Source organism: Helicoverpa zea, chromosome 7 (assembly GCF_022581195.2).
Source record: "Helicoverpa zea isolate HzStark_Cry1AcR chromosome 7, ilHelZeax1.1, whole genome shotgun sequence".
Classification (NCBI taxonomy): Eukaryota; Metazoa; Arthropoda; class Insecta; order Lepidoptera; family Noctuidae; genus Helicoverpa; species Helicoverpa zea.
In genome coordinates, this window is record NC_061458.1 from 11,611,911 (window position 1) to 11,683,999 (window position 72,089).

The following is a 72,089-nucleotide window of genomic DNA, read 5'->3' on the forward strand; positions in this document are numbered from 1 at the left end:
TTCAGCGCAGCTGCGGCGACGAACGAGTTCAAGATTTACATATAAAACTTAAAATAAATAATGTTAACTCAAAGAGAACTCGTGAATGTCGGACTTAGTGAAAATTCACTGGAAACTGAAATATAGTGAGTTCCCCCACTGTCCCAGTTCTGACTATAAGCTTCTTGACTGCCTTCTCTGATGGAAATATACAGGAATAGCAGTTGGAACGGGTAAGTTATGAGTTGTGATGTTGTGTAATGTTGATCCCCCAAGGCAAGCACATTGACCAGTACTGATCAGTAGTGACCAGTTAAGCCGCATCTTATGATCCTTATGCCCCGATGGTCTAGAGGTCGCAAGTACAACTGCAGGACTCGTTCGTTTCTGAGGTGATTCCTGTGGATCAAGATTTTTTTACACAGCAACCCGGAATGTTGAAACACATCAGCAGTCGTTGTTTAATCTCCCGTCAGTAGCCATAACGCGTATTTGAGGACACTCTGAGACTAGGGCTTGGTAGGCGAACTTCAAAAAATTTACTAGTAATAATAATGGCGACCAGTAATAATAAGGGGATCAGTCAGCTGCGCAGGACATATTATAGTGCACAGGCATTTGCGCACTATTCTTTCACTCTAATAGCACGATGGAACGGAAAGCGAGAACGGAGAGAGATCAGGCGCAGGACCGACAGTAACGTGCTCTCCGATGCACGGGTGAATCAATCACCAACTTTTTGAAAAAATGGCTTAGTACCTAAGGAATCTATCACCGTCTCCAAGGCATCTACTAACTTACCATTTATTTGTATGCCGAATGTCAGTGAAATCGGTTTCTGACTCATTTTCGTCTCCACGATACACTTCTGTGCCTTCATCTAAATACAAATCTCAAGCTTTATGTTTACATCATTACATAGTCCTAAAACAAAGTCGCATTCTCTGTCCCTATGTATGCTTATAGTTTGATGCGGTTTTTTTAATAGACTGATTGAAGAAGAAGGTTTATATGTACAATAGCATGCAATTAATAGCTTTGCATCCATGGGAAGTCGGGTTGGATCGCTAGTTTATAATATTCATAGGTGACAATATAGGTAGCGGTACATCTCATTTAGCTCAAGTCCCGTATGTTTCCACACATATTCAAGGCTCGTGAGCTTGTTTGCTCGCATACTATAAGATATTTGCTCCACTACTTTTGTTACCCTGTATGGTACGCGTGTATTGAAGGTAATATCTTGTTTGCTATTTTCATTTGAAGGTATATAGAATGGTCGCTTATTAAATTCGTTTATCCAATAAACAGACGTTTTGGAAAATAGAGGACTTAGTTTTACCATTGTCAATGTCAAGTGTAATGTTAAACTCCAGCCAGGTTCCTAATAAAAAGTCAAAATATTCAATAATCATGTTTCTTAGTCTGGGTACTTCAGTCACCAGCCCCTTAGGGTTAAAGCCTGCCTGGGCTGCGTGGCGTGATGGCTAGAAAGAGTTACCGCGGCTCTGGTATACAAAGGGCTTCAGAAGAAACAATGGTGGGCTTTGGTCAGTAAGTCTGACACTCTATGCTACTTAGGTACGTACTTTACTCTCCCTTATGGTACAGGCAGAACTATCTTCAAGTGGACCTTCTGTATTATGTTTTCAAATCATGGAGAACAAACTGACTAGCGGAGGTGCCATAAGCTCCAGTCAATAAACAAAACGGACTTTTTCTATATAATAAGGAAATAAGATGTTTCTACCCAATGCAGTATTTTAAGGGTTCCGTGCCCAAAGGGTAAAACGGGACCCTACTGTTTTCGGTCTTCTGTCCGTCCGTACGTCTGTCCGTCTGTCACCAGGCTGTATCTCATGAACCGTGATAGTTAGAGAGCTGAAATTTTCACAGATAATGTATTTTTGTTGCCGCTTTAACAACAAATATTGAAAACTAGAATTAAATAAATATTTTGAGGGGCTCCCGTACAACAAACATGATTTTTTGTCCGTTTTATAAATAATAGTACGGAACCCTTCATGCGCGAGTCCGACTTGCACTTGGCCAGTTTTTTTTAATATTGCAGCAATTATTGCAGCTCACTATGTGATAAAATTGTCAGTGTTTTGTAATTTATTATAAAAAAATAATTTTGTAAAAAAAAGCATATTAAAAAAATTAAGAAATACTGTTTTATGTAGTTAAATATAAACACAATTTTAAATCATCTAGATGCAAGATGACGTTAATCTTTGAAAGTAGTAGCCTGTGAAACATCATGTCCCTTATAGTGTTACTAGTTAAAGGTAAATTCTCAAAAATCTCCCATATTTCATTTCTTGATCTCATTAAATTACCTATATCTTTTGACTGACCCAGCCGATTTTGATGAAACAACGACAAAGTTATAGGTACCTAGACCATTTTTTATTTTTAGGTCAACTTTGTCTCCATTAAATTCGACTATTTTTTGTGATGCGTGCACAAACCAACAGATGAACAGCACATAGACAAGAATTCCAAAAATCCTAGCAATGGGTTTCGTTTATTATCCTGAAAGACATTGGTCAATTTCTTTTTTAATATTTAATGCCAATTTTAATGCTAACCTATCTATTTCTGTGGTACAGCGCCACCTTACGGGACATTCTTGAAACTTGTCATAGGGCACAACGCCCCCTTTGCAACATTGGTGAATACCGGCAGAGGATGAAGTTTCCAGGCTAATTATCAGCGCCATCTACTTTTTCAGGTGAACGCTTAAATGTATGGAGATCACTCTTTACTTTTATTGGCAATGGCAGTAACTATAGTTAATATTTTTTACCAAAAAGATAGCAGCCACAGTCTATGAATGCTCCCAGGAACCCTATGTACTAAACAACTTTTTACGATCTATAAAAGGTTTTATTGATCACATTCACAAACATTTACAATGGGAGGTTTTCTTTTTGAGATGGGACTGAAAGACTTTAAACCGGATCAGTAATTACTCAAGGTCCTAAATAAAACTCCAATTTTGGGAAGTATAAGTTATATTATAATAAAAGTTTATATATAATTAAATTACAGCATAAATTTTCAGTAGGTACGTAATATCTAGCACAGTGTACGAAATACATTTTTTCACAATGTGAGCATATTTTTATCATGTTTAAAAGTACAATAGCTTACAGTAATTTATCTTTCCACAGTGAATGATTCAGTATCGGCCATACGTCAATTCTTCCCCTTAATTGAAGTATTACCCACACTTTTTAATGACGGTGATATTTTTTTGAATTTATATATTTTTCCTATACATTTTTCCTACGCTTTTCGCCGTTGTACAATATTTTATCGCAGAACCACTAATGTACTCACATTTTGTGCGCATTGCAGAAAAAATTGGTCTAAGCTCCAGAGGTGCAATGAAGTAACCTATGAAATAGTTATTATATTTTTACTCTGTGTAAATTTCCCCGATTTACACATAGACAAGAGTAATGTTACTAAAGAACTCAGTAATGAAATCTTAACTTCGATTCACAACTCTCTCTCATAGAAATGGTTAAAGAAAAGCTAGAATGGCTCTTAAAGCTAAAATTCAAAAGTCTCATAGTATAGAAAGCAGCGTCGAAGCTTCCCACCGTTTATTTAAAATATCCACCGTTCAAAATTCTGATCGCTCCCTTATGGAGGATGGTCCCCGTAAATAAATATTTAGTTCTACGATGCTTATTGTAAGCTAAACTTTATTCCTAAGGCAGGGAGTAGAATCTAGCATAGTTACTTACATGGGATACCGAAAAGAAGAAACCATTACGACTTAACTATTAATAATCGACAATTTAAAGTTTAAACTATCAAACTACAAAAATGTTTGCCAAAAAGCTTCCTTTTTTATTGCTAAAAAAGCTTACGTAAGTAAACCTAGTTGTTTTAATCTATGAATCGTTGAAGTGTGCTCTACTTCTATTAAACGTGACTTATATTGGGTTGTGAATGTGTTAATAACTATTATTTTAACATTACTTACTAACTTTGTGTTATTATATTTGTATCTTATTACCAAAATTATATTCATGTGGATCAAACTTGTTATGTAACTTTTGAGGCACTTTCCAAGTGACTGAATAGACAGATATAGTGCACATTATTGCTATAAAATGGATGAATATAAGCCTAAACATTTGTTGAACCATCGGTATAATATATCACAAATAATTTAAACGATGGACTGGTTTTTACAGTACTTTTATATCATCTATCTGAGAGACTCAGATGCGTGTTATCATCACCGAGATCATTCATTTTGAACTTTACAATCTTCATTCTTTGTATCATCATTCCTTTTTTTTTAATATCATTTAAAAATTTAAATGATCGTCATTTTTTTACACATCTGGAGCGCGAATTTCGACGGTAACAGATGTTGGCCCAGGAGTGGTCGGGGACCTTAGAGTAGCCGACCGCAGAGATGTCGCCGAGTGGCCACTGCTGGCCCTAGAACCCCGACGAGACCCTGAAATCAAAGAGCAATGTGTAGATACAAATTTAAAATTTTCAAAATACGAACGCAAAGCATGCTTTGAGCATGATTTTGAAAGATCACATGCCGTGAATCTTTTTAATGAAGATAAGAGTTTGGTAGTGAAAAGCTTTACTGGAATTTAGTCTATTCTAATAGGAAATCTTTCTAAAATTTTGTAAGAATGTCAAATTCATGTATTTAATATCTGTATCAATTTATAAATTAATGAATAACTTTAACTTTCATGCTAGAATATCTCATATGTTTCTAAAAGGTATTTCTCAGCTTCGTAACATAGTGAAGTCTACTGAAAATTTATACTACAGAACTTATTGAATGAAATGGCCTAGTTAAACTGTTTTAAGCATTAGCTAGGCTGAAGCATTATTTGGATATTCTATTTAGGTAGCAGCAATTCAATAAAAATTGGGTAGCATATTGTAATATAATGTTGTATTTAACAAAAGCGGGTGAGCCATACATGTATGTGTAAACATGCATAGACATTGTCTTTGTATGCGTAAGCGCGGGAACGCTCAGTAGTGGCTGAGTCGCCGCGTCAAGACAACGTGCATGTACATTCACGCACACATTTATGGTCCATCCGCATTCGTGAAATAAAACATATGTTCCTACATATACCGAATCTATCTAATCAACTAGGTACTTTGAAATCGGGGACAGGAAAGATTGTAAGTACTATTAGATACCTATTAGTTAATTGTCGCTTAAAACAAAATATTTTGTGTAAACTATTTACAAATGGTGTAGGTACGACAACGATATACGGTAAACTAAAATGTGACGTCACTATTTAGATCGCGTGGATATTATAGGTATAGTTTATGAAATACAATAATAACCATACTACTTATTGGTGTGTGTGAATATATACGTAGGTTTAAGAAGATAATATCATAATAAATCAGAATATATAATCTACTCTAAATACTTGATCTATTTATTTTATGATGTTAAACTGATGGAACTTTTAATAGATTGATGGAAAGAATACATAAAGTATTTATAGGATAATCATTTTCTTTATATTTTTTCTAGAAGAAATAAGTTTATAAAAGACCTGGTTAGACAGACATACCTACTAAAGAAAATTAAGAACGTCTCTGAGAAATTTAAATAAAACTACGTTTACAGATTTTTTGGATATTAATATTATTTAATCCCGACGTTTCAGATCTTTTACAGTATCCATGGTCACGGTACTCCGTGACCGAAAAGTAGGGATTGACAAAAAAAAAATAACCGCGATAAAATCTGTAAAAGTAAGTTCTATTCTAATATTCGAGTGTCAGAAATCAATATCTTTGAGCTACTTCCAATTTTATAAAAATAACCTACTACATTCAAATAAATTCACATGAGACCTAATCGTGCGGTATACATAGTAGTACCTACGTGATAGTAATAGATATAAAACTAAATAAATACAGCATAACAAGCAATATGACATCGTATGTAACCTGAGGTTTTTCGGTGTAGCTGATGACTTTGATGAGGGCGTGCTGTCGATACATGAAATAGTCATGATTAGCATTGTCAGTGATGAGGGGAACGGGCAATATTTGGCAAGAGAATTTTAAATTGTTAAGCTTCCCTTTCAACTGACACGACTGTCGCGCGCGACCAGCGGATAGTGACAGACGCGATCGGCCACAGATCTCTTAGGCCCGAGTCACACCGGAATGGTAGCGGCCGGCAGCGACGCGGCGAGCACTTTCAGTGTGTATTTTACTGGTATTTTTCACTGGTATTTTAAGTATGTAGTTAGTTTAACATTATTTCACTGAAAGTGCTCGCCGCGTCGCTGCCTTTTCGGTATAAAAACCGCCTTTCCTTGCCAAGCAATAAAATGCCCAAGTATACCACCACTCACACCTCTCACCACAACCAGCGTTCGTGGAAATTGGTTGTGTTATTATTTATATTGTTATTTACGCCTGACGGCTACGAAAAAGGTTATCAACCTTTTTTCATGTTGCTGTGTGTACTATGATCTTTATTCTTACATGTGTAAAAAAGCTAAGCTTGGCAAAAAGTTAGCCCAATGAATTAAAAGTGTGTAAAAAATCAGATTGTTGTTGAGTGCTGTGCAAAAACTTCCTTTTTTAGAAGTTAGGATGATTTCCCTTTTGTACTAAAGGTATTGTATTGTAAATTGTATTGAGAATACTTTGTTTTGTTCATAGAAAATATTGGTTCGCAAATAATAAGAAAATCTGCAGTGCTAATTTGCCCGTTCCCCTAAAATTGTGTATCAAAAGGACTTTAGGAGACACCACATTTAGATAGTTAAAAACATTTATAAATAAAATCTATCACATCATTGGTGCAGTACACAAGATACAGTCTGCTGCAAAAATAAAGGCGAGGCGGCTTTTGCAAGTGCACAATACCTTATACAGAATGTTTGAGAAATCGTAATGGAAACTTAGGACGGCAATACACGGACCGCTTGAAGTAGTCGGGTCGACTGCTCAGTGAACTGCAGAGTTCTATGGACGCACATACACGAACCGCTCAGGCAGTTGCAACGGATTCGGGCGGTTGACAGCTTGAAGCTGTCGCCCCTGACTACCTCAAGCGGTCCGCGTATTACCGGCCTTAGACAAAAATAGTTCACATCTAAAAAAAATAATGGAAATTTAAAAATCACAAGACAAAAGGTCTATTTGTGTTCGATTGGTTGTTAAGGATTCAGTAAGAACAAAGAACATTTCACGTGATAGGAAAGTTCGCACGACCTGAAATCAATAAGTTAGTATACTTTTAATCGACGTCAATTGACATTAATAGGAATGTTCTCATTACGAAGTCTCTTTCATTTATAATCTTAAGTTTCAAGCCTCAGTACACATGACTATTACTTCTGCAACTTACTGTACTAATTACATTTCAAAAAGAATTCCAAACGAAACATATTTTCGAAGGAAATACTTTTTATTCTTCCAAAATATTTCACCATTGTGCATTTGTAGGTGTTCAGGGGAAGGCAAACAATTATTAGATATCATAATAACATGTAGGTACAGCCAACTTCAGGTCAGTGGTAACAGTTTTATAGGAAAATCGTACTTATTACTATTGAGTTAAGGTGCATGGCAGTTACCACTGATGTGCGGTACCTACATGTTATATTCTTGATGACAATAAAAAAGACTGATGATGACGATTACATTTTTAATTAAATTATCCGAAAATACTATCCCATAATGTATGCTAAAAAATGGCAGAGTAGAAAGCATTTCCTTCGCACAAAACACGTAATACGCCTACATGTCTAGCAAAAGTAGACCTGGTATATCTATCTATATGAATACCTGGACTTGGCGAGTGAGGTCTGAGTTCCTGCTGGCTCGCCTGTCTCGAAGGAGGACGAACACTGACGCGGGACCCACGACGATCCTGAAATTTTTCAAAAATTGTTGTTCATGGATAGTATAGAAAGTAGGTATCATAACTAGTCAATGAGGTGGCTTTTGGAAATAACTCCTTTGCTAAATTGTTCGATCGTTTCGTTCGACTTCTTTTTAACGTCCATCGATCGAGTTGGCCAAAAAGGAGCAATTGGAAGTTTACAATAAAATTTGAATCTTTTCGCATTTGTTTGTACAGATATTGTCGAGAAACACTACTGCAGAATTGCAGAGTTATCTGTCGTGAACTTTCGGTACAAATAATGACGGGTGTTTACTACCCTTTCACTTTGAAATTAATTAAAAATAAATAAATAATATACATTATTATAGAATTCAGAACAAGTTACCTGCGAATGCAAAAGCTTAGAATCCCTCAGCAAGGACACGTTCATCAGCCGAGGGTTGGGCGTGTTGAAGATCGTGCGGTTTTCCCTCCATCTCGCTCTGAAAACATTAAGTACAAGCGATGTTTAGCACAAATTATATATAAATAAATAAGTTTAATAATCCACAGTTACATAAACAAATCACTTCTTAATGTAATGAGGTAGATTAGTACAAAGGTACGCTCCGATGCACGGGTGTATCAATCACCAACTTCCATGCTCCGGATTGCTTCGTGAAAGTTTCTAAAACCCACAAAGCGAATTCGGCCCGACTCGGGAATCGAACCCGGGACCCAGCCGCGCTTGCGAGCATCTATGGATAGATAGAGGCAATATAATCGATTAAGTAAGGAATAAATATTTACCTGCTAAACAACCGCAACACGACGCAAATGATGACGAACATGAGTGCCATGCCGACCAGGACTCCGATCATTGCCGGGTCCAGAGTCCTCGTCGACTCTTCCACTGGCTTCACCGCTGGAAATATTAGAACAAGAGATTAATCACTTTAGTACTTAAATATATATTGCTAAAGTTATGTTAAAACTGAACCTCCAGGTACTTAAATGTGATTTGATTCGTTTTTATCCAGTGTCAAAAAGTATTTAGAACTGAAGTTAAGGGGAAATGGTGATATGAAGGGCTAATTGGTGTTAGATTAAAATATTAAAATCCCGAAATGTTGACGTTACTTTTATTTATAGGAATACCCCAATAATCTTATCATAAATATATAAATGAATTGCTGTTCGTTGGTCTCTCTATAACTCGAGTCTGGCTGGACCGATTTAGCTTATTTGTTTTTAAAATGTTTGTAGAAGTCCAGGGAAGGCTTAAAAGAAACGAAGTTCGCGGGATTAGCTAGTAAGCAATAAAAGAAATAGGTACACTCTCAATAGCTCTTGTTACCATTTTACCATTCCGAAACCACAACAAAAACCATCTCCTCGTACCTATGAGTAATTAAAGGTGCATCTACACGGTGCAAGTAGCTTGCGTATGTTGAGGCGTATATGCATGCGTATTATGTATATGCATGTTAAAACATACGGCTCCAGCTACTCGCGCATGTACCCAAGCAAAATGCCCACCCGCGTGCTCTTGTCACTTCTCACTTGTGCATGTTAACTTGCTCCAGCTATATGCACCGTGTAGACGCACCCTAAATATAAGTACACTGATAGAAACGTGACAATACTCACAAGTACATATAACAGCGCCATCTACGGTCACTTCGGGTACCATTTCGAACTTGCACGCGCATCGTTCGTTCCTGCATTCTGTCTTGAAGTACACGTCCTCACATTGCTCGTTAAACATACATGTCTCGTTGATGCTGGCAGCTGGAAACACAAATATACATGTATCGTTAAAATGGAGTCTGCGAACTACATGCTACACCTGGATATGGAAGGTTTTACATTATTCTGATGTACTTGAATTACTTAAGTAAAAATGCCATCTGCTTGAACAGTCTTTGAATCGAAGTGCTCAAAGTATTTATTTTAGCAAGCAGTCATTATTCAGAAAAGTTGAATAGTAATGGTATCAATACATGTAGGTAATTATAATATACATATTAATGACTGAAAAACAGAGTTAAGATAAAAAGAATGGACTCAAATAATATACCTGTTAAAAGTGAAGGCACTCATTGCGGATTAAAAATAAATTAGGGACTAGAGTCTCTACCCTGTCTATAGGATAAAACAAGCGTTATAGTAGGCGCTTGGACCCAAAGTCCTAACTTCAATAAACTTACGTAAGAAGCTTGGAATTTTGCCAACACCTGAACTTAAAGCTCAAACACAAGCAGTTAACCGAAAACCAGCTTACTTGGTGCTTAGTTTTCTTCGTACTTAAGTTACTTTTACACTCAGGAGCAGTCGTTTCGACAATGGACCTATTCAAATCTGGGTGAACAAGACCTCTAATATACAAAAGATTTATATACCTACACCTTGTACATTTTTTTGATTTTATATAACAAGAAAATTCCGAAAAAACTCTCAGACGATTTTTTCGTTCCACGATCCAAAATTCTTAAATTGATGGTTTCATAAATACTATAAATAGGGACAATTTACTCTAAAGACCTCCTAAAAGACCCACATTGCTATCTGAATATCATCTTTTATCTTAATGACCGACAATTCAGAGCTCCTTATAAAACGAAACTTGTTAGGTAGGTATTTTCTCGAGTTTTCGCGAATAACTCGCAAACGATTGTAATGAATTCTGCCGAAACCGTTAACGACCCTCATTATAGCTTGCGTATTCAAATTCAATATTGTATTATTTCATCTTGAGTTTATTTTGGGTTGGTATATTCTGATTTCTAAGAGGTTCTAAGGTTCTGCTCACAATGGCCAAATAGGTTATTCAAGACAAACAGACCCTTGAAGTTCTCGATCATGGCAATTATAATTAGATTTTCACCTATTCAGACGTTATGAAGTAGGTCCTCAGAATAATTGCGTATGCATGTTATATTTACTTCTTCGTGGCAGAGGGTTCTTAAAAAACAAGCTTGATTTTGATTTGAAGCAGATGCCTTACAGGTTACGTGTAAATCCTGATTCATAGGATCTTGGTCTATATGAAGATTCGTAGGTACCTCCCAAAAACTGAAGATAAGTTAGGGATAGTATCTTGAATTAATATTGTAAGTTCGTGTATAACGTCAGAATATTAGTCGACCCCTCTGTAGTATTATTACCTCGTAAACAATCCATAATAATAAAGATATATCGCCAATAAAATAACACTCCATCATCATCTTAACGTCACACAAAAATAATAAGAAAACTTTTATCCCAAACGACGAGTTTCTTGACCAAAATAAGTTTCAGATTGACCGAAATGACCTAATATTGCTTTCTTGAACCCAAAACTTCATAGTGATGTACGAGTAATGTCAAAAGGAACCCCGTGTCGTGAAATATAACGGTTTTTCATGTAACCTAACCCTAAACTATGAATTACTATGTACTGTGTTATCAATACGTACAAACTGTAATACCATATTATTTTTAAAAGAGTAACCATGGAGTTTCTTGCCCGTTTTTCTCCATAGGAAGCTACTTTTGGAATGGGCAACTAGAATCAGACTTATAGTTCGGCCATTCAGAGAATGCGTTCCTGACACGTCGCGATTGAACTGACGACGTAACTACATTCATTGATTATTGATATAATAATGTTGTTTTAATGCTCCTCAATTGTTAAAACGGTAAACAACCAGCAAAAATATTTTTATCGTAACTGCAACGCCATTGCAAAGTTACGTCGTCAGTTCAATCGCGACGTGTCAGGAACGCATTCTCTGAATGGCCGAACTTTAGTTATATTTTTGACGTTCATAAGTGCTTGTAAAGGCCTAAATAAAATAAATGATTTGACTATGAAATTTCGTGTCGAGATAATTCTGTCCCTTTTCCAGATGGTAGAAAATAAAAGGTCATTTTGTATTATAAATTCTGTGACGTTGTTTCACGGCAATTATTCAGAGAATTCAGGGTTGAAATTAGGGTGTTTATCAAACCGTGAAATGTTTTAGTGTGACTTTATCATGCAAATGAGTTCTAGAATGCTGATGAATTTAAATCGATTTTTGGTCTTGTTGATGTTTCAAATTGCTTAATATTATAATACAAAAAGAGTGCCTTCTTAAAGAGGTACATATCTAACTCTTGTGATCATTACGGTGCTGTAAAACAGGGCCGCTATTAAATGACTTGTATCTTTCCTTATATTATTTTATCATCTTCTTATAAAATTGAATTGCTGTTCTTTAGTCTGACTAAAACTCGAGAATGGCTGGACCGATTTAGCTTATTTTGGTCTTAAAATGTTTTTAGAGGTTAGGAAGGAGGAAGGATAAAACGGAAACAGAAACCACTGGCTTTTCTCCCATGTTGAATAAAAGATTCACCCTATCGGCTAATGGAATCGTTATTCATAGACCCTTTTGGGGGTCCAGAGATTTCCAAGTCATTTGTAACGGACTTCTCGAATTTTCGCTACTGCTTATCTATATTCAGGGTGTAGGAGTGTTCGTCCGTACCTTTATTGAATAATCGGAAAGGTAATCGAGATAATAATGTTGGTTGTGGTGCTATAGATCTGGTACGCATAGAAGACTTTGGATTAATTAGTACAAGTAGTGTCTAATTTAGGAATGTTTTTCTTATTATTTTTAATATTGCAAAGTAGGTTAATTTTTATATCGAGATATTCCCTAAAATCATCAAAGCATTTTCGACATCCATGGGTCATGACTGCGAACCAACAAAAGCAGTCATTAAAAGTAGAGCAGAGGAGCGAATTAAACATTGGTTGTTCAATAAGGTGAAATAAATAATATAATTGAAGGATAGCGAGGAAAACCAGCCACTATTGATTATAAGTGTAAAACAAAATATATGAAAGTAACTTTTCGCAATAATTGACTGATTCGGAAAAAAATGAAGTAAATGAAACACACAACTTGAAGTGCATTTCAAATAATAAACCGTTTCGAGGAAATTCGTTTTGATTTTGACTTCAATTTTCATCAGTGGAATCGTGATTGGGGATCTAAATGGGAATAGAATTTAGTATGAGGCATGAATACTAAATTGTTACAATCTGCTTTTCCCATACGCTATGAGCGAAGTTAGGAGCATTTAATAGTTGTAGTTTGATTAGAAACTACATTACTATAGTAATAGTCATGAGCTTTTTATAAGAAAGAAAGAAAGATACAGCTATGGCTTCTTCACGCGGTAACAGCCGCATCCCGAGACAACTATTCGGCACAACAGGATAAACAGCCTAAATAGGTCCTCAGGAAATGGGCTATCTAACACCAGAAGCTCCTTAGACTGGCAACTTCAAACAAACGAGAAACTCTTCAGATTTATACCTACCTAGTATCTGTTAGTATAACGCCAAAACACAAAACAATACCGCATCATCCTATAAAACACGAATAAGTATAATAATTATATCCGCCATCTTCCTTCATAAACCAAGCCTATAGCCCGTTGCCATGGTAACGTTCTACCGGCAAGAGCGTGACCCGCCACACTTGACTGTGAACGGAGACTCAATGTCGATCGATAGCTGTTAATGCTTCGCTGGGTTTATATCTTGGAATATAAATTGAAGGTTTAATTGATACGGTTCGCTTTGAGAATAATTGATATTTGATCTGTTAAGAGCAGTTTTGTTTTGTATCCAGAGGGAAATATTTCACCTAGGTAGTAATCGGTTGGGCCATTTTGTCGTAAGGTAAAATAGTAACACTGCTTGATCAAAAGTATTTTCAACCACCATGGTAAAAATAGTGAATCCAAATTAGTTCAAAAGTATCGGCTTTTGTTTTACTTTTACAAAATCAAATTCTGACAAAAGCCGCCAAAACAATTTAAATTATTACTTTAAGATGAACAACAAAATATTTATTTAATCTGCATTTGATAGGTTCATAGACTTTCAAGTCCGTACGAAAGCATTTGACTCAGATTTCTTATTAAGATAAATCTAATTATGCCAAGGAAACACAAAACATACGACATTTAACACCAAACATGCGAAGGACTTTAGTATCCTACTTACAACAGTTACAACCAAGGACTGAATTGCTGCATTATATTAGGAGGTGGACACGCGATATGCATTATGGCACCATCGATTGTGAAACTTTTTATGGAAAAATACTCATTGCTTGTTATTTAATTGTAACAAATATATAATATACTACAGTAACACGGGTCGATCGAACAACAAGGCCAAGCAACAAGACACTTTGTGTCCCGGCTGTCAGCATTCAAAAATAAAAACTTATTTATTTTTGCGAATATAGCGGGTACATGTGGATCTCATATTATTTAACAAAAGGAGCATTGACCATATCCTACCGCAAGGTTTGCAAAATTAAACATATAAAAAGTAGATACATTCGAAGATCTTTAGCAGTCCTACCGGTTAGTAAGAAGTCGGAAAGTCTGATAACCAGTCTTAAACGAAGAAAGAAAGTGTGTCGAATTGAGAAGATCAAACACGTAATTGCTTACACTCTACACCATAACAATTTAGAGAATCCTAATAAGTAAATAAGTTTCAGTCGGTATTTAATTTGTGTAAAAAAACAACAAAGGAGTTTATAACCATGAAGTATGCAAATTAATGATGACTCACTAAACAAATAAAAAAAAAACGACTTAAAGCACATTCATGAATGAATCATACCTTTGTACCTTAGGGTTATAATTTATATTTAACGTTCTCGTAAGTTCAAAGAAAACGTGATTTTATAAGAAACTTATGGCTACATAGTCACCTAAGCAAGAACTATTTATATTAACATTTATATGAACTAATGCCATTCTTGTGGTAATATGTTTGACATTTGAAACGCGAACAAAGAAAGAACTGCACATAATTTCATATCTAGGTACGGAGTTTAAAAAGGAGATTTCTTTAGTCGCGTAAAAGGAACACATTTTTCCTAAGAAATATTCAAATAAATTATGGATACTTAGTGATATTAGCCTTTATTTTTTTAAGCAATAGGTAAGTACCTACAGTCTAACCTAGGGGTATTGGGTTGCCCGGGTAACTGGGTTGATTAGGTCAGATAGGCAGTCGCTTCTTGAAACACTGGTACTCAGCTGAATCCGGTTAGACTGGAAGACGACCCCAACATAGTTGGGAAGATGGCTCAGAGGATGATGAGGTAAGTACAGACGCCAGCAGGTTAACCTATCCGAATTGAAGAGTTTCGACAGATTTCAACATTAAAAGATTATGGCACTGGACTTTCACTAACATATTCAAAGTGCCCCGTTGCTAAATTCGAAATTTTGAGACACAAAAATCCGACCTATTTTCGACAAAATTATTATTAAGCAGTATTTTGGGAAATATTAGTCACCCAACAAAAGACCTGACTCACCAACTCACTACTCATAACGACTTTCAAAGAACAAGTTCTGATGCACAAGCAAAAGTTTTTATATCAAACAAAGTTAGTGGAAGTATGAATAACTTCGTGTTTTTCAAATCATAACTTTCTCCACATTATTTTCATAATTAGTGCTTCCAGTTAAGTATGAGACGACCTTGTTTTGAGCTCATGACTAAGCTTGAAAAGTCCTTACTAAGTTGTACCTACATACATAGTTTCTTAAAAATAATTAAATTATTATTTAAAAGTAGCAACAGTTTCTTTAAGAACAGTATCATGCGATCTATCTTGAAAGAGTTTTAATTTAATATTCCTGAAAGATTTTTCTTCAACAAGAAAGCGCTCACTTTACATTTTACAAGAACAATTTCTGTCCTTTAGTCTGTCAGTAATAAAACACAAAATGGAGCTTCACAAAAACCACGAAGTTATGAATAATTTATTCAAAAAGAAAATGTAGCGACATTGTATTCCTCACAATGTTTTCCATTACTGGGGGACGGGCAAAAACAATTATATCAAATCTCCGAGGGATGAATACGGACTCAAAAATGTTCATGTTTACACGACTTCGTAAAAGGCAAGATTCCGGCACAGTGACGCACACAAATGTCACTAACTTTTCCACATTTGAACACAGAAGGTTTCCATTTAGGAGGTAATTTAAATATGTAGGGATCTCTGTCATCGTATGCATAACTCAGTTATCAAGAAATTCATAGACGAAAAACATAACGTTCCTCATATAGAGTACAGTCTTTTATTTCTCAACCCAGGAATAGGTTAGTGAAACTTATGACCAGGGGGAACTCCCGGCAGGTAGCGATTATCATCGCCTATGGACACCAGAGGAGTCCTGAAGGTTTGATGTTTCTATTAGGTCGGAAATACCGCAAGCAAAAAATATTTTTCACCAAAGGGTAGTTTGGCTTTACGATTGCATTTTTATAGCCCCGTGAACCAATTACATCAAATAAAAGGCAACGTTCATAAATTGCAATAAAACTGACCCAGATATCCAATTTGAGTGGCAGCGTACTAAATAAAATCACGAAATGGAAATTAAAGTAAACGCCAAAAGCGTTGCAATTCCGCAAATCTACATACATTTCAATGTTTTATTGTAGTAACGAACATGTATTCAGAAGACAGAATAATATAAAAACTTCAAACGTTCTCGCCTAATTTGCAGAGAATGTTGCAAATAAGTAATGTATAAGGAACTATGTAGCTAAGCCGATTGTGAATTGAATAAAATTATTATTAGTAAGAGCAGGTAATTTCTTCACTGCAGCAGGCATCCACAAGTCTCAAGAGACTTCAAAAGATCTTCAAAGAAGTTTGAACCATATTTTCTGGGTCATAAGATTACCAATAACACTTACGTTTCCCACATTTGTCCTTGTAATTGCTGATTGGCACGTCAGGGTGGCACTGGCATGTCTTCTGCACGTCGTCACACACCGCCTCTGGGAAGTGACAGTCTTCCACGGTGGAACACAGGTCACCATACAGGCCTCGTCTTAGTGGATCTGTGGGAGAATAGACAAGACTTAAAATGTATTTTGTCCAAGCTATTAAAGATGACGAAAGCAATTTCCAAAATAGAAGTAAAGATTCGAATATTCCGATATTGTCAAATGGCCAACAAAAGTTTTCGGCCTTGATAATTAAAAAAAAAATAACATAAAGTAGGTCCTAATGACTGATGTTTCACGGAGACTGATCAATAGGTAAGTATTTTGTACCTAACATAAATTATCCCTGGAATCTCTGTGAAGAAATAGGTTCGCTAACGATGAAACTCGTTTAGACAAGCCTGTTGAGTCTACCTCAAAGTACCAAGCTATGATGAATAGATGGATGGAAGAGTTTATGATCCATGTAGTATTGCGTTTATGCAACGATATTAACCAACTATATAGCTATAAAAAAAATTATAGTAAAAAAAAATAACACGCTAGTCATGTATTGTCATCAGAACTCAGAGCGTGTGCAAAATTTTATCCTATTCGAAGACCGGGAAGTGGGTCGAATTAAGATTTCAAGATTTTCTTACATACATACGTTACAAGTGAAGCTTCACTTCTAACTATGTATGTAAGCGTTTTAAAAATGGAATTTTCGCGTAGGTTTATGCCAGACAACATCAAAAAAAGTTTACCTATCCCATAATGACGTGTCATCATCATGACCAAGCCCACCCAGCTGCGACCAGTCTGACGGCCTACTAGGAAATAAGCCGTCAGCCTATTATTGAGGGTAATAGCGGTGCGTTCAGTGACTGCAGTGCGGTTCATTGCACCGCTATATTGATTACATAGAACCATGCTAGGCGGTGATCGCGTCAATTGTCATTAGACCACCTCATTATGCGTTTTATTCATAGGAGAATTTTATTTTTTAATTAATTAGGTGCTTTTTTGCTAGGTTCTGCACAGTGGAGTTGATAGAAAATATTTTTTTTAGATACTGATGAATCGTAGCAAGTTATTTTGGTAGCCAAAATCCCGAGATAAAGACTTGTTTTATACGAAATAACAATCTCAAAGTTTTCTAATTTTAAGCTTATTAAGTTTTCCAAGAAAAACATAGTTTTATAATTACAATTGGCCGATTCATCAAGAATTCAAGTTTTTCTCAGTCACTGTCTCCATACTATGGAAAAAAATTATGGATGACAAAACCTTTGAAATAGTTCCCTTGTACATATTATAATGTTACTAAGAGTCAATATTTTTTACAAATTTTTATTTCTGTCCATAAAGTATATCTAGCTAACACAATTTGTGAAGGTTTAATTATGAAAGCGTATAATTGTTTTACTACAACTTTGACTAGAAGGGCTCCAAAATGTAGGTACAATATAAATGTTATTTACACTGAAACTAATTAACTTTCCTCTGAATTCGTTTAAAATTCAGCTCCGACACGTGGTTTATTAAAGTTGGTTTTTGTTTCTGAAATATTTCTAAATTGATCGCAAACTGGTATCAGTTAAATTAGAATTTGGGTCCAATTTGTTTTCCCGTTTTCATAATAAAATGACAAGGGATATCGAATTGATGGATTAATTTTCTTGTGCGTAAACAGATCTCGATATGAAGGTCCTGGAAACAATGAAGTATTTTTCTCGGAATCATCGAAGTTGAATAATGAACAAAACTTAGTGCCAGGACAAGAGACACCAAATAATGTGTACGAATCTGGTATAGAGAACAGAATGTGGCTGTAATAACATAAGCGAATCTCCGTCTAGTCCATGTCCGTTCTGATTTATCAGTCTATATGGATGCAGAAGAGAATCATGCGGATTCAGTAAAATGGATATTGTACTGCTTGAAATTCAGCCTATACTTAATCCCTTCAAAAAAAGGTACCGACGGGTAAAATAATATTCTTTCCTAAAGGGCAGAAATCCTGTGAAGAGCACCAATTAAATCGGCGTTCATTAGTTGAGTCCTCTTAAAAATTGGGCTCCTGTAATTCAGGGCTTATTAAGGCCTTATCCGTCAACAACTAGATAATTACTTTTTTGCTTAGTTTAAAAATGTTAGTCAACCCTCATAATTATGCCTGCGAATAATATTAAGCTTATGTAATTTAGTAGTTAAAGTAGTATATTGCTAGAAATGTGATTTTTCAGCGAGTTTTTGTGATCTTTCAGCGACTGTCAGTACCACACAAACCTTTTAGTGTCATTGTGACTGTTGTTACTGTTAACAAAGTATGGTCTTCTATAAAAAGAACTCATTCAATCACAAAATACTGTTAGTACTTACTTAGTAACGAAAGACGTGAGAACAATGAATGTGAATCTGTTTTATTGAAAACCTTTGCTTTGTAATACTACACTTAAATTAGTTACGTACACTAGTAAATCCTAATACTAAACTTAACGCGATTTTTAGTTTTCAAGCGTTTGTATGTTTAGCTAATCGTAGTGGTTTTATTACAACACGTTAACGTTTTTGATCAAAGCACGTCATATTATAATATACCTGTATTAGAAAATCCTTATACTTTTTGAGCCTTTGTTAGTACAGCAAACCTTACAGGTTCGACTAACACAGTCCAGTGTTCCATAAAAAGAACTCATTCAATGACAAACTACTGTTAGCACTTACATAGTAACGGGTAGTGACGTGACAAGTCGTTCCGTGTGATCGAAGCACTTCGGTTTACGGTCGAGTTACTGGTGTCATGATTAGACGAGGATCAAATGGACAGTGTACTTTGTAGGTATCATGTTAACTTAGAATTGTTTTATTTTATTTTCTTAGTTATAAATGTTTAGGCCCCTTTTATTGGTATTGTTAATGCGTATAGTTGGTACGTAGGACTAAGCGGACTAAGCTATAAACGGTTTTAATGAGAAAAATATTCCGGTCCCGGCTGTCATTGAACATCCTTGGCAGTCGTTACGGGTAGTCAGAAGCCAGTAAGTCTGACACCAGTCTAACCAAGGGGTATCGGGTTGCCCGGGTAACTGGGTTGAGGAGGTCAGATAGGCAGTCGCTTCTTGTAAAGCACTGGTACTCAGCTGAATCCGGTTAGACTGGAAGCCGACCCCAACATGATTGGGAAAAAGGCTCGGAGGATGATGAATGAGAAAAATATTCAAATTAATTCATTTTTGTTGGACAAAACGCCTAGAGTATAATTATCTTTTTTAGAACTATTAAAACATAATTCAATAATGTAATGTAGTATGGCGTAGGTATTTACCTTGTTAAAATAACACTTCTTCTAATAAACCTCATAAGAATTTTAGATATGAAACGTCTTATCCCAGTTTCTACGGACATTCATGCACCCCCTTTTATATTAACTGGTGCGGAATCTCATATTGCTTCTGCCTACCTGTACAAAATATATAGAAACCTGTAGATATAAAAATGGTGTCGGCATCGTAAAGGGACTTACAACTAAGCTTCACGCGTGAACAAAGTGTAATACGGCATAATACCTTTCAAAGAGTGTAAAGCTATGTACACAATTACCTGTCAGTCACGATACGGTATCTAGTGAAAGCCATACTTAACATTAACATTTTACTCGCGAAATAAGAATGATTAAATAAAAGATGAATACTAGTATAAGAGAACTTTCTCGTATATTTACTATAAAAAAGAAGCTTTATCTCGATTGAATAAAGGAACGAATACTATTAGAATGCTTTCACAGCAGTGGATGGGTGACCTCCTATGTGAGAAAAAGTTCCTCCGTATTTCAGGATACACATTAAAGCTTGTGGGTTTCCACAGTGATTTGTTCCAACATACTTGGCAGTCATTACAGGTGACTAGAAATTAGCCTTTTCAAGGGATATCGGCTTGGCCAGGTAGGTTGAGAAGGTTAGATAAATTCAGCTACATTAAGATGGATTTAAAGACCTCGACGTGTTTGACAGTCGTTCCGGGTGGCTAGAAACTAACCTTATCAAGGGATACGGGGTCTCCAGTCAAGTTGAGGAGGTTAAATAGGTTTACCTATATTATAAGATGGACTTAAAGAACCAACATAGTTAAATGCTGGGCAGATAATAATGACTCTTATCAAGGGATATCGGCTTGGCAAGGTAGGTTGAGAAGGTTAGAGAGAGAAGGTTCAGCTATATTACGACGGACTTTAAGACCCTAACATAGTATGAAAAATCTAGGCCGATAAAGACTTACCAGATGTAATTTCAGCGGAGCCACGCTGCGTTAAGCTGAGCAGTAGCGTCGCGAGCGCGGCGAGCGAGGCCGCCGCCCGCGTCGAGCGCTCGCCACGCATGCCGCTCACTGCGCCCGCGTCACATGCCAATATGCCTGTGAATAATAAAATAAACGTATTAATACCTACATATAATTAATGGTAGATAAGCAGGTACGGGATCATAGAGACCTAGGGCTTTGGAGAAGTGTCACTTAAGTATGACATTGTTATAATCGGCAATACTGACGATGCCTTGTACCATTTAACTATAACGATAATCGAAGCATTTTCAGCTGTTAAATCGCTTGTTTGACCAATAGTCGATGAGGATACGTCAACTTATAGGCTAGTTTTCGTTAAAGTTAAATGGTGCATCTCCATCAACTTCATGTTTTCATTTTCATAATTCGATTAGTACCTCTGTACAAAACCTAATCAATCCATCATTATGTTATTCTTTTGTTTTCGCGATTCCTAATTCAAATAAACTGAAATACCCCTTTCAGAAAAGACCATAAACTTTAGTCTAGAGCTACCGTTCAATACTATTATTAAAGTATCTACCATCTGCTGCAAGCTTTCTCAATAATGAACGCGGTTTCATCTGATACTAAAAGATTCAGAAACAAAAATAAAAGTCTAGACCAAATAAACGGATTTTCAACATCTGCAGAGAGTGCAATAACCTGTATCTATAGTGAGAGTTTTGTATTTTTTCTAGCGATTTTTAAAGTGCAGAACTAAGCTACAGGAAATTAAAAGTTCTAGGTATTAAAATATTTTGTCGAGATCTTAAAACAGCAGTCGATTTGATGTAAAGAAAACTTTGCCAAAAAGAACGTTGTTATCTCCAAAAACGGCCACAACGTTAATAAAAAAGCTACCATAGTTCATAAGCCTCCAACACAAGATAAGCAAAGTTTGAACCTTCAACAAAAACAGCCGAAAAAAAATATGTTACAAACACAACTGAAAAGGCCCTTTATTCCTTCAATCTCAAGACAACATATTTTGTCCAAAATATCCGCAACGTTTGTTTTCTCCCGAAGCCTAATGTTGCTAAACACGGCAAAATAGACGGAGGTCCGAAGGGTCTTACGGCCTTACATAATAGTGTTATCGTAAAAACTAAGGGTGAGACAGAATCCCTTTTCTTATGAAACAAGACGGTTATTTTGTGAGACTTACATAAAAGTTTGTACCTATTTTTAGGAGTTGGTGTGACCTTGAGTTTGGTCTACCTTTTTATTTGATAGCGTTCTTGGATTTAGGCACGATTTTACGCATCAGTAGAATGTGTTATACCTAGATGTATCAGTAGAATATGTGTGAAGACTTTTGATAGATTTTGGTCGGTGTGTGCCAGAAAGATATGTAGTTTCTTGATGAAAATTAGAGTATTGTGTCACTAGGTACGGGCCTACCTAGCCTACTACCTAAATGTAATCATCTATGTTGAAGTTAGCTTTCAGTCTAACTGGATGCAGTTGAGTTGAGTTGAGACATGGCGCGACTGCCTATCTGGCCTCCTCAATCCAGTTACCTAGGGAAAAACGATACCCTTTGGTAATACTGCTCGTCAAACTTTCCGGCTGTTGACTGCCCTATTACAATATTCTATTTTCTATTTAAATATTCCAAAACATGAATGTATTGGACGTCCCATCGCGAGAAAAGCAATCAAATTGTCATTGCCAACATCTATATCGCGGGGAAGTAAGGAATAAAGTGAATTACTCCGCCTGTCATCTCTTGGAATACTGAAGGGAATAGATTGCCGAGAAATGACGCAAATGATTGGTGCAATCCATCATTGGAGCTGTTAGCACTGTTTTCTTACAGTAAAACGCTCTATTTGAGCTTTGAAGAATTTTCTCCAAAGAAACACTTCGATCTAATGTTGCTTTTTTGTTTTATTTAAATGTCTAATATTCGCGTAAGTGTCAGAAATCAATAAACACTTCGATATTATGGTTGAACTTAGGTTCTCTTTTTGAAACCTAAACGTGGGTGGGTTATTTCTTTTTAATTTCATGAATGGTGTTAGTTTTTGGTTACGTGGTTGGTGACCATCTTGAAATTATACTGATGGCAGAAAGCTTGTGTTCAAACGTTTTAAGACTGCTTTAGATAGATAGATAGATAGATATATTCTTTATTATGCACACCAATTAAAAAAAACAACAAGAACAAACAAAAATTTTGAAGTCGGTGACACAATGGGCGGTCTTATCGCTAAAAGCGATCTCTTTTCTTTTTCTTTTCTGTTTTATATTTTGTAGATAATTTAAAAATAATGCTAGCAGATACCTGAAAGGCACACCAAAGAGGGAAGAATGCTCAATTCGCTAGACAATTTAGAGCTGTCTGTTGTAAAAAGTTTAAAATCGAAGGAACTTTATGGAATCAAGTATAACATTTAAGGAGAATCTGCGTTACTTAAATATAACTTCGATTCTCATTGTGTACGCAACAGCTGATTAAAACCTACATAGGCATTTATAAATATAAGTTGAGGAAAATCTGCGTTACTTAAGTAGAACTTCGATCCTGCTTGTGTACGTAACAGCTTAAATCCTATATATTAACTTGTACATACTGTTGACTGGTATTAAAAGTTATTCGAAGAACGAATACTTTCTTTCCAAGAGACAGTTACATCTATATTTGTATTGTGAGGATCGGAGCTTGAAATTGTTACGTAACGCCTTTGGGATAATTCAGTGCTTCTATGAACCTTTAAATGTTCTCCGTCTTACCACAAAAACTTTTTAACGTCAGTTTAAGACTTGTCTAAAAAAATGACAAATTATGACGTTGACATATGGTTCATTTTGGAGCCACATTTTTTTTAGACAAGTGTAAAACAGTGGTTAAAGTTTTTGTAGTAAGGCCATCTAAGTTTATCTTTTGTTTTAAGACGTGCACGTTAATTTTCCCGGTTCATAAGTTTTCTCACAGATGAATTATTGAACCGTGATATAAAAAGAAGCCTGTATTATTTTGATGTAGGTGAAACGTAATTTTAGTTTCATCAAAATCTATTTAGAGATTGAACTTGAAAGAATAAAAAGCATAAAGTTTATTTATATACCTGCATTAATCTATACTGTTTCATCATTGTTTATTCTTTCGAATTGGTTTATTCCATAACTCCCTAGTGGATTTTTCTTCCATTTAACGGGAGACAACTGCAAATAAGTTTAATGGATTACGGTCTAACAGCCGACCATATTTCGTCCTTATCATGGACAAAATGGACGAAATTGCAAGATAAGACTGTTACTGTTGATCACAAAACCCATTAGACAATTATGTTTTCAAAGAAGCACTTGTACTAAATTGCTGGTATTTAGCATCCAACGATGTTTAATATAGCTTGGTACGATCACCAACAAAAGTCAATTTAGTATCTAAAATAACGAAATAACTGAAGTCTAAAATATCCAGTAATTATCTGTCAGACTCAACAAAAATATGGGTGTCAACGTTGTTCATCTTTTGCATTCAAGTTATTGTTTGATTTTGCATTTATTTTTGTTGGTGACTGTATCTAAAGTAATAGCTACCGATTTCATATAATTAACTAACATTTATTTCATTGGTGGTAAAGCAAAAGCTATCTTAGAAGGAGTTTTACTACCGGGCAGAATTATTGTAACAAACGACAGCAATTTCAAAAAAGTTGATACAAACTACATCAATTTCAAGAATGTGTTGTAAAACGTTCTAGTAATGACCTGGCCCTACATACCATTTATTACTAATAAAACAAGTCATTCCTTTATTTTCTTTGCCTACAAATATATGTAATCTCACAGAACCAGCGACATTTAGAAAAACAATTCGACAACATTATAGGAAGTCGGAAACTCACATCGACCAATTTCACCAGCTTACTACTCAAATAACAAATATAAGTAAGCCGCTTTGTCGCTTGAAAGCGTGTTTGACCGAAATAAAAGTTTAGCCTTAATCCTGCTGAAGGCCAAGTGGTCAATTAATTCTGTCAAATCAAGCTGCGGTCACTGCTTTTGTACCTACAGTATAGGTTCAGTAACAAAGATAAAGATCGGCTACGTTTTATTTGGTTCGTTGTTGCCACTAGGATAGGGAGTCAGAATGTTTACTGAACTATAAGTAGGTACCTATTTTATTGAGCAAAGAACATTGTCAAATATATCTATTAGATATCTTCTCTGTTTTATTTCTATTACCGTACCTATGTATATTCAAAATTCGGTAGCAAAGAATTTCAGAGGTGTTGTCACGTAAGGTAAGAACCTGAATTTTCATATCATATGTAATACTTACTACTATTACTTACTATTGGTAGGTACTGAGCCCTTGTACCCCGGAATCTAGGCATTCTATATCTATATATCTAGGGCTTTTTTTTTCCGACGTTAAAAATAATCAAATGACCCCTCCCGCTGTGGGTTAGCAGCGGTGAGGGAGTGTCAGACTCTTACTGACCAAAAACCGTCGTGTTCCGTCATAGGCCTTTTATGTACCAGGGCCGCGGTATCTCTTTCGAACAACCCGCAGCCCATATATCTAGGGCTCAGTTAAGAATAAATATAGGGTTATGTAACTTTATTAATGTGTAAAGAATATTGTGACTTTGTCCTGGACTATGTAGAAGCCAGTAAGTCTGACACCAGTCTAACCAAGGGGTATCGGGTTGCCCGGGATACTGGGTTGAGGAGGTCAGATAGGCAGTCGCTTCTTGTAAAGCACTGGTACTCAGCTGAATCCGGTTAGACTGGAAGCCGACCCCAACATGATTGGGAAAAGGCTCGGAGGATGATGATGATGATGATGTCCTGGACTATGTGCTATACTTACTAAGCATACATGTCTCAAGTCTCAAACACTACTCAATAGGACTTTACAAATACGATAATTTTACAAATATTTTCTCCACAATATAAGTTACAGAGTAAATCTTCTGACTCAGTTGCTATATAACCCACCATTTAAGGGTCGTTTGCCTTCCAAACGAGGGTTATCGCTCTATTCACCCTCATAACCTGCCTAATATATGTGTTGTACCAACAGCCTTACTTTTGTGACAAAATACTCCCGCCTAATAAGATTGTTCTGGATTCTAGGCTTCTTTGTAGAGGTATAAGCGCCTTGTTATAAGCATAGGAATATGACATGTGGAGAATCTTGCTCAGATTTTTAGAACAATCTTTTGTTATTAGGCTAAAGTATCTCAAAACCCAAGAAAATTAAATAATGCTGTATATTTTTTTTTTTTTTTTTTTACCAACAGCTTTGAGTGTTATGAAGTCTACTCTGCTTATTTATAAAGATATTGTCAATGTGTAAAAGGACTAGGACATGTGATCCAGATATTTTAAAAAATCTGAACAAAAAAAATTGCTTTATGCTATCTATCCATACCAATTATCAAATTTTTTAGTTTAGGTTTTTAACTGTAAACATGCAAATAAACTAGCTCATTAGCATATTCATAAGATCTGTGATTTTCGTCTTTATTCAAAAAATTTTTTTCCCTAATTGAGAAGAAAGAAGGAAGACAACTTGAGGAAATCTGGACTATCAAGTTTGAAATTACCACCCCACATACTTAGAGCTAGCGTGGTGGTTACCGCTCAATCCTTCTCCCTGTGAGAGGAGGCCTGTGCCCAGCAATGGGACGATAACACAGCTGTACCATAACGAGGAAAAACAAAGCATAAGAAACTTAAATATAAGTAAATAAGATAAAAATTCATGTAACTGAAAATTGCCCGCTTTGTTCAGAACTATATGAAGATCAGCGTCGCTGTTTCAATATTTCTTTCGATTTACTTTTGTTTGCGATATAATATTATTACGTGACGGTCGAGTTTTCCGTTGTTTGGCTTTTGTTTCTAACAAGATGATTATAAAACTTGGTCTTTATGATATGGCACTTTGTAAATATTTATCAGAAGCTAGTATAAACTAGCTGTTCTCCGCGGTTCCGCCCGCGTCCCGAGGAAACTATGTACTTAATTCCCACATCTGGATAAAAATAAGGTTTTCTTAGTCCTTTTACTAAATGACATTAAAGAGCTATATACTTTTGCCATTTATAATATTTAGTAAAAATTGTTTATTATTAAAATAAAAATACTTACATGAATACCAGTACCTATCTGATTTGCGCTTTGAAATACATTTTTAGTAAAATAAAACTCGAAGTTATAAATACCCGACATTTTAAAGGTAACAGTCCAATACTGCAACTGAAACATACCATTAATAAATAAAACAACATTCCACATACATTTTCTATGGCTTACTCATGAAACTCTCGAATCACGTATACACAAACATACACACATGCACGCATGACTGCCACCAGGCGTCGACCATAAAAATATTTATCCTGATGCCAAAATATTCTGATGAGGGTGACCAAGTTTTGCTCGTATTTTTTAAAGACATTTTGGGACGTGGTGAAAAATAATTTAAATTATAATCAGTATGTCTTGTCTCAAGTGTGTAATATTTTTGTATTTTTTGAACCATTTAAAACCATTTAAATGGTTTAATTTTTTGCCACCTTTAGCCATTTATTTAGGACTTACTTTTAATAAAAAATTAATTTTATTTCACGCTATTAAATAAAATAGAAATATTGTAATATTAAATTAAAATAATATTGAAATAGAAACATAATAATTAACCACTGTGCAAATCAATTCAAAACAGTGCAAAAAAAGGAACCTTATTCCTTATTTTTGACAAGCGTTGACACAAATTGCGCAATAAAGACTTCATCCGTACTGACAGGCAATTACCCTGGCTTCTGTTGAGATCCCCAATCAGCATAAATCAACCCTTAGGCTCGTACCACACTGAACGTTAAATATTTTCACGGAATTTCGAAGGTTCCTTAAGGGCATTTCTTTCACGTAGTCGCTTTCAATTAATGCTATGAAATTTCTAGGGTTTCTTGTATCGATAATGTACCCTTTTCGGATAGTTTTTGAGGTAAAATACAAGTGGGGACTTATTAGCAAGTTTATTGGAAATATTTCTCTATATTTTTTAAGAACCTACCTACTTTAGTAACCTGACTTTCTTCTACGTTATAAATCTCTGAAGACCTTCTAAATTACGATCAAACAAACGACGGACCTTTTGCTGAATATATAGTAAGTTTGTATCATAACAAAACCTTTGACAGTTTACTTCTACTACATCATTATCCTCCGAGCCTATTTCCCAACTATGTTGGGGTAGGCTTCCAGTCTATCCGGATGCAGCTGACTATCAGTGTTTTACAAGGAGCGACTGTCTTTACTTCTACTACAATCTTGTACTAATAAACAAAGTGTAAATGATCTGTGTTGCAAATAACGACTGACTTCCTTGCGCTACAAATCACCATAAAAAGCATTCAAAGATTTCAAATGTACTGCGGCACTCGTCACCTACTGAACTCTGTCACCGCATAACTATAATTTTCATTTCAATGCCAACTGTACTGGCCACATGCCAAGTGACGTCATGAAGTCTAGACGTGACCCAAACACGAAGAACATCCCTGGAGAGACTTGGATTAATTTTGTACTACTTCGAAACTCGTGTAGTGGAATCTCTTTAGAAAATTCAGTACGTTTTAATGAGTTCACGACCTGTTCAAAATTTACTAAGATCATTCAAATTTTTTTTGGTATAATTGCGAATTAAAACAAAACGCTGGGTGGTAAAAATAAAGTGATGATGATGCTACTTTCGCAGAAGTTATTTAAAAGGGCGATTTTCATACAAAAAATCTGGTCTCTGAAAAATAACCAAATAATGGTCACCATACGGCTCGAGATCCGTAAACTTCAAATATCTACCTTCGATATCTCTACCTACTAAAGTTTGTGAGTTGTGAGGCAACCCCGTAAAACCTCTGTATCTACTGACCTGAAGAGTGTCCCGTTATTTAAGAGGTCAATCTTCCTGATACTGCTCGTACTTTCTATATCAGGATAGTACTATAAAAAACAGCTTTTTACTCATGAAGATCGAGTCAGTAAAGCGACAAAGTTGCTTAGTCTTCTAAGTACTTACAATGTTCTAAATTCTCTGTAAGTGATGGCTAGCCATAAAGTACCTACCTACTTAGTCCCGACTAAAGGCTGACCACACATCAGTCAACAGTATCTCTCACTAATCTCTTAAGTCTGTACCACCACTAAGTTGGTACTAAATTGTGAAAGCAAAAAGCTTAGACCAAACCACAGTCTACTTAACAAGTTTAAGCTCGGCTTTTATCAGACCTTTTTAGACACGATTTGGATATTATTGATAAATGTTTTTTTAACCTTTAGCACAATGTCTGGTTTTTGATAAAATACGCGATTTGTCGGGTTATTACTATTTAGGAAACGAAGACGATATCTATACTAATATTATAAAGAGGAAAACTTTGTTTGTTTGTTTGTTTGGTTGTAATGAATAGGCTCAAAAACTACTGGACAGTTTTTAAAAATTCTTTCACCATTCGAAAGCTACATTATCCACGAGTAACATAGGCTATATTTTATCCCGGTACGGGCAGTAGTTACCACGGGACGCGGGTGAAACCGCGGGAAAACGGCTAGTAGTTAATAAGAGTATTACTTGAAACATGACGTCAGATAGTAAGGTATGGAAGACAAAGAAATGCTGCGCCAATTTCAAACAATAAATTAAAATGATAGACAAGGGATATTGTGGGGCAGAAAGACGGTCAGAGAAAATTCATTTATGAATTTTCACGAGATTTTCATTTTTTTTCTATAAATGATCACTTTTAACGCAAATAAATAAGACCTATGTTCAGCCAGAGAAGAGAAAAGCATAGCCACGACGGCAACTGCAGAATTACCGAATGCATACTACCTTACACCACACTAAAAACTCCTCTATTTATAGAAAAGCAAATCAGAGAAACACAGAGAAAAAACAGTATTTGCTCTTAGCAAACAACTTAGATATTCCCAGACTACATTACAGATCTAAATTAAGCTCAGGTAGTGCAAAGCCTGCTTAACAGCTTCGAAATTGTATTTATGCATCAATCGATCGTGACCTATTTACACGAGTTTCCTACGATGTGGGAAATACAGCCTGAATTTGTAGATACACGAGAAGAACCACCTTATGGTCTTTGGCACTTAAGACCCTGATTTATTTGAACTGAGAGTAGGTTTATACGATTTTTGTATAGCTGTCACCGGAAAATAACAAGATCCGTAAGTTTATCAATTTACTAGGAAGTTTATAAACTTTCGTATGATTCTAAACGGGAGATAAATTGTAATATTTTTGATAATAATAATGTTTTACGTCCACATTACAACCGAAAATTTTAAAAGGTCTGGATTACAGAACGAAATAACCAAGACATCAGAGAACTACAAAAGTTGTTCCCTTCTTGATTGATTTCTTTAGTCATGTCAATTACATATAATGAGAGATGGTGGGACAGATATAGTGATCAGGTAATTTTCTTAATGGACTCTTGTTGCTGACCGCGTACATTTTGCCATGGACTGACTTATATATGTGTAATGGCGAAGGAAAATTCAATGAAGTCTTCTTATATACGACTTCTTATATTCGACTGTTAAAACGATAGCAAGCAATGTTAGCACAAAACTTTGTTAATCTTGACTTGAGGGTTATTAAAAAAGTATATCGAGCTTTTTATTATAAAATTTTCGTCAGTCTGAAATGAAGATGAAAATATTTTCAAGAGTGCTGGAAAGAGTAATTTGAGCCATCCAAAATTTTTTCGGAATAAATTCTTTTTAGATTTTTGCCCTCATTATTTAGTGTATCTCTTTTATATTTTTGCAATCTATATAACGCCCAATTATTTATATTTCCAATTGTAACTAAGCATCATTAAAATTATCAAATACGTTTTATATTTAAGTTAACAGTGAGCAAATAATACAGTATACGTAATGAACTTGAATTGGCATAGAACTCAAAATTAACATCCAATTTACATACCTTTTTCGAAAAAGTAAGACACTATATACTATTTTATATTTACTGATATCCCTATCAAAATATCCAAGTTAAGAGGTACACCAATCTGTCAGTCACTTCACAAACTCCGTTCGTGAACCTTAATTCACATATGTGCATAAATATCCACTTATATCACCTACTATTTTCTAATTTTTCACTGAGTCTGTACAATTCTGATCCAAAACTGTTTCACTTTATACAAGCTGTTGATTTGCATCCGTGCCATAGTCAAGAACGTAATTATGCTAATGATTCTCGACCCAAATCAATAAGAAAATTGGTACGTATTTTTTTTTTGTCGGAATTCCGTCAACGTCATCTAGCCGTATTTGAACTTGACGCGTGTGTTACTGGCCTTAAAACCGTGCTGCGCCCTCACACAAACGCAAACACAAAGCATACGCAACGATTATTCATAATTTTCATTCATAAAATTGGATTACTTCTGAAATACTACGACATTACAATAACAAAAAAAGCAGTACATATTAGCTATTTCCCGTCCACTGTAATTCCAATCGATTATTTACGTATTTTATGACCTCCTCTTGAAGTATGGCACAAATGCAAATCAACACCTTGTATTATTCGTTTCGTTTGATAGCACATAAAACAGCACTCGACATGTCGGTTCCGCTGACGATAGAATAAGATAATTATGTTTATATTAAGCATATTATCAGTTTTTATTATAATAACAAGTCATTTAAGTTAAACTAGTTTTTGCTTGCGGTTTCACCCATCACCTTTTATTTATTTATTTATCTTCACTTTAAAAAGAGCGATGGCCTTATTATAAACATTTTTAGAGCAAAAAAGATGGTCGAAATATAGCCAGATAGTCTGATAAAACCAGTCTTACCAAGGGGTATCGGTTTGCCCGGGTTAATGAGTTGAGGAGGTCAGATGGACAGTAGCCCCATGTGATACACTGGTACACATTTGCATCCGATTAAACTGCAAGCCTGAAAAGGCTAGGCAGATGATGGAACAAAATAAGATATTTTTTGAAAAATAAATGTTCTTAATATTGCTTGTATATTTTATGTCAAGTTTTAAAAATTATACCCATTAACATTTAACTATGGATAATTGAAACTAAAACACAAATAATAGAAAACCGCAACAAGTGTGTTATTATGTAATTTTCTATGCATTGTTATCGGTTTAATTGTTATTGCTGGACATTTTAATAGCTTTTAATTTTATAATTGTATATCATGAAATTCCGATAAGCGGGATTTTTCTTCACGCCACAGATTTTTTTATTTGCTCACAAACAATATCCATAATACAGTAAGTACGTACAAAGCTTTATGTAGGTATAGTTATCGGCACGAATCTTGAGCTCTGACCTACATCTGCGCAGAAGTGATTTATTAGTAAAGAACCAATCCCGAGCGACAGCTATGACGCGATGCACTGCGGGCCAATCACCGCTTTACACCGCCCCCGCGCCTCACTTCATACCACAAAAGGGACCCAATAAATTACTTCTGCTCAGGTGAAGGTCAGAGCTCAAGATTCGTGCCGATAACTATACGAGTACCTCATACAAATGTCTGAAATCGTATTTAAACCTGTCCCTATTACATTATAATATTACTATAGTAAAAGCAACATTTTGTGAATGTATTTTGGTGGATCTTGCAGACTACTTTTTTCAATATGCGCTGATGGAAGCTACTACCGTATAAACGTAAAATAAAACAGACAAACATACTTACACATACTAAGGATTACTTAGCTTACAATCTAGCAATTAACTTAATTAAACCAGCAAGCAAATCTTAAGACCATCTTACGACTGGGCAAAGCCTCAAGAAAATGATTGAAGGATTACTGACTTAATGGCCATATACGGCCCAAATGGCATTGGCCTGAGGCCAACGTGTTAGAGTTTGGAATACAAAAGACATTATACTCAAGAATGCAGAAGTAGCAGAATGTGTCTTGCCAGAAACATTGTAATGATATAAAATTGTAATAAAAACTAGCTTATGCCAGTGTTTTTACCCGCATCCCGTGGAAGTTACTTCGTGCACACGTGAAATAATTTTTGAAGTCGGATCTGTAGGTCAAAAGATTAGCGCGTTCAAACAAACAAATAAACTCCTCTTAATCATATTACCTCTAGTATAGATAAGCTTGATAGTCAAAGGTTAAACTAGTGTGTCATAAAAGTTATATTTATAACAAAACAAGTACGAACTAAGAATTATACCTAAGTATGTATGTTATGACTGTCATAATTTGAATATACTACGAAAATTACAATTTTCGTTAAAGAGTTTGTGCCGTGCTTTTTTTTCAAATGGGGAATTATTTAATGTCCTCTCTGTCTCCTGCTGTGGGTGCAACATGAGGGAGTTTTAGACTGTTACTGACTAAAAGGTCTTTTATGTGTACCAGGGCCGCGGTAAGTCTCGAACAATCCCGTACCCCTGGCAGGCTTTGGCTCTGGTAGGCCCCACTTGGGTTTGCTGACTTCCCTTGAAGGCTGAATGACTTCAGTATTGTCGTTTGAGCGGAACAAAAGACGAATAAAACAATAAACTCAGTTTCTTTCATAATTAAAGTTTTTATGAAACAAAGTATCGTAAGCCTATTTAAGAAATACTTATTAATATGCCTTTTAACTGAAAGTTCAAAAGTCATTGTTATTAACCTTTTGTTAATTAATTAATAACGAACTATAGAGTACTTAGTCTTTACTGTAGAAAATGCCTTATTTCTATTTCATGAAGTTTAGAAAATACTTAAGTAATTTGCTGAATTACGTAATTAAAAATTAAGGGTTCTTAGTTGAAGAACTCTTAGCAATTTTGCCTTTTGTGAATGAATTTTAATATTGAGAAAAAGTTGTTAGAATTTTCAAATTCCTATTAAGAACTTAATTTTATTTCAAAATGAAGTATTGATATTAAGTATCTTAATTGAATATTATAAATGTGAAAGTTTTCGCTTACTAAATTGCTGAAAGGAACACATATAGATGCTTCTCCGTGTGAGAGGAGGCCTGTGCCCAGCAGTGGGTCGATAGAAAGGCTGTGTAACGTAACACACACAGATTGAGGTCTTAGTTAACATGACGCAAGTAAATCCGTGGGCGAAAACCAGTTTGAATTGAAAAATACCATATAACATTACACAACATGCGAATAACATAGTTAGTCGTTATTTCCTTCCCTTGAGGATAAAAAGAAACGCTAAGCGGATAACCGTTCACAAACTTATTGGAAAAATCGAGTCGTGAAGAGCGAATTTCCCCAAGGAAAAGACGGCTCAATAGTGTGTATGTAGGTTCTGTATAATTTTTGGTGTCGAATAATTGTGCCGTTGGGGCAAATTGGTTCTAGAAGATTGTGTGTGTGGCGAATAGGCACTAGGTGTCCAATTATCAGCGTATTTACTGTCCTCTCTTCTACCTTCTTATATACGGAAGAAATGAGCGATAAATCACCACGCTTCTTCAAGACGGATAGACTATAAAAACTTTCTGAAATCTAAGTCTCACAATTTTTTTTTTAATAGTTTATTATTATTTAAATAAAACTACTTTTATAGATTTAAAATACGTAAAGCAGATTTATTTAAATGCCCAATATTCGCGTAAGTGTCAGAAATGTTCATTAGTAGTTAGAAGAAAGAAAAGAAAAAGTGACCAATCAAAAGGGTTTAATTGGTAGCTTATTTGGAATCAGCCACCACCGCATATGGGACCATACCCCCATACCCATAATCTTTTCTGATTCTAGTGCTACTTGCAAACAGCTGGTGATATTTTAAACAACGAAAATTCTTCGCCATCAGGCTCATACAAGACACATTTGACAAATGTCTGGCAAGCCCGCGGAAAATCCCCAAGCTTGAAAGTGCCCTAATTAATTACAATCTGCGTTTAAGTGTTGACTTTACTCTGATGTAATTTACTGAGTCTTCAAAAATAACATTTAACGCTATCCATCATTTTTCGCAGTACCATCACATTGCGAGCGAAAAATGATTTTACGTGAGGGAAGTCAAGAAGATTTATGATCATTTAAATACAGTACTGTCTGTGTCATTAATGACTCCTTGCCTAATGTACAGTGAAATGATTTATTGATGGACCAAGGAATATTGAATTTTCCTAATGTTTACTTCGTTCCTATAGATATAATAGATATGTACTAAGTAATATCAGTGAAGTGATTTTATGAAAAAGTATTTTTATTAACTTTGCAGACGAATATCTTATATTTTATATATATATATATATATACTTTTATTATATTATATATTAATACTTTGAATATCTACTACAGCTTTATGATGTTCCTGTATTTAATGTGTCTAACTAGGTTATTTTTTTAGAAATTGTCGTAAAGATCGGTCTTTCAAGATCGTACTTTGATATTTATGACAATACATTGGAATATGTCACGTCGTGTTTTTAACAAGCTCAATAAAACAAGTTTTATTTCTATATTTGCTTCGAAGTTGTAAGTATTTGTATCGTAATTATCAAAGCAAATGTAACCATCAGGCTTTCAGCAATAATTTGTATGGAATATTATTCAAAGTTTTCTTGGCATAATGACAGTTCTTACACGGTAAACTATAAGCCAAAATTACCACTCAAAACAATCATTAATCATTGAAATAACTAGGGGTTATTTGGGTGACATTGAAAGGAATTTTAGAGGTGAACCAAGTATTGAAAGTTTTGTAAGTAAATGAAGTCTTAGATTCAGAAGTCAATAAGGTCCTTGACTTTTAAACTAGATTCATTTAGAAGGCTTTAAAATTAATACAGGCAACTTATTGAAAAGATAAACTTTCAGCCCTTGGAATAAAATTACACCTTTATACACACACATTTGTTCTCGTCATTTCATTCATATTTTATTTTAAAAATCTAACGGTACTGATCTGGATCTGAACTATATCTGCAGTTGTCTTCACTCTTCTCTTACCTTCAATCTTATCTCGAACCTTATTTTTAAAAAAATCCTTCTTCAAACACCATATTGTTTACTTTTAGGCTTCCGAAACATCCATTCAACACCCTGAATCCCTATTACAATCCAAAAATAACCTTTCATAAAAATGTTATACGCTAGCTTATAAAATATTAAAAAGGTACGCGAATTTACTGCGTTTTGCGCCTGATATCGGATACCCATTAGCTAGAACGAGTTTTCTTTAGTACAGGCCTGAAGGTATCTGGGTACTTTAATAACGGTAAGCGAATTTTAATGGATCCCTATGGTAATCAGGTACATAGTTTTGTATGGAAGGGTCATGAAAGGGATGCTACATATGTTTGGATTTTAAGAGACTGTGACCCTTGAGTTGGTTTCGGTGCTGTGACTGTGATTTTAGAGTTTGTTTCGGTATTTATTTTCAAGGTAGTCAGATAGGAAACACCGACTTCATCTTGCTTTTAACGAAAATTTGCCATGTAAACGTGTAGTTTATAACCTATTTGCAAAACAAAAAATTATCATTTGACCTACAAATATACATTTTTTCATAATATAACTGACGCACAAAGTTAGCGAGGTCTGTTAAGAGCCTAAAATTTTTCTTTCAGTTTGCGTAAACACAAATCATTTATAATGGTTTGAAATGAAAAACTTTGGCCCAAAGTTTTCGTATTTTCAAACGAGTTCTAAAGCGAATTTATGTTGGCTAAAAAACACGTAATTTCTTTGGTGTTTAAATCTTTAACGTGTATTTGACGGGACTCCCAAAAGAAGCTTCGACAACGGAACTAGGTAGGTAATTTGGTTGAAGTCGTCCAAAAAAGATTGCTTACAAATTCAATGAACATGTTACCCCAAATAAAATAACAAGAAAAAGGAACTTCAACATTTCACTCCAAGCTGCGTGTTTCGTTGTCAAACAAGATTAACTAAAAACCAGCCAAGTGCGAGTTGGATTCGCGCACGAAGGGTTCCGTACCATTATTTATAAAACGGACAAAAAAATACGTTTGTTGTATGGGAGCCCATAAAAATATTTATTATATTCTAGTTTTCAGTATTTGTTGTTAAAGCGGCAACAGAAATACTTCATCTGTGAAAATTTCAACTCTGTAACTATCACGGTTTATGAGATACAGCCTGGTGACAGACGGACGGATGGACGGACGGACAGAAGAGCGAAAACTACAGGGTCCCTTTTTACCCTCTGGGTATGGAACCCTAAAAAGCACCTAGTACAAGCAATACTTACATTGCAGAACTTCGCATTGATTTAATATTCCTACCTACAGTGCGTGCCTCACGCACCAACCAATTATAATTTCTAAGACCGTTTATTGCTTACCGCGGCCACGAATTAAATTAGACCTTAATTTCATGGGGTAGAGTTTAATTTTTAATGACGCGGTTCCGGGTTTAATCTCGTTGGCTTTTGTACGTAATTTTTGGGGTTAGTTGTATTTATAATTATAGCTGTATAATTTTGGGGGTTAGAAACAATGAGTGTGAATTTTACAGGCTTATGGTGGGATACACGAAATAAGGGAAAAGTGGTTTTCAGTTTTTGTTTGCTTGAACCCACTAATCTCAGACATCAGTAAATCTATTTGAAAAATTCTTTCAGTGTTAGATAGCCCATATATTGAGGAAAACTATTATATATTTATCCGGGTGTGGGAAGTTGTTCCCGCAGGATCGAGTAAGCTATTTAATAAATATTTAAAGCACAAAAATGAACTGGTTAATCGTCGATTTTCATTAAACACAGCTGTTTCAGAGAATACTGGCTGCGTAATATTTCCTTAATTTACTGCGTTTGTGCCATAAAAAAGAATAACGTTGCTCATGAATATGTAACAGTTTTCACGAATATGAATACAAAATTGCGAATATTGTGAAGTAATTTTAAATAAAAAATGCAAAAACCATTATTTATTTTATTCATTGCGTGTCCTGAAAATTTATTAACGAAGTCAAAAAGTCTTTTGACGGTTCTCTTTCATGACAAAATTAACAGGTGTCTGTGGAGATCTAAGAGGGTGGCCTATGTTCAGCAGTGGACGTCCTATGGCTGAGATGATGATGATGATGAATAATAAGTTTGTTTTTGAGTCAGTTTTGGCTTTTTGTAAAAAAATGTCATTATTTAATGACTTTTGGAACTACTACGCTTTAACTCGTATGACACAAAAGTTTAACTTGTTCAATAATATTTGAACAAAGTGTCAGCTCAATTGAAACGCATCACACACATAGTCACTAATTACTAACACAATTTTATTGCTTTAACTGCTAAACCATTTATCTTGCAATAAAAATAACTTTACACTGCAAGGAAAATAAAAAGGCATACAAATAAAACAATTTCAAACGTGCAGTGTCCACTTGATTGAAAACAAACGGACAAACGGACAAAACAAATATACAGATTGAATTGTTGCAGCTCCAAGCAAATATTGACGAGGAAAATGCGTACACTGTAGAAAGAATTTATTCAGTGTGTCTAGCCTTTTCTATTTAGATTGGTTAGGTGGGTTGGGAGAAGGGGTTTCCTGTAGGTGGAAAGAGATTGTCAAATCTCCGATATGCCGATGATACCGTTCTCTTGGCAACATCCATGGAAGATATGACTGAACTGTTCCAAAGACTCGAAACTGAAAGTGGCAACATTGGTCTCGCAGTGAACAGATCGAAAACTAAGGTGATGATAGTGGATCGAGCCGGAACACTAGCAAATGTCACCTGCAACATTCCTGGCATTAACATCGTCGACCACTACATTTATCTCGGCTCCCAAATCTGCAACGATGGCAGCTGTGTCCCCGAGATTAAGAGACGCATCGGGATGGCTAAAGATGCTATGACCCGTTTGAACAACATTTGGAAGAAGAGAGGAATTGGCATTAAAACCAAGATCAGGTTGACACGAGCCTTGGTATTCCCTATCTTCCTTTATGGAGTGGAAACGTGGACGATCTTAGCCCGAGAACGACAAAGGATAGATGCATTCGAGATGTGGTGCTGGAGGCGATTACTCCGAATACCTTGGACTGCAAAACGCACCAATGTGTCTATCCTGAATCAGCTCAAAATAAAAACCCGCTTGTCGACCATATGCCAACAACGCATTCTATCTTATTTCGGCCACACAGTGCGCAGAGGCGATGAAAGTCTGGAAAAACTGATTGTCGTTGGGAGCACCGAAGGCAAACGATCGCGTGGTCGTTCACCAACCAGATGGACCGATCAAGTGAAAGACTCATCGTCCTCCGAATTCTACGCGGTAGTGAGAGATGCGCTGGATCGAAACCGGTGGAGGCAGATCATCCGCTCCAGATGTTACCCCGATGCTGATCCTCAGATATGAGGGACCGACTATAGAGAGAGGTGGGTTTTAAACGACTTAAAAAAAGTAGGTTCTTAGTTTGACAGTGAGATAACTATGATATCAGAATAGTGAGGCTTTTTTACAAATTAAGCACCCGTTTAGTTCCTTATTTCAGACCTTTCCTTGAAATCGATATAATAACTTCCGATTCAAAAAGTCTAAAGGAAGTAAATTACCTTCCTTTTTATAATTTTTTGATTAATTTGCCCCAATAATTAAAACGACCTAACATTTTGTAATTGAAGCAAATGTTTTGACATTTAATTAAACTTGACGGTACAAGGGTGAAACAATAATGTGAACAGAAACACAATAACGTAGGTATTTGAATAAAGCAACTTTAGCCAAATTACTGGAACAACGTCGTAAGATTCACTGCCTGAAAAAAGCAATTTAAACTTTATCTACAGGATTAAAAAGTCAATTTCGTTTAACATGTTAAAGGAATCGTGAGATCGCGATTGGCGTCGCAAGATGTCTGGCAGATCAGACAGTTAAGTATACTTTTAAATGCAGGGTAAGTAGTATTAGGGAAAACTGCTCGCTTTTTGCCATTTATTTCAGAAAGTCACTAATCGCACAAATCACGTCAAAAGTGTAAGTACTTTTTTCTGTAGTTGATCAGTTAATAGATTTTAGTCTTTATTATTCTTTACTGTACACAAAAATATTATTATAAAAACACAATACAGAGAAGTTATGTACAAAGGCAAGCTTAACCTAGAGTTGGGTTCTCTAACAGCAAACTTTAGAGTGATAGAGAGATTCGATAGGATGAGTAAGTTATAGTGCCACACTGTAGTATTTCACTAAATTTTGGAATTTACATGCCTAAACAGCATTTACAATTCCAGATTACAATAATTTATTTCATTACTTTGTCATTTTATTTTTTTTACTTTGTCATTGTTTGTAAGTAGGACAAAAAAAATATATTTAAAAATGCTGTTTTGCGACTCGCAACACTAATGACCCAACCGCGTATTAATGAGACCGCAACAATTAATTGAATAAATGAACAGTAACAATTAGCAGGTATAAACAAAGCTTACACTACGAAAATGTTGTAGGTAATGAAGAATTATTTGATGATTTTATAAACGTGCTTTAAAATATGAAAAGATGATTTTATAAATATGAAAAGTAACTTGTGTACATGTAGCTGAAACTAGGGGAAGCAGCCATTAGGTTAAATAATACAGAAAATTAGAGAAAAAATAACATTTCTTCCTATTTTATTTCTCACAATATTACAGAAAAAGCAGCCACATTTCCTTATTGCGTGGCGACAATTTCGTCTATTAAGGTTCCGTCGACCTATCTTTTAGCCAGCAAACAAAATCAAACCTTGTCACGTAGTAACAAGGTCGAAAATAAATAAGAGCCACAAGTAAGGTCGGCGACAAAATTTACGTGATTTATTTTGTTAAGAATAAGAAAATGTATTGCGGAATAAACTTTTTGATGAACGCGTTTTTCTTCATTTTAATTGGCTAAAAAATCGCTGTCGTATTTCATGTGGGCTTAGTTTGTGTTTTCACTACGTGCAATAGTTTTTGAGTGTATCGCTAACAGACAGAAATACGTGGCTAAGAACTGTTGTAAGATAAGATTCTTCGCATAAAACATAATATAAAGATAGGTTCATTAATAAAGCATGCGAAATGGTTAACATAGTAAACTTTCTAGGTATTCCTTCATACTAAAAAAATTACAATCTTTAAGCCATTTATACATGCTATTTAGTAGTAACATGAAAATGGTGATAATAATATATATTTTTTTAATCTAAAAGCATCGATATCCGTAATAACTGCGTTCATGATAATCGTAACCAATAATAACCAGAACCACTGATAACCATAGGTTTGACGTGATTTCACGGAAAACCTATCATGATACACATAATACTATGTTACATAGCACGCGTTCACAACCATTTATTATGTTGCTATTCGAGCGAAATCGATTGTAACTTGATTTAGTCCCTTCAGCTAGGGTGACTGTGTATAGTGCCAAATTGAATACCATTTCTTATTAGGGTTCCGTACCCAAAAGGTAAAACGGGTCCCTATTACTTTCACTCCTCTGTCCGTCCGTCCGTCCGTCCGTCCGTCAGTCCGTCAGTCCGTCAGTTATCTGTCATCAGGCTGTATCTCATGAACCGTGATAATTAAAGAACTGAAATTTTCACAGATGATGTATTTTTGTTGCCGCTATAACAACAAATACTAAAACTAGAATTAAATAATTATATATTTTGGGGGGCTCCCAACAAAAGTGATTTTTTTGTTGGTTTTATAAATAATGGTACGGGAGCCTTCGTGCGCGAGTCCGACTCGCACTTGGCCGGTTTTATTTTTCCGAGAGGTAACAAAACTATATTCCAAGGTTCAATGGTCTTACTACAAAAGAAGTTAAACAGACGAAACATGTTTTAGATTTGAATAGAGAATTTTCCTTAAAACGTGATGAACACCTGTTCAACGTTTATATAGTAAGACCCTAAGCCTTTGTTTGTTGATTTTATTGATGCTTACAAATAGTCAAAAGCCAGAAAATCTAAGGGTGCGTCCACATCTGGCGAATGCGCCGCGAATGCGCAGCACGCGAGCCGATCGCGAGCTGTCCGCGAGCTGCGCGCGTGCAGTCACTGCAATAGTTCGGTGCGCCTCTTTAGCGCAACTCACGCAAGGCTCGTATAGAGCGCGCGAGCGGCGCGCGATCTGCGCGCAATCAGTTCTCGCCCTTACAGTTCCGTATATTGGCTCAGTACTATCGAAGATGGCAGACGTCGCGCGCCGCCTGCGCGCCGCTCGCGGGCGGCGCTTAGGTCGCGCGCGAGCTGCGCGCGGGCGGCGCAGAAGCGGCCCACGAACAAAAATGCACGCGCGCAGCTCCCGGACAGCTCGCGATCGGCTCGCGTGCTGCGCATTCGCGGTGCATTCGCCAGATGTGGACGCACCCTTACGGTCGAACCATGTCTTGAGAAGGTCAGTTAGACTGGAAGCCTACCTTAACATAGCGAGAAGGAAGAAGATGATGAAGAGGAGAAGCAAATCCGAAGATCATACACACAAACACATAAATTAGGTAAGTCATTTCAATGTATGTCATTGGTAATTTCAATGTCAGCTGTGCTGTCGGCCTTGAAAGCTATACAACAGCCTTACAGATGACGGATATCCATCGATATGACAGATAATAACATGTCTACGTTATACCATTACCAATTGACACGGAATTTCCATCGTACGGTTCGTGTATAGTCAGTCACGGATATAATGTGATATGAAAATACTAGCTGTTGCCCGCGACCTGCGTAGGCAATATAGATTTCCAATGTCGTTTATTTAATTGTTCATGCTCAACAATTTATTTAATTGTTAATTTATAAATATGTATATATGTAGCTATGTGTAGTTTATCAGTTGTGTTAGCACCCATAACACAAGTTAATTAATAACTTAGCATGGGGCTAACCGACCGTGTGTGAAAGATGTCCCGACATTATTTATTTATATTTATTTATTTATAATTATAACTCCTGTTGGTGATAGCGTGATAATATATAGCCTATGTGTTGAACCGCCCCCCAGGTAATAGTCATGCAAAATTTGATTTAAATCCATGCAGTACTTTTTGAGTTTATCATGGACAAACATACAGACAAACAGACATACAGACAAAAAATCAAAAAACTTCATATTTGGGTTCAGAATCGATTATGGATCACCCCCCAAGTATTCTTTAAAAAAAATATTCAATGTACAGTTTTGACTTTCCTATCATTTTATTATATGTATAGATACGGTACGTGGTTGTGTGTTCCCGGCTGCGGGAAAGCGTTTACACGCTTAAGTAAATATGATTACGTACGATGGAATTTGCCTTTTTATTTGTTCTGTGTAATGAATTGCTGTTTCAATGGTTTCTGCGTTTAGTTTTCATTAAGTAAAATTGGCGATGTTCATTCTAAGATTGCTTTTAGGTTAGCATACCTATATGTATGTAGCTACCTGCTTTATAATGACAGTCTATTAAGTTTCTGAATATATCTTAGATATTAAAGAAAACATGATATTTTAAAGTGGAGTTAAAATAATGTTACCTTACATTTATTACCTTACTAGCTTCTGCCTCCGGGGTTTCACCCGCGTCTCGGATGGTGAGAAAAACTATCCTATGTCCTTCTCCCGGGTCTAAGCTACCTCCCCTCTTATTTTCAGCTTAAGCGGTTCAACCATTCTTGAGTTAAAAAATGGGTAACTAAAACGACTTTCTTTTATATATAGATTCTCTATTCTATCATTTATATTCCCCAGGATATAAGCCTCATAGAAAGCGAAAAAGTTATCGTCCTCAAGCAAAAGGAATCGTTTCTTTTGTATAGGAAACAGCCATCAGTGAATTGGGGCAGGAATTTAATCGGTATCGCTATAATCTTTATTGTTTTTACGACTGCAGCAATAAAGAAACCATTTCATCCACATTCAATATTTCAATTTCCTAATTCTAAAAAATTTTCAAGAGGAGTTAAAATAAACATAATATAGGTACACATATGAAATCTTTTTTATTTCAAGTCACAGTTTGGTTGGAAACAATTGTTTTTTTTTTTTTTGATATTTTAAAATGCATAACTAATTTCATTTCATTAAATAATGTTTATATCTAAAACGATATATTTTTATTTTATTTGTAATTTAATAATTGCACTGTACAATGGTCATCACGACATTATTATCAAAGCTTTAATAGTTATATTGCATGTTGATCCATACGTTTATAAAAAGCGATGTCAATGACATTAAATTGCACACCATGGCAACACTATTTTGCCGAAAACTGGTGACAAGTCGCTCCTGGCACCTTAATCATAAATCACTTGAAAAAACGCCTACTACAGCATTGTACAAGGAATATTTTAAAAAATTAAAGTTAGATGTGACCCATTTATTTATTCACAAAACTTTCAAAACTCATTATTAGTTTACTTAAGTAATTTTCGGCTTCTGTGCACCCTTAATAAAATCAAGATTGAAAACCAGATAAGGAACAGCTCTCATTAGTTCCAAAACCAAACATACCTTCAAATCACACCATTGTTAGTCCGTACGGCGTGAAATCACACTTTTTTCAATCACCCGGAATTTCCACCCAGAAATTCTTCACGCACCAAAGAAAAATAAACTTTATCCCAATAATAATAAAGTTGTTTTCGTCTTGAAAGCTCTACGCATGCGTACTTTTGTTACCGCAGTGCGCGGCGCCCGTTAGACCCGACGGCGCGCGTGTGGACTCCCCATTACTGAAAAAAAAACTCAGGCCATGTTTGCAACATATATTTGTACAAACATATGGTCAATCGGAAACAGTTTAAGTATTTGGGCCAACGTTTGTCACGAAGTTTGACGTGCTGAAGTGTCATTGGACTCGACTGCAGTGTTTAACGAAGTTATTTCTGTGTTATGTAGTAAATAGCACAATTATAAAATGTATTTTTATATTCAGTTACTTTGTAGTAAAATAGATATCTAATTAGCTTAATGTTACGTTAGTTCGAGCGGTCGTTGAAGTTAGGTCAGAGTTTTGAATTGCAGGGAAAGTTTTGTACCTAAGCGACTATCGAGTAGGTACATTATATTGCTCGTTTAGGATTGATTTTCTTAGTGAGCTTGAGCTTATTTAAGAATACGATTTGAATACATTTGAAACATTAAGGCATATGGTGGTAAAAATCAAGTATAAAAGTTGTTTAAAACATACAAGTGCTTAAATTATGGTTAACTTTTTGAAATACTTTACACCATTCAAGTTTTGTTGCTGATAAAAAAATATTAATACCACATATTACGGCTACCTAAAAATTTGAAAAATATATTTCTTAAACAAAACACCATCTTATAATACTGAAGCCGTACATAAGTAAATAAAAAAATCAAACCCAAAAAGGAAATTATAATCACGAAGGATTTAATGTTCGGAAAATCCCTTAAAAAAAATATCTGCAATCCAATCTCTTTACTTCCGAACTCGTTGTCTGAAAGAGTGGTGAAAAGAAAAATAATATGTAATCCTATTCAGCGCTTAGATGCTTACGATTTAAGCTAAGCTTTCAAGCATCCAGTCTGATTGCTTTGAATTATATAAATTTTTCAAATATTATTCTCTATTTTTGTTAACTGATACTGATTTGGAAACTAATAGATTTTGTCTGCATATACGCTGAGAAAAAAAGATAGCAGACTTTTTGGAGATCAAGTTTAAGTAAACGTCTGCCGTTCACCGTTTTTGCTGGGAACAAGAAATAGTGGAACGAACTTCCCAGTAACATAATTTTGTCTAGGTATATTCGTCTAGGTTTGAAGAACCGGCTGCTCTTTGTAAAAGACCTAGGTACTCAGCTGTATCCGGATGAAGCCGACCCCGACATGATTGGGAAATAGCTCGGAAGATGATGAATCGGAATGATGACGAGATGAGATGGTTTCAAAAACTGGTTCAAGAGGTATATATAGATAAAAAGTTTTTCTATGCGCGTCATATTCCGCGCGGAAAGAAACCTGTCGTACAGTTACAGGTGTCATTGTTTGTACGCCATTAGTGGTCAATTATTTGTTATCACTCAAGTACTCGTACACCGCCCTTAGGCTGTTTGTCCACCGACAGTGCCCTAATAAAAAAAAGTGCAAAACCATCAAGTAATATAATAAAAAGACACATCCTATTATATTAATCACTACAGCTATCAAATTGTAACCCATTTTTCAAATCAATTGAACCCGCCAAACACACGAATCAATTACACCGCTAAACAGGGTTCAATTAATAATTAATTGAAACCGGTATTCGGTAAAAATAGTGGTAGTATTCAGTCTACCGAGTCGTATCGATTAGACCAATCAATTGGGAACCGTGCCCTTGACAAGGTCATTTATAGCGATAGTTCAGTTTATTTAGGCAATCAGACTAGAGAACTGGAAGTAGGTAAGTAGGTAGGTACTACATTTCGTTTATTTAGTCGGAACCTCGATTGAACTAATCAAGCGTTTAGAAGACTGCTGTAATTGGACTTTTTGTTAGTCACCCATCTATATACCTACTTAATTGGGTGAGTAGGTATTTGTTAATCTGATTGGTAACTGATAGAGAATGAGACCGATTAAAAGATGGCATAAGTTTAACTTTTAAGTTCAGATTTCTGCACGATGATTTTTTCCTTTATCATAGTAACCCAGATACAATGAGAAAGAAAGTAAGGTTATTCGTTATGTTTATGTAAAATATTGACGAGCATTAAGAATCAAAATTAGGTAGCTATTATCAAGAAGATTGTGATTTTTGGGCTAAAAAGCTCCAAAACCTTACCGATTAAAAAAATATACATATTTACAAAAAAATATTATATGTTTACAAGCTATACTTTCCAATCCGATGATATTTTATCTAGTTACGGGAAAAAGTTTCCCGAGGACGCAAGTGTAAACGCAAAAACGGTAGGTTCTAAATAAGTAAATAATAATAATAAAAAAACAATAAAATCTGCCTATCTAACCGCATAATTAAAAGACGCCAGTTGTTTAAGTAATTAAGACATGGAAAAAAACATTTTTATCATAAAACGGTTACAAAGGTTAAATAAATATTTTGATATTTTTTTACAATTTGTAGTTTCCCAGTAGGTATTAGTTACGAAATACTTACCGATAAAATGTTATACCTAATTGGAACAAATATAATAGCCTATTATGGTCAGTTTTTTTTGCCATGTAAACACAAAAACAAAAATTGAAAACATAGTGTGTAGACATTGGTCCTGGCTTTCTTCAATGAGATATTGACCAAAAACTAGTTACATAATGTTTATTAAATACATACCTGTAATTATGAAATCATTTTTTGTAACTCATATTTCTGTCTACATAATAAAATTATGATACGTATCTGTATAATAAATAAAATACAAAATCTGGATTCTGCTGTAATATTCGCCGTAAACCCAAAATCTGTACGTCGACGACATTAAAGTGACCTGGAGTCGTGCCAACAAATATGATCGAAGTGGTTTTCAACTAGGACACGTTTGAAAAGGATCGCTACTTAAACCTAGCATAATCTTAGTATCATTTTCATAATTTCTGTCCAGGACGACCACTGTTGAAAAATGTAGGGCTCCCCCATTAAGGACCAAAGGGACAGACTGTAAGCGACTTGTGTCGAATTGCTATCCGCAACTTTTGACAGATCTTTCAACCACTTAATTTGTAACCTGTATGTACTGTCCTAGTTCTAAATATGAAAAATTGCCATATATACTAAATTTGTCGGTCAACGTCCATATTGCATGTATTTTACTTTATTGTATCCTTATTCTGCATAATATGATATATTTTGAATACAAGATGATTTTGAAAGAAAAGAAAGGAAAATGATTAATGAAATGTAAGGCAGGCCAAGTCGACAAGATATGAACTATTCTAAGCATCTTGTAACACTTTTATATTGTAGTGAACACTTTAAAGGTTGAGTGTTCGTCTCGTCTACCTGAAATTCATTCATCAAATTCACAAGCCAGTCGACTTCTCGGCTTGCTTTAATAAAACAACTTCACGGCTTTCACTCCCCACACTACAAAGATGTTTCTTAAAGCATAACACAATCTTTCTCAATACTGAACATTACTTGAAGCTTATAAAAAGTAAAAACGAAGTCTGAGAACGACTTGCGCGTGAGAATGCGTTTATGCCAAAAAACATCTGTATTGAGAACCTTCTCATTTTTTGGAAATTAGTTGAAAACGATGTCCTTCCTAGCTGTCAACGATTCTCGATCATCATTCTGGCAAATTAGAACGATCCGATTTCAATCGATAACCGGCTGCTAATCGGGTAGGTAGCCGCCAACCGTGTCCGGTTTCAGATAACATAATATCCGGCATTCATCCGTCACTTCGGGAAAGCAAATACCCTCTAAATGAACCGTTACTTCGCAATTTATTTTTAGAATTCTGATTCTAGGTATACTAATAATGAGTCCCAAAGAATTTGTTTGTCAAGTCTCTTATATATTTTTTTTGTATTTACAGGTCTAATACATAAATCTCCGAAACAGCCTTACTGAAAATGACACACATTAAAAAAACATCAACTTTTAAGTGAAGACTTAAAAGTTGATGTTTCCCGTCCCTATAAACATTAATTAAAAGATTCATTAGTGGTAACCTCATCTACTATCCAAGTTGAAACGAGAACCGTACAAGTCTCCCCTTGGTACAGAGTTGTGACATAAAATATATGATAATATTAATAGCCTCAAGTATAGGTGGAATGAACTTAATTGTTAATAGTGTAACTTTTAATATGACCTGGTGAAAGTTGTCTGAATATGGTAGATTAAGGTTTGCTTCAGCCAATCTTACTCATGGTAGTATCGAATTATTCAGTGGTATACATAGTCAATTGTTATTGTTTCGCGTAAAAATCGTAATTCAGCTGCTTATAGAAGAACTGGAACAGAATTTCAACTTACTAAAGTCATCACTAGTACAAGAATTTTCACTTTAAATCTGGACTAACTATTGAATAATACTGCAAAGCTTGATGCAAAAGTTCTTGCATACATCTAGTGTCAGCCATTAGTTTGAATATTTAAAAAGACAATTTAAATAGTTTCAACCAATAATGGTAAATGGATTGAGAAAGTAAGATAGGCAGTCCATGTATAACACATATTTGGGAAAAAGCTAGACTAGATGATGATGATGATAAAACGAACATGAACAAAGTTTTGACAGAGGCAGTTTTATATGCAAAACTTGGATCGCACATACATGATAGTACCTATGCGATACGACATAAGATAAATGGGAACTTAACGACCATCTTCTACCAAACCTGAAGCGAATGCCAATTTATGGACTTCATTAAGGGCATACTGAAACCAGAAAATTGAGCCTTTTAAACCCGGGTCTCTCGGAATAATTACTGTGATAAAAAGGTTCGCGGCTGGAATAAATTACTAGCTGGTGCAGTTTAAGCGGTCTCATCAGTCGGTGCTTTAGACAATTGGAACAAAAAGATGGGATTGTCCTACTTATTCCCAGAAGTATAATGGTACCGTTTCATATAATTGCACTTGAGATTTTTTCGTGCCGTTGCGTTGGAAAGATATGAGTTTTAGGAAATTGTAATGTTTTTATTGCGAAGAAAGTTTCTTTAACCCTTGATTTTTTAAGTAACATCCCAATCTATGTCATTTGATGACAGTTTTAAAAAGATAGGAAACTATATCTAAGTAAAGTTTAAAGGAGCACCGTGCAAATCTGTCTTTGATATGGAGTTGTGACAAGTCATATTTAAGTAACATTTAATTAAGAACATAAATGTTACAATAGTGAAGAAACCAACAGCGAAGATAAGAAAAACTCGCATCTAAAGGCAGAAGAAAATAATAAAAGTAGTTCTATCTAGATTCCAAGAGCCAAGATAAATAATAAACAAAACAGCATCGCAAGCGATAGTTCTACTTCCGAACAAACTACGAAGTTTAATGAATTTTGATCAAGAAGTTGATCTCAAGATCTATATTGCTGAACTTGTTAACGATTTACTTAAACATTAAGTAACTCAAGCTTTTGATAAGGAAACTTGTGCACTGGATATTAATGAAGATTTAGCCGGGCCGCACACATTCGGTTTCCGGAGTCGGTTACCTGATCAGGAATTCCAATTCAGGATTCCGTGACATTAGCGCACACGTCCCGGTTCTGACTATCTGAACGCACGGAGAAAATTCCGAAACGAATGTCAGGTTTTTTTTTCGGAAAAAGTAAGAACGTGTGCGCTCTTGTGAACATTTTGTACGAAAAAAAAGCATTTCGGTTTCCGAATCTGAATTCCTGATCAGGAAACCGAATGTGTGCGTACCGGCTTAATTAGTTTGATTGAATGTACCTATTGTATTTTCATGAGAGATGTAGCTCGAAATAACTTATAAGAATGGGTTTATTTTACAATTCCATATTGTTAAAAGTCTGTCTTGTATAATGATTTTATAAGACATGTTCTAATCATTACACTATTTTTCTTAGTTGATCCATCTTCGTTATAATCTCCTGCTAAGTTTCTCTGCAAAGTCTTGTTCCTCTAACTTGTTCGCAAGTAACATTGCGAACTAACTTATCTATAACTACTACGTATGACACGAATCAGGTTCTTTTATCAGACGTGTTTTCTGAAGAAAATTGTTCTTGCTCTTATGTGACTAACATCTGTATTCGTTTCTTTTGTTATTTTGCTCTTTTATTGGAAGTCCCTTCCTACAGTGATTATATAATATAATCTTAAAACAAGCTGAATTCTCATTAAGGCCCAGTTGTTCGTACGTTACGGTAAAGTTAAAGTTAAAATTTGACCGATGTTAATTTTGACTACGGTTAATTTGACGTTTTTATTTTGAAATTTTAACGTTTGTATAACCAACTGGTACTTCAGCAACGCTATTTGAATTTTAACCCTGTTAATTTTACTGTAACTAGAATTTAACCCTAATCTTGACGAAACTGAGCTTCGAACGACCGGCCTAAAATGACAAACCATTCTCAAAATTCAACTCTCACTCAACGTCATCATAAAAAATAATACGCCAGCCTTTTTTATTCCACTCTCATATCCAGTACTTTTGAAATAAACAGTAAATATAAACGAGGACAAACCTACTCCAGCTTTTTCAGTTTATGTAACATTAAAATATAACGAATCCAAAAAGCAGGTCAAAAACTACGTGGAAAGCATTCAGTAGGCAAAAAACGTGACTTTTCATACCTACTGAGAGCAGTCTAAAGTTTTTTTTTGTTTTTTTGAGGGTCCTGCGAGACGGGATCAGTTGAAAACGTAACTTGAGTCCGCACGAGCGACTGACAATAGATACGTTTTCCTGTAATGGTGTCCCGGAACACTTTACGATATATTTTTCAGTGGCTTTATGTATAATAACTGCGAAGGCAGATTTAATGTGGGTCGAATTTCGAACCGAAATAAGCGTTTTGAAGTATGTTTCTTGTCGTCCAATGAAACTATCCTCCTGTGCGTTTACATATTATATCAGAATGAGTATGATCCAATGGTGTGATCCAATAATTCTGTCTGTTAGCATATAATTTTGCCATGAAAAAAGGTGGTCATAACATTTTGAAGATTTTCGTAAAGTATTCGGGGTATAAACTTGCTAGATGTAAATTAATCGTAGGACACTCGACAGCCTAACCTTCGTAAACCCGGATCACTGTATGTTTTTAAAATTTTGTTTTTATACCATTTACATATCTATCATTTATAATAGATTATATTTAAAATAAGTGTACAAAAGTAGATCCGCCATTCTGACTCCTACTAGAACTTTTACATTTATAACAATCTCTTAAGACACAAGTAGGTAAGATATCTACAATAGAACTCACAAACGATGGTCCGATATTGTCAATACTTGAAGACTATTGTAATCATTCAACTCGAGACACAATAGGAGACGCTTCAGCACTTATCTTTAGAGACGTTTTCCAACAGGCCTGAACGTCAGATACAAATGTAGATAATACTTATAAAAAATATAACTAAACACAGAAAACGTTTTAACACTGGATCTCAAAACATCTAAGCTTTTAGTAAAAATAACTCTTAATGGAGACAACGTAAATATTGTAATACGATACAGTAAACCACTTAAGGATTGTCTAAATGTATTGACAAATATTTGGTAGAAGATAGATGGTTGGAAAAAATAATGCTCTGAAAATGAAAGCTAATTTAGGAAACTCTTTAGTAAGAATAGTACAAAATATAAAGTACTTTAAAAAGAAGAATGCTATGAATCTACGGCTTAATACCCCGTGCAAGTCAAAAGACTAAAAGCCATATTAAGAATAATGTCGTTTACAAGCAACAAGCTGGAAATGTACAGTAATTTTGTGCTAGAATCTTTAGAATTAATTGTGTGTGTGAAAATAATTTTACAGACTGAAATATTACTGCAGTTCAGGAAATGTAAGCATTCGTCTTTAGAGAAATACAAATAAAGCTTACAAATGTAGCAGGAAAAATAATTGAGGGAAAACATATAAAACTGTGAAAGAGTTCGTAGTTGCAACTAGCCGAAAAACTACTCTTTCAAAAGCAGTACCTACCGAAAGTTGATATTAAAACAATAAATGATGCAATCAGAAATGCAATTCAGGAATAATTTTGTGAGCTTTTCGAAAATATTTTCATTCTCTGATATGAAATTATGAATTGCAAATTAATTTATTCGATGAGCTGTTGAATACTGATTTATTAATTTCATCTGACTTTAATTAACTTATTGTATTCTGAAACATTTAATTTATTAAATAAAGTAAGGGCAAACTTATTTCCTCGACATGTTTTTATATAATGGCTTGAAACAAAAACGTGTAGTAAAAATAGCTTTGTATACCTATCTGAAATATTACTACCAAAGTTCACAGAGGTGACATTCAAAATGAACAAAATAAATGTATATATCCAATAACACCAAATCCCTCAAACAAGGCTGTTGTTGTTTTCAAATAAAGCAAAAACAACGACTCGGAGGCAGAAATCTATAAACTGCCAGAATATCTTTACGATAAGCCACCCAATTTCAAAATAACAAACCACGAAGTAACCTTTAACGAAAATACCATTTCCTATTCCAAAGGTTTATTCACCAGTCTGTTTTTTCAATCCAGATCAAAATAACTCTTGAAAAGAGAGCCATCATCCCAGGTGAGGGTATTTCGAGACACTTGATAAGGGTACATGACTCATAAATGAGCTGTCGCATACACCGACCTCTGTATAAGCAAGAAGCGCTCCCTAAGAAACCATTTCGCTTGCAAATGTTTGCTTACCAACTCCAATACAACCTACGCAAAATAAACAAATGAGAGAACATTTTAATCTAAGTTTACATGACTATCTACTGGAAAAAGTGTTAGTAAAAGGCGATGGAATCGATTTAAGAAAAACTGTTACTCAAGTGATTTATTTTGTTGTGTCACTGAAGCAATGACTTGATGAAGTCTGTCATTTACCATTACTAGAATATTATATCCCACTGCTGGGCAAAGGCTTCCCCATCTCGCTGAATTCAAATCTGTTATAATATAACAGATCAAACACATAATCGATTTTACCTCGTAATGTGCATCCAACAATGCCAACTTCAGCCTTGATTACCAAAACCATTATTATCTAAATTCCTCTATTTTTCATTCGTAACTTTTCCTAACTAGTCCACATTCATTCTGTCCAACTTTTGCTGCTAAATCGCTCACCCAGTGCTAGATTACACAAGTTTAGCTTTCGACATTTCCATTGCGGACATAAGGCGTGGCTTAGCAATCCTTCGCTTGACTCCAATTTTGTTTCCACATTTTCTTGTCGCGGATAAATTGTATCGTTTAGAGGCACATGTGTCGTTGCAGCATTGATTTAAGCTTCTTCGGCATATTTTATATCTGTATCATTACTTATAGCACCTACAAGATTTATGTACATACATTTTTGCAGCTTTATATCTCTTGTTTTTTACTGCTCATATTTCTTCGCTTAGTAAATCTTATCGCCAAGCTTTAAACTACTTAGTATTAATTTATTCATCAAGTTTCATTGCTTGTTGAACTCGATGTTTAATATTTTATGCTTAAAGCTAAACGTTTAAATTACTTGAAACCTGACACGTCTTTGCACCAACGCTGTTTCGAACATCAACGTCTTGAGACGTAAAGTAGCTTATAAACGAATCATGCAATTGCGTCTACCTACGTTGATTTTATTACCGAGTGCCATTAAACTTCAAGGAGTTTTGAAAATGTCTAGACAGCACAATATGAATTAGTAATGATGTATAAATATGCTTAGATTGTTTTGCTCAATTCTAACGAACAAGGAAAGAAAGCCGAGTAGGTAATTTACTCCAGCATAATAATCGGAACAGCTTGACTGAATAGGTACTCCAAGTTACGTCCTAGCCTAGAAGATAGTGGACATAATTGCATTTTGTCATTAAGTAGTTACATATCAAAAGTTAGAAAAGTTTTCCTCATGGGACATGGGAAAAGTCCAGAGCATTTATAACATGTCTTAAAAAAGCAACCCAAAAACATTCTTCATACTATTTTGACCAAAAATTCATACGGAAGAGCACCTGTTATATTTTTCCTTTATAAAATCGGCAATTCACTAAAAAACCATTAGGCCTACGAGAACATTAAAAAATCCGGACAATATACTAGCATGGTGAACCATTGTCGTTATTCTCTTAATCCGTGAACAATGGCCTGATTCCATGGCATCGCTGGCATGGTGCCAGGGAAAAACGCATAATGTTACACGCCGTTCTGTAAATATATGGGTGGGTAAAGCGGGCGGAGACGCCGACGAAAATCCTTGATTTTGCAGTGGCTTTAAAGTTTTATGTCACTGTAACACATACGGTAGATTCAGCTGTTTTGTCGTTTTGACGATTTCTGCATTGCTGCATGATGGAATGAAGAACCTGGTATTTATATAAGGCAGTTAATTGTGCGTCTAGAGTCAGCAGTTAATAATAAGGCCATCGCTTGACAATGGCAATTATTTTAATGTCATTGTAAGCCTTTTTATAGTTTCACACCACCTCCTATCTAATCCGATTGGAATAACTTGGCTTGCTTTGGATTTTAATCACCACGCTTGCTCAGTGCCTGTTGGTGATTTCAGACTTTATAGTCCAAGTATCTTTGAGATGTTTTCCTTGATTGGTGACCAAGACAAACTCAGATAGTAAATAAAAACTTAGAAAACTTACATTGGTATTTGTCTGTCATGATATCGAATCTAAACACTCATATTTGAGAGGTTCGTACATTACCCACTAGCCCACCATAACATACTTCAAACATAATTAAAAAAATATAAGTTCTGTTCAAGTGCGAAAGAAGCTTCTTTAAACCTTTGTTCCAGACTGCAGATACGAAATATAAAAATTGGCAACCTCTCCAACGATTATACAGCCACAAATCGTAACGAAACATCATCCTCCTAGTCTTTTTCCCAACTATGTTGGGGTCGGCTTCCAGTCTAACCGGATTCAGCTGAGTACCAGTGCTTTACAAGAAGCGACTGCCTATCTGACCTCCTCAACCCAGTTACCCGGGCAACCCAATACCCCTTGGTTAGACTGGTGTCAGACTTACTGGCTTCTGACTACCCGAAAATAAAACCGCAGCGTACACGCACAAAATTTGAAACTCCTGTATGTTTTCAACGGCTGCATGGGGATGTCGCCGCTTGGGAGTTATTGTTTGGTGTTTTATTTTCCTTTTTTACGGTCCCCATTAAAGTGTATTGAATACTCGTTAATTATTTTGGCAGATCACAGCAAGGAAGACAGCATGTCGATTCTATAAAATATCACAACTCACTTCGACATCACTCTCACTTCGACTTCGATCTAAAGGTAGAATTCCGTGGACGCGACAATAGTCAACCTTTGAAAATGTATGGCACCGTTGTCGAGGCCCGTGACAGTCGCGCGCGGCCGACGAATTTCGTAAGCTGCTCGCGGCATTGTCAAAAATTTAATTCTGGTTTTACTAAAATTCTATAGATGTTATTAAGCGCTAGACCATGTTGAGAAGCGTACGGCCGCGAGCGGCTCACGAAATTCGTCGTCCGCGCGCGACTGTCGCAGCCCTCGGCAGCGGTGCCATACATTTTCATAGGTTGACTTTTGTCGCGCGCGGCTGCGACAATCGCGACCCACGGAATTCTACCTTAAAGTTTCGTGATTGACATTGTCAAACTACACTAGCGCTTCACTATCGAGCGTGTTGACAAGTTGAACTAAATCAAAGTCGAGATTTTGACAGATTTGTCAAAATCTGTCTATCTATAGGGGAGGTAGGGGAGAGATGGGCAGTTGGGAGACATGATCAAATCAGAATAAAAGGGGGGTCCTTTTATTCTGATTTCTGATCATAGTTTTGTTTTTTTTTAATTGGGTAGTTTACGTTACCGACTGGTAACGGTGTTCATCCATAGACTATCTGTCATTTCTGTGAGTTGTCAAGAACAAACACTCGTAAAAGTACTTAAATATTTTGTTGCGGTTTCGGATCGTTATAAAGAGAAAACTAATGAAAGGTATGTGTATTTTCTATTATTAATTATTGATTTTAATTATTATTAATTTAGAGATTTCTGTTTATTTTATACTTAAAAGCTGCCTCAAATTCCTTACAATAACAAATTATAACTAAAACATCATATTTAGCTAAAATTCTGTGTCAAAACTGATAAAATTAAAAACTGATTAATCTCGGTTGACATTTTGTCGAGTGGGGAAGTCACTAGCACAGCATTGGTCGATGTCGAGCTCACTTCACTTCGCAAGTGATTAGGTGATGTTTACAGAATGCAAAATCAAGGTCGTTCTGAATCGAATGCGAAGTGAGAGTGAATAGCGAAGTGAAATGCGAGTTGTTGTTCGAATTTTATAGAATCGACGTGCAGGCAGGCCTTGGCCCTGTTGCGCCCCGCTGGGGTTGCTGACAGTATTCTACTTGTGTAGCCCTTTCATTTGATACCCATATTGAGGGGGCTGTGCCATTTTGTGCCGGCGGCCATATTGGATTTAATTAAAGGTGTATACAAAATTTCAGACCAATCGGTTGACAGGAAGAGGGTGAAATTTGAATTACTAAATTTGATCCAAGAATAAATAATAAAACAAACGGGGTGAGCTAAATAAAACCGTTTAAATATCTCGTAATGTTGAAACTGATTGTAATTTTTAGGAAAGCTCTTTCATTATATCTAGCCGAATATAAGAAATGGCAATAAAAGTTGATAATGATCTGTAAAATCTGATTTTTTATGCAATAAATTGTGAAAAAGTGCCCATCCCTCCCCTACCTCCCCTAAAGTATGAAATGACATTACGAATCGAAGTGAAATGCGAGTTGTTGATCGAGTTTTATAGAATCCCAGTACAGGTCAATTTAAAAAATCTGGTTAGTACTGCAGTTCAGGTATTTAGTTTTACTTCGTTTAATGTAGGTGTGTAATATTTTAAATTATTGTAGGTATAATGCAATATTCAGATTTGTTTTGGAGTAACAAAAGTTCGTTGACATAGACAGGTACTTTTATGAGTGTAAGGAAAAATCTATACAGGTTCTAATACAATAGAGTAATAATAATATGAAAACAGAAAGGAAGAAAGACTTTCCAGTAGCCGGTAAATAAATACAAAAAATATTGCGTTATAAAAACTAAAAATAGTAACTCAATTCGAGTACAAACTTATGAGCTATCCAAAGAAGTTGAAAATAACCTCCACCATCCAAAAATAGACGACAGAAGAAAGAAATGTTAATAGCTGAAAAACGCCGCATATACCACCACAAAAAGCTTCATTTTAACCCACATAATATACCTGGAGCGTATTAAAATTAGACACAGGTACTCACCGTGTCATTCCGGCGCACAAAGGGCTGTTTTTCACTGAGCTATCCAGGCTTGTGCCAAGCGGTATTGAATCGTATTCCCCTCTGCCACATGTGTCAAAATCGCTCGCACTTTTGCCCGAAACACTGGTCAAGGACGCGTCACTTGAATTTTTTTAGTGATTGCATTTTAGGTTCAATTTTGATGACCTATGGTGTGTGCAATGCGGAATATTTTAAGGGGGAACGTGGAAGCGGGCGCGGCCTCTACCGTACGGCCGCGAACTACCCTGCATGACGCTACTAGGGCTGGGCTTGAGTCGTCGCCCGGTAAAATGTGTGGTAAACTAGCGGTACATTACTGGTGGTAATTTTGGCTTCTAGTAATTTTAATGCCAATAATCATGATGATGTTTTATTTTATTTAAATGTTTTACACAAATACTTGGCTAGAGTTTAACTGCAAAATAAAAATATACTTCTTTTGCATCTTATCTTCAAATAAGTTATCCGCCATATAAATAAATGAGTAAGAGCGTTAATACTTCATGGTGGGGGATTATTGTAATGAGAAGTGCATTTTCTTAAAGTTACCTAATCTAATCTATTAACACACAAAAACAGTTTTTTTGTTCTCCTATATTTTATTTCATCAAATAAAACATCACATCCGAAATAAATCTCCATATACATAGTTAGTACAATCACATTAAAAATATTTACCAGATTACTTTACGGAAAATTACCGCTTCAAAGTTTTCCCACAACCGGTCCGTGTCCCATCCCTATAAATATTCTGCACATGCGCGGTAGAGACAGACAGACAGACCCCAACGTTTTGTGGTAAATAATACATTTTAGTCAACTGTGGCACTACGGCTATGCAAAGCTAAGCTTACTTAAAACTTTACTAATAGAGTTATTTTGAACTAACTAAATCAGTAACTTTACTATTACTATTTTGAAACAGGCGAAAATTTGTATACCTACCCAATGGTTTGTTAGTAGCTTTGAAAGTATAATTGTAGTCAAAAACACTAGTTCATCTTAGATAGACGAACCTTAGTTTGAAATATGAGTTTCCATAACTTCAACAGAATCCAAAAAATCAACAGGATGGTAATATAATACCTAAACGGGAAAGTTGGTGAATAGACGTTGTTCCTTTTTCACGCAAAAAGTATCAAATGGATTTTGACGAAAAATGGCAGTGACTTAGCTTATAATCAGAATAACAAAAATAGGTCCTTCGAGCAGGTGAGACCGCTGAATAAAGCTAGTCTACATATAAACAAATATTCAGCTCGCTAAAGTTAAGGAGTTGCAAACTTATCAACTGTCAAACTCACGAATGCTTTAAATAAACTTCAAAGTATCGATAGGTACTCGATTTTCGATCAAAACTTTTATATAATAAAGTATCGATACCGGTTTTGTAGTTCAACGTTTCTGAAAACTCGTTGTGTAATGTTCTGATGCATTATAAAGCAACTGGCATATTTCCTGGAAAATGGTTGGTGAGGTTATCAAACTTTCCAGTTGTCAGGTGTGAGGTTTATATCGAGGTCATAACTATTTTATTTTAGTAGGTACTACCTGTTTTTCCACGGTTTTACCCGAGTCCCGAGGCAACTACTGATAAATCCCTACCTTGATAAAATATAGCCTATGTTACCCGGGAAGAGTGTAGGTTTCCAAAGCAAAATATTTTTTTCAAATCGGTTGAGTAGTTTTGAAGCTTTGAGGATACAAACAAATATTTCCTCTATGTTATATTATTATAGAGCCCCTCGGACTTAATTATCGGCCTATGTTTAGCACGATGGTTGGTTGCCATTTTATTTTGAAGGTAATTAAGAATTTCATAAAACTTTGCAATCGGCTTGATACTGGCTGGATACCTAATCGTTGTAATGTTCGCACTACCATTTATCTCCATACTGATTCATCAGCCAGACCAAACTATCGGCCGAGTATAGGCTTGCAGTATGCGGAGGTTTGTGAAACATTAATTTTAACGAAGTCAAAGTAACAGTGGCTACTAGTGGCTTTGGAAGTTTAAAAGAAAACTATCCCTAAGTCTTTTCTGCATTTTGGTAAAACCCTGGGTTAAACCTATTCTTCTGCAAAACCATTTAGGAAGATAATAGGAGGAAACCCTTACATAAATTCTACAACTCATTAAAAAATACATTTCGTTTTTTTTTTGGCGATAATAAGGATTTATCAATAATGCACATTCTGAGGTCAAAAGTTCTTGTATAAACAAACTAGCTTCTGCCCGCGACTTCGGACGCGTAAAATTTGGATCTATGCAAAGAGAGGACGAAATCACAGTTACCTATTACCTACATATATTAGAAAAGGAAGTGTGTCTGTATTTTACATGAACGGATTCTGGTAAACTTTTACTAACAATACACAAGAGTTTACGTCTTGCGTGCACAAACAAACAGAGGAAAATCCCGAAAATGTTACAAATGGAGAACCCATTTTGATTATATTTTCAATGTACAAAAATGACTTTTAATATTTGTATATAGATGTAGATAATGGAGGGGAGTGGTTAATATAAAAACAACAGAAGCTGTGAGACACCATATCAAAGTAATACAATGACTAGATCAGTCGTACTGTTGTGTGTCACAGCATCGCTATTTTCTGGTGTACTGTGCTCGTCGGATTATCACTCCTATCACGAAGCATTAACTGACGATAATAAGCGGTGTGTAGGGGAGTGTCAACAGGGACAGTGTGTCTCCTATTGCGCCATAAATTGTGTTCAAGGGGAGGTAAGGACTAAACCATGCCACCCGACGAGTAACAAAACGAAGGTCTACACGTCCTTAGACAATCACGCATGCCGAAGCAACTGCGACAAGTTCGGAATTGGGTTTGAATGGTGCATCACTGATGAAGATCAAGTTAAATGGGAATTCTGCAGTCGTGCTGTAGCTCTCAAAGGCCGTCTCAGATACACCACGCGTGATGACTTCTTGACATGCTCTGATGAGTGTGGAAAGCACGGCTTTGAAACATACGATGATTGGTGTCACACAATCAGTGTCTGGAAGTATTGTAATGATCGAGAAAAGAACGAGAAAATCTTCGTACCGGAATATCCAACCCAAAGTGGAAATACTTGTGTAACCCCGTGCATGTTCTACCTAAGTAAGACCGCGACCTTCTGTTATGACAACAAAGGCTTGTGGACGCGATGCTACCTCAATCCACACTACGAGCCTGTACTGCACACACTCACAAGCCAGTTACGAAGTACTTGCATCAATAAGTTTGGCACCTACACTAGCAATGGATATGAAATGTGTTCTGGTCACCTGTCAAGAGCCAAACGCGAGGTTTCTTGCGATTTGGATGTGAGTACTATTGCGGAACGACACAGAGCTGACAATCCATCGGATATAGTGCGTGTTATAGACCCACATGAACCTATAACTCGCGATACCAACCCCATCTTATCGTACACCATGATGCCAAGGCGAGTGTCGTTTGGGGATCGCAACAACGTGGCAAATGTCGACCTGCCACTAGTATTAGAGGCGCGATTAACACAATACACCCTGTTACCTGAAGGCTCCAAGAGAGAAGAATTTCATAGCTACCTCAACAATCACTACCTTCACATGAGCCCCGATCGAAGTTTGCGCAATGTTAACAATATCAACAATAACTATGATGAGGTAGGTTACCTACTGGGGTCCGTATTGGGAGGACCCACGGAGATCTACAACATATTCCCACTAACTTGGCGTTTGAATAAAGATGATGATTCAGCATGGCACCAAAAGGAGCAACATATGGCAGACTTTCTGCGGAACCATAATGACAGGTACATCGAATTCCTGGCAGTACTCGGCTATCAGCAAGACAATAACAACCGTCTGATAACTCGCCCTGATTACATCGGAATCCGTCTGAGGTTTTATGAGAACAATATTTTGGTGGACCGTCACGGTAACCAACTCAACTCATTTGAGGACAACGAAACTGAAAACATGTTCTTTTCTAATGATCCAGATGAAGATTGTCATAGTCATATATGGTAGCCAATGGGGTGCATTTAAATATTGGTACAAAATAAAGTGTTTGTCACTCTGTCTGTGACTCTTACGTGACCATTTTTATTACGTCATTATTCGAATTCATCCTAAGCCATTTCATAAATCCATACAAACCTATTCCAATTCAAAGAGAAATATTCTGGAAGCAAAAGCAATAATATGTATTTGTAAGTGTTTATGAGCAACAAAAAAAATCTTATATTTTTAAATATAAGAAACAGTAGAACGAGATTAGAGCATTTTCATTTAGTAATAGTATCAGTGGCTAATGAATGGCTTGAGAACTTAAAAAGAAAAACTATTCCCAAGTATTTTAGGTATTGGTAATCTGTTCTGCCATAAAACATTTTGGAAGATAATTAATAGGAGGAAAAAAACAACGTAAATTCTAATGTGTATCATCTAACTCATTGATTAAATACATGTTATTTTTGAAAAAGTGGTGATTATATTTATCAAATTGCCAGTCTGAGGTCAAAAGTTGTTGTATAAACAAATGATAACTAAACTAACAAAGGAAACGTAAAATGAACGTCTACTGCAACAATATTTCCTATGTCGCATCTTTGTCAATATACAACTATGCCCTATGGTTTCATTTGGCAAAACTTGAGGGTGCCGATGACCGGGAACCTACCTACCTACCTAGCAGGGGAATGCAATTGGCTGAGAAGATGATGATGAGGACAACATTAAAATAAAAAGCAGTCTTAAAAAAAACACTTTTAATAAACACTGACAAGTTTTACTTCACATAATATTGTAGAAACGCTTACATTTAATATTCATAATAATCATCAAAAAAGCAGAAACCTCCCACTCTAATATAGCCACTAGGACACTTGGGGTCAGTTATGAAGCTCCTGGAATCTATTTTTGGAATATATTCTGTCGATGATTCTCCAACTTTCCTCGACACTCTAATCAAAGGCTTTCCTTGAGTCATCACAAAATTTTCTCTCTTGTCCATCTTTGTTGAAAACACTGGGTATTTGTCGCCCTTATTTTTCGCTATGGTCTGCAGGATAATCCTGTGAGGAGATTTTGGCACTGCATGGTGTTGTGTTAGGCAGTTGATGCACGCGACTAAAGCCAGCCACACAGCAATCTTCAAGGCCATTAGTAGGTATTACTGCTACACATGTAATGATCGTACGGCAGCTAGATACGGAATAACGTTGTTATCAGTTGTGAGTAATGTTTATTTAATATTCTAAGTGGCGATCTTTCATCTGTAGCTAACTTCTTCTTATTTGAGGGATAAATATAGCGGTATGACATATTTTCTACACAAAACCTGTCTGTCAAACATATTCTTCAGATAAAAAGTTATCTAGTGATAGAAAAATCGGATCTAAATTCAGGATAATCATCATCAACAAAGCAGAATGCTCTTACTCTTATGTATCCAGGAGGACATTTGGGGACTGTCAATAAGTAGCCGGACTGTATTCTCGGAATAAATTCTGTCGTTGATTCTTCAAATTTCTTCGGCACTCTTATTAAAGGCTTCTCTGAAGTCGTCACAAAATTCTCTCTCTCGTCAATCTCTGTTGTAAGTACTGGGTGTTTGTCGTCCTTATTATTCCCTTTTGCAGACATTGGCACTTCATTGTGTTGTAGTGTCAGGCTTTCGATGCACGCGACTAGAGCGAGGCATACAGCGATCTTCACGAACATTATTACTACTACTTTGATGACGAACGAATGGTGGATAGATACGAAGTGTCGTGGTTATCTGTTGAGAGCATTTTTATATTTTGCTGTCTTTTTTTTCCCTAAGTCAACGGTCAAGCATGTTTGATTAAGGCACTCTGCATACGGTACCTAATGTAAGCGTATGTTATTTTTTTATTTTTCGGTCCACCTTTTTATACACGGTCGGTTAGCCCCGTGCTAAGTTATTAATTAACTTGTCTTATGCATGCTAACACAATGATAAATTACATATAGCTACATATAAACATTTATAAATGCATATTATAACACCCAGACCACGGCCAATAAGCATGCTCATCTCACAAATGTCGATCGAACCGTGAATCGAACCCGGGACCTCAGGTTCGGTAGTTCGGCATGGTGACCATTACGCTATCGAGGTCGCGCATATAACGATAGTAATACGAGCATGTACATAATCGTACAATTCCGCAAAAGAAACCGTGTCAAACTAGTCAAAGTTTATTGATACTGTATTGGTCATAGCTAACTAGCGTAAAACACGAGCTTAATACGTTATCTTCTTTAAACATACACCTGAATGTAAATGAATTTCAACTACGTACGTCTATAAGTTTTATCCGGTTATTATTTCTGATCAAAACGATACGTATACGCGACGATTGGTTTGTCCAACACTGCAAATATCAGTGGTAACGATATGGGTACGATACGGTTACGCTACGACATCGTGTGCGAAGAGCCTTAGTAATTCCCTGGAAGGGGCGTTATGACTTGTGCTTGAATCATTCTGATGAATCATTTTAGCCAAACAATAATAACATTATGTACCTATTTTACATGATTGGAAATTAATGCTTTAAACAAATTCTCAGTGGGATACGCGATAAGCCTTGAACAAACTTTGGCGAACCGTAACGACTTGCATTTACATTATGGACAACTTTATAATAAACTAGCAGTTTTCGAGCGGTTTAACCTGCGTCCTGTAGGAACTACTGGTCGTACCGGGTTATATAGCCTCTATTACGCGGGAAGACTGTAGATTCCCAACCGTGAAATAATTATAAGTCTCAGTGTCTTTCGGGTACAAACAAAATAAAAAAAAAACCTCTTTTTATACCTCTCTTAGCATACATTATTATACTTTTAGTACGTCAGCTCTTCAATCATAGAAAATTGGATTAGGTTTATTTTATAGAAGCTGACAAGTTTATGTAGAACTTTACTTCAACTAGAACAATGTTGAAAGACCATCATTCATAGTATCAAAGTCTGTCAAAAACAATAAAGAACTCACGAAAGACTTTGTTCAGGAGACGACATCCAAAAGTTTGGGTTTTTTAGGTTCGTTGTATATCACTATAAGTCAGATTAAATCCAATTGTTTGGTCATTTTTTATGACATTTTGTATCCATTTGATTGTCTTTTTCGTGATGTGAACAAAAAAAAAGGGGCAACATTATTTAATCGAGTAATTAACCTATCACTTATGTGCATTATTTCATGGCCTACTTATTTACTTACATAATAATATTTTAATGCCCAAAAGTTTATCCAATGTTCCGGGTTCTAATGCTTTTGTCAGTGGTTTGCGTTCGTGATAGTACCCCGACTATGTGTAATGTCAGATATTTAGCTGATGACACAGTATAAGCTTATCCTCATGGAATTACTGGTGTTTTAAGACTTGTGAGTAGGTAATTATCAGATACGTAGGGCTTAGATTAAAACACAATCAGCACGCCCTACGTGGTGAGTATGGGCAAATCTCCCTAACTTGGGGGAGAACTTTGCCCAGCTATGGACCGTTCTTTGGCTGTAGTACTATTTTCGTTTAAGGTGTTCTGAACAGAATAACAACTTATGATAGGTCCACACGATACAGAATTGAAGTTTGTATAAATATCTGTACGAACTTAAAGTTTGAGCAAAAATCTAAAGTCTTAGTGTAAATATGATGACAAGATGTTTGTGCAGTATCATTGGGTCAGACATAATTCTGTGAAAGTCTGTGTGAAGTTGGTATCGTGTGGACCTACCATTAACTCATAACATACCACGGTGGTTCGCGGTGCATAGCTTATACTGCAGAAAATTTTTAAAAAATGCATAGTAAGATGAAGACTATCTCCGCATTTCCTTTAAAATAACCGGGACCTCCTTCTAGCTTCCTAAAGTGCCTCCGTAGCCAAATAAACTTATTGATTGCTTGCTTTTGGCAGGCTATCAAGTTCTCCCACCGCAATTAAAATTAGACTTTAAAGTTTGAGATATACAGTTTATTTTGCATTGACGAATTCATTGACAGTTATTAAGATGTTCCTTTAAAAGAGGTAAACACAACATTAAAGATTGAAAGGGGTAGTGAAATATGAGCTAGTTAGATTTAATTGGATAAGCCATTGCGGTTTATTGCTTATCTTGGCTGACTTGAAAGAAATGAATAAAAATTGCTAGAAATTGTCACACATCTCGAGGCTATGTAGACAGTTGGCACGTTTGTCTTAATCGACTTTGATGGTATTTTCAGCATAGAGGTTTTATGTAAACTGACTTAAGTATCTGAAAGCAACTGTTACAGTAGTTTTTAAATTATTTTTGCTGAAAAAATGTGGCGCTATAACTTACTAGCTAAACATGTGTCTACAAGATTTGAGTAGGTTTACTCTCGAGATACTAATGGATATTTGTTGCACCTGTGTTTATGTTGTGAATCAGGTGTGTGCCGTGTTTAAAGCCACTTGTAGCAATATATTGCACGTTAACGTCATAGTAACATGTTGTACTGTAGACTGTACACGTTATCGCTAAGACACAGGTGCAGAACATTTATTGAAACAAGTACTGAAATTAAAGAAGGTAGCTTATTGTCGCAATATAGTCTAAACTGGCTATTATAAATGTGAGAATGTATGGATGTATGTTTGTTATTCTTTCACGCAAAAACGGCTGGAACGATTTGGTTGAAATTTTGTATGGAGATAAGTGATACCCTAGAATAACATATAGGCCATTTTTTATCAACATACCACGTGGGCGAAGCCGCGTACGGAAGCTAGTAATATAATAATTGCATGACACATTCATGCTTCTTCATCATTTTTAATTCTCCTGTGAGCATTTACTTTATTTACATACATTTAAATGTTTGTTCACCGTGAATTGCAATGTGGTCAGGAATGGAAAATATATTATTGGAATGAATTTATTCATATAAGTTAATTACAGTTCAGTGGCTACGGAAATTTAAAATTGTATGCATTCTGTGAAATTGTATTAACCTATTTCAGTAACAAACTTAATTCAAAAATAGGTGTATATATCTGTAGTTTGTCTTTTCACAGCTTTAAAGAAAATCTTATATTTGAAAAGCTTGATAATATGAGTAGGTAGAAGATTAGCAGTTTTCAACTGAATAAAAAAAATAAGACTTCTAAAGGGTGCAAGATAACACGTAAACTTACCATTATCATTTGTATGTCTCTAACCGACCACGGGACTACAGAGTCCCGGATTTTTGGAAGGCTAACGTGGGGCCGAAGCCAACACGCTGAAGCCCTTTTGAGACAACTTTAATGAAATGGTAACACAAAACCGACGATTATCCCTGTATACACTATAGAAATGTACCCAAGGACAATCCCCGGTTCTGTGCTAAACTATTGCTAACTATGGATGAAAACTACTTAGGCTATTGTGATGGGATGCTAATGGACTAGGAATGGGGAAACTACGGGAACTATGGCACCTGCCGATGACAATGTATTAAATACATGTTAAAATGGCAGGTGGAGACTCGCCAACTCACTTACTGGGCCCCCGGGAATCAGTCACTGAAAAGCAACAAGAGGGCAACAGGGACATGAGCGGCTGAGAAGGGTGAGGATACCTCGGCGGACTTTAAACGCAGATCACGCGCTCCCTGTGGGTCCAGCATCACCGGCCCACTCGCCACTTACCACGAGGCACCTACCCTCCGAGCAGGACTAACCTTGCTCTAGCGACTCCACTCTGACCGGCCGATGAAGGCAAGCCAAGAGGCGGGAGACCTATCCCCCGTCATGCTTCACTCCGGCAAGCCGGAGGTGGGGGACAGTATACTCTCCCTGGAGCACTCGGATATATAGCCCCGCGGGGTCGCTACTCCCCGTCATCCGCCTCAGATGCCCTGCGGGGCATTATCATTATTACTAAGAAATCAGTGTCAAAAACACCGTCATTAAACCACCTTCGTAGAATAATAATCATACAACAAAAGTAGAGACTTATGCGTATTTATTATTTCATAAAAAGTTGTTACATATTTTATAGCACTCCATTGGCCACCATCACAACACAATCATCATCTGGATCATTAGAAAAGAACATGTCTTCAGTTTCATTGTCCTCAAAAGAGTTGAGTCTGTTACCGTAACGGTTCACCAAAATATTGTTCTGATGGAATCTCAGTCGGATTCCGATGTGATCAGGTCGAGGGATCAGACGGCCATTATTGTCTCGCAGGTAGCCGAGCACCGCCAGAAATTCGATGTACCTGTCGTCGCGGTTCCGCAGAAAGTTTGCCATGTGTTGCTCCATTTCAAACCACGAAGAACCACTGCCGTGGTTCAAACGCCACGTTTGCGGGAAGATATTGAAGGCCTCCATAGGTCCACCTAGTCTAGACGCCAATATGTGACCTCGTTCATCGTAGTTATTGTTGACAGTGGTAAATCTTCGGTTAGGGTTCATGCGATTGTAGTGGTTGCTCACGTAGGTAGTAAATAGTTCTCTATCAGCGCCGACTGGTAACAGGGTGTAGCGTGTCAGTTGCGCCTCTAATACTAGTGGCAGGTCGACATTTGCCACGTTGTTGCGATCCCCAAACCGCACTCGCCTCGGCATCATGGTGTACGATAAGATGGGGTCCGCATCGCGGGTTATAGGTTCATGTGGGTCTATAACACGCACTTGATCGGATGGGTTCTCAGCTCTGTGTCGTTCCGCAATAGCACTCACGTCCAAATCGCATTCGTGGAATGAAGAATCGTAGCGTTTCGGTCTTGACAAGCTTTTACACACTCTATATCCTTTGCTGGTGTAGTTACCAAACTTTTTAATGCAATTGCTCCGTAGTTTGCGCGTGAGTGAGTGCAGCACGTGCTCGTACTGTGGGTTGAGGTAGCATCGCCTCCAGGAGCCATAGTTGTCATAGCAGTAGGTCTCAGTCTCACTGTCGTAGAACATGCATGGAGATGCACATGTAGTTCCATCATAGGTTGGATATTCAGGCACGAAGATTTTGTCGTCCACATCACAATACTGATACTTCTTGATCGTGTGACACCAATTATCGTAGTTTGGATAGTCGTGCTTTCCACACTCGTCAGAGCATGTCAAGTAGTCATTATGCGTGGTGTGTCTGAGACGGCCTTTGAGAGCGACAGCACGACTGCAGTAGTCCCATTGATTTTCACCCGTAACGCACCATTCATATCCTTTTTGGAACTTGTCGCAGTTGCTCTGGCATGGATTATTGTCATAGGACGTGTAGAACTTCGTTTCATTTTTCGTAGGATGACATGGTTTAATATTTGTACTCCAATAGTAGACACACTGCCCCAGAAGACACTCTCCCAAACACCGGGTATTATCGTCAGTTAATGCTTCAAGGTAGGAGTGATACTCCCATGAGCACAGCACACTAGAGAACAGCGATGCTGTGACACACAATAGTACGACTGATCTAGTCATTGTATTACTTTGATATGGTGTCTCACAGCTTCTGTTGTTCTTATATTAGGACTCCCCTCCGTTATCTATTAAGTGTATTCGAAATAAATATAATCGCGTTCCGTTTTATCAGCTTTTTTTTTGTAAACAACTTCTTTCTGGTTTTCCTGTTCACATGACATAAACTATGCATGACTGTATGTAATCAATCGGTAGCTGAAGGTGACTGCATTTGCTGCTACTGCTAAAATACTATTTTATATGAACCAGAAGTGCAGCTGAAGCCAATTTGATGCAGTCGCTGCACGTGTTGACAGTTGCAGTTGAGCGCTTCCAAATTGCTCCTTCTAAGGGATCATATTACTAATTTCTTAATGTACATGTAATAGGTAAAAAAAAAATATTTAATATCGAGCAGACACGCGTTAGAAATTAAAAGCAAAAGTCTTCGATAAATAAAGGGTCAAAAGGTCAGGACTGTACTACTGTACTAGTAATGGATATATAGTAGGTACAACTTATTATCAAAGTTTTAAGTAATTTATCTGAGCTAGCTTATGCCTGTGGTTCCACACAGATCCGAGGGAACTATATAATATATGTTAGTCTGATGTGTATAAGCTACAAAACTGTCGAGTTTCATCAAAACCCCTTCAGCCGTTAAAGCGCATCACAATGTATTTAGGCGAGTTGAGTATGAGCGAATCCCAGCTTGGGGGTTTGTTGGACGTTTTCAGGCTTTGGTGAAGACGATGTATAATATACCCCCATATTTAATGCTAATACCTAGTCTTGTCCCGATAAATGAAATCAGAGCTAAGTCAAATAAACAACAGACATAAAATCAGCAAGTCTAGCCTGTTCTAGATTTTTCCAGAACTTATTTGGCACGCATCCTCAATTTATTGCAGAGCTATTGTTTTGGCTCAAAAACAGGAGCTATGTTGTAGGCTACCATTTCGACGGTAATATATTATAAGGAACATTTTATATACAGAATTCTGGCTATAGTTGCTCATTTTCAGGAAGGATTTATTTTATGTTACTTATTAAAGCAGCGGTGAAGGAGTGTCAGACTCTTACTGACTAAAACCCATCATGTTCCTTCGTAGGCCTTTTATGTACCAGGGCCGCGGTTACTCATTCGAACAATACCGCAGCCCCAGCAGGCCTTGGTCCTGCTGGGCCCCGCTGGAGAACAGATGGTGACTTAGATTTTAAAATGTTATTAACACAATCCTTATCGTAAAACCTCAACAAAAGGCGACAAACTATCCCAGATCACAATATTCCCCTTTTCCTTTTACCTTGAAATCAGCAGAAACGTACCTCCAAGCGAATCACATTACGTATTCGCGTGGAAGCCTTCCGAAATGCGGTCCCTTATAAAATTAATATTCGTCCGATATTCCGGCGGGTGTTATATTAGAAATATTTTCTTCTTTCATCCTTCTCGAATTGTTTGGGCGTCGCGGGTGGAATATTAAAGGCTTAATTTTTGTTTAGTTATGTTAATGGTGAGTATTGTTGATTTCTAAGTTAGTGTTAATCACGCAGAATAGAAAGGTGATCGTCATTTTGTTCTATGTGTGATAAATGATAGCGCATTGAATTATTACTTCGACATCAACTGTCTTTATGAATTATGCTCCTTGTTTAAAAAGTCAAGAATTTATTGAGATGCATTCTAAGCTAATCTATGTAAGTACACAAGTTGTTCCTAAAGTAAATCGTTCAAAGTAGCTTCCATCTTTTAAATATTTTTCCAAAAAAATACGCCGTTTGGAACAATACCTACCTCATCATCCTCTGAGCCTTTTTCCCAACTATGTTGGGGTCGGCTGCCAGCAATATCTACCTATCTACAGTATTTTCTAATAAAAAAAAAAACAATATAATAACAACAAAAGTCACAAAACAAAACAGTGACGTCATCAAAAAGTAATATCCCATTAAAGTGCAAAAGAGGTTTTTGCTCCAATAAAATGCAGTTCCACGAACCGCCATTTTAAATAATTAAGCCTGCATTCTGGACTTTCCCAATGGGAACGGCCGGTGGCACTCGGTGGGCACCGATCAATTGTTAATGTTGACTTAGAGCATTCGAGCAACTGGAACCGCTATGAGCACAAATCAATTTGTGACAGAGGAGTTGATACATAAAAGATCGTCGTCTTAGGTACACTACTTGAGACGGGCTGAACTGTCTACGCTGAAAATTTGAGGGGAGGTAGCTTAGACCCGGGAGAAAGACTTAGGATAGTTTAGTAAGTTTTTGTTACCATTCGGCTAAAGAAAATAGTTATCGCGTGACGCGGCTGAAACCGCGGGCGGAAGCTAGTTTTCTATATTGGCCAATGTGCAAATAGTGATAGCCAACCCCATGCATTTTCGGCTAAATCGTTAGGTACGCATGCTCATGATCAATTGGCGCATACGTGTGCGTAAGAGGAAGTGCAATGGCGTGTCCAGTTGGTTTCATTCTCTAAGATTCTGAAACGACGGCAGGACGTATTGTGCTTTACAAGTTGCAGTTTTCATGACAGAAGGCTTTTGTCCCGGTACAATGGGAATGGGAAATTGAAAAAAGGATTATTTTGTATGGTATTTTCAGCATAGTAAATAATACTTAATTTTTTATGAGGCTTTAAATATAGATAATAATTGATGTTTTTATAGGTAAGTAAGGATATATACAGATATATACAGATATGTTATCTAATATCTGTACCTATCTATACCTATCTGTACCTATCTATATAACATTTGGCTATGTACCAACCTATAC

General features: G+C 36.1%; 1 protein-coding gene across 2 annotated transcripts; it reads right to left on the bottom strand.

Moving 5' to 3' along the window:
- Positions 1 to 2,981: 2,981 nt before the first annotated feature.
- LOC124632125 lies at positions 2,982 to 58,078 on the bottom strand. 2 transcript variants are annotated; one of them, XM_047166803.1, is made up of 8 exons: positions 57,848 to 58,078; positions 20,934 to 21,068; positions 16,641 to 16,787; positions 9,506 to 9,646; positions 8,666 to 8,780; positions 8,262 to 8,358; positions 7,816 to 7,900; positions 2,982 to 4,468 (listed from the first exon to the last, which is right to left on the bottom strand). In XM_047166803.1, exons 2-8 carry the CDS (start codon positions 21,031 to 21,033, stop codon positions 4,341 to 4,343), a joined length of 813 nt encoding a protein of 270 aa, XP_047022759.1. In that variant the 5' UTR covers positions 21,034 to 21,068; positions 57,848 to 58,078; the 3' UTR covers positions 2,982 to 4,340. The 2 variants fall into 2 exon arrangements, with proteins under 2 accessions (XP_047022759.1, XP_047022760.1); XM_047166804.1 differs by lacking the exon at positions 57,848 to 58,078 and adding an exon at positions 30,955 to 31,168.
- Positions 58,079 to 72,089: the final 14,011 nt, after the last annotated feature.

Excerpts from the sequence above, each read along its gene's own strand:
- LOC124632125 (XM_047166803.1), bottom strand. The coding sequence starts at position 21,033 with ATGCGTGGCGAGCGCTCGACGCGGGCGGCGGCCTCGCTCGCCGCGCTC. Across the intron at positions 8,781-9,505 it reads TGGCGCTGTTATATGTACTT|CGGTGAAGCCAGTGGAAGAG; the intron begins GTGAGTATTGTC and ends TAATATTTCCAG. Across the intron at positions 8,359-8,665 it reads GTGTTGCGGTTGTTTAGCAG|AGCGAGATGGAGGGAAAACC; the intron begins GTAAATATTTAT and ends TAATGTTTTCAG.